Genomic DNA, 72,089 nt, shown 5'->3' with positions numbered 1-72,089 from the left:
ATCCTATTGTAAAACATTCCGAAAGAATAACCGAAGAATTAAAGAAACACGCAAAGTCGTTAAATTGGGATGGTATTAAATTTCCTGTTGCAGTGGATGAAAATGTAATAAGTAAATTTGAAAGAAACAACAACTTGAACATCAATATATTCGGTTATGATTCTAAAAAAATGAATATTTTCCCACTAATAATAAGTAAAAACAAAAGTGAAAAGGCTATTGATTTATTGCTGATTTCAAATGGAAAAACAAAACATTATTGCTTAATTAAAAATTTTAACAAATTAGCTTCAGGGCGAACTGAAACCAGTCACAATAAAATGAATTATTGTAAAAGGTGCTTAACAGGTTATCGAACAGTTGAGGGTCTTCAAAAACACAATGAATATTGTTCATTACACGGCGCACAAAAAATAGTGATGCCGGCAGAGGGAGCCAAAGAGTATTTCAAGCATTACTGTAGATCAATGAGGGTTCCGTTTGTAATATATGCAGACTTCGAATCGTTTATCGAGCCTATTAGTTCTTGTAATCCGAATCCTGCGACGTCGTTTACACACAAGTTCCAAAAGCATACGCCTAGCGCGTTTTGCTATCACGTGGTATGCTCTGATGGTTCATTGTATAGTCGAGAGCCAGTTGTGTATTCAGCTAAGAATCAAACAGATGATGTCGCGCAATTATTTGTTAACTCGGTTGAACAAACCACTAAGGATATTTACAACAAATTTAAATTTTCCGCGGAAAAAATATTCACAAAAGATGATCAAGTTAAATACGATGCTGCAACCACATGTTGTATATGCGAAGGTGACAAAGGCAAGTTTAGGTTAGAAAACAACACTGATAGCTATACAAAGGTTCGCAATCATTGTCACTTGACTGGAAAGTTTAGAGGAGCGGCACATTCAAAGTGTAATTTAGGGTATAAAATCCCTAAATTTTTTCCAGTATTACTACACAATCTTTCTGGATATGACTGTCATCTATTTATTAAAAAGTTAAGTATTGGAGGAAAAATTAGCTGCATTCCAAATAACGAGGAAAAGTATATTTCGTTCAGTAAAAAGGTTGTTTTTGACACGTATACAAACAAAAAAGGACGGAAAAAGCCTATTTATCGTGATATTAGGTTTATCGATACCTATAGGTTTATGCGATCGAGTTTGGATGATTTATCAGGAAATCTTACCGATGATCAGTTTCATGAATTGGCTAAGGTCTATAGCGGTAATGAGTTTACACTCTTGAAACAAAAGGGCATCTTTCCATATGATTATGTGAGCTCTGTTGAAAAACTCGCAGAAACGTCATTGCCCCCAAAGGAAGCATTCTACTCAAAGCTCTCGGGTGAGGCTATTAGTAATGATGATTATGAATTTGTAAACAAAGTATGGAAGGCTTTTGGCTGTAAATCAATAAGAGACTACCTTGAACTCTACATAAAGAGTGATGTCTTGCTGCTAGCCGACGTTTTCGAAAACTTCAGAGATGCTAGCAATAAATACTATAAACTAGATCCGGCATGGTATTATACAGCGCCAGGACTATCTATGGATGCGTGTCTTAAGTTGACAAAGGTAAAACTTGAGCTTATAAACGATTATGACGTGTTGCTAATGTTAAAGCAAGGTATTCGAGGTGGGGTTAGTACAATTTCAACGCGTCTTGGTATTGGAAACAATAAGTATATGGGCAATGATTATGATGAAAGCAAAGACTCATCGTTTATCATTTATCTGGATGCTAACAATCTCTACGGGTGCGCGATGAGTAAGCCACTTCCAACCGGGGGGTTTAAGTGGATGAATGAAAATGAGCTTAACGATTGGAAAAACATTTCATGCACAGAAGGACAGGGGTGTATTTTAGAAGTTGACCTGGAATATCCTGATGAATTACATAATCTTCATAATGACTATCCATTAGCCCCTGAAAACATTATACCTAAGGGATCAAAAGTTAAAAAGCTTATTCCAAACTTGAACAACAAAACCAAGTATGTAGTACATTATGAAAACTTGCAGCAGTATGAAAAGCTAGGGCTCAGAGTTACCAAAATTCACAAAGGAATTAGGTTTAATGAAAGCCCATGGTTAAAAACATATATCGACTTGAACACTAAATTGCGAACAGCTGCAGCTAACAACTTTGAAAAAGACTTCTTCAAGTTGATGAACAACAGTGTGTTTGGAAAAACAATGGAGAACATCGAAAATCGTGTTGATATCCGATTGGTTAATAATAATACTCAGGCGGAAAAGCTCGTTGCAATGGTTAATTTTGACCGCATGACTATATTTGATGAAAATTTAATAGCAGTACATATGAGAAAAACCAAGTTATGTTATAACAAACCCATTTATCTCGGAATGTCTATTCTAGACTTGAGCAAGACAATCATGTATGAGTTTCACTATAATTACATCAAGGCTAAATATGGGCAAATGGCCAAGCTATTGTTTACCGACACAGACAGTCTTGTCTACGAAATTAAAACTAAAGATTTTTATGCAGACATTTCAAACGATGTTGAAAGACTGTTTGATACAAGCGATTATCCAAAAGATCACCCCTCAGGAATTAAAACGGGTGTGAACAAAAAGGTTATCGGAATGTTTAAAGATGAGGCAGCTGGAAAACAAATAGAGGAATTTGTAGGACTCCGAGCTAAACTGTATTCTTGTAAAATGTATGAAGGAAAGGAAAACAAAAAGTGTAAGGGGGTAAAAAAGAGCGTTATCGAAAACACCATTACGCACAACGATTATAAAAACACGCTGTTTTCTCGTCAAGAAGTGCTAAGACCAATGAACGTTTTCAGATCATACGCGCATGAAATATATACTGAAACGGTCAATAAGGTAGCTCTTAGCGCAAATGATGATAAGCGTGTTATACTAAAAGACGGTATTCATACAATGGCTTATGGACATAACCTCCTAAGAAAAAAACAAAATGAGCAATAATCTCACAGACAATCAAAAAATAATAATAAAAAAGTTTAAGAGCGTGGGTGGGCGTGTTGTCCCCAACATCCCCATATACAGCACGTTCTCAAGCACATCACAACTTATTGATGTCGCAAAGCAACTAAAAAGCTTAAACGTTAGAGTAAGGTATGTGCGCGACAATTATCCCAATATGCCGGGAACACACTGGACGGCATGAATCAAAAACAAAACATTAATAGCACTATATAAAAATGAGTTTTAATACTGAAAAGTATATTAATGTTGAAGGAGTTGTCTTACCAAACGAACCTCTTTCCAATTTCCAGTTAATAGATGCCGCTAAAAAGTTAAAAATTAAACACTTTAGGGGTGTCTATGTTCGCGATGAACTTCCGAAAAGCCCTAAAAAGGAAGAGTGTGGAATTCTAAATCTATGCGACTCGCGAGGAAATGGTACACACTGGACTGCATGGATCAAAAAAGGTCATGAAAAACTGTACTTTGACAGTTATGGGTTAGCACCGCCTGTTGAACTCGTCAGCTATATAAGGAATCCTGTGTATTATAATAGCGAAAGAGTACAAACGGATGGTGAGGTATTTTGTGGTCACCTATGTCTTTACATTCTTAAACAATGTGAAAGCGTAAGCTTACAACATGTGATAAACTCATTGTATTAAAAAAAATGTGTATATAAAAATGTCTGTAAACAAATTTGGTCAAACAAACGTCGGATCATCGCAAAGAGTGATTTCAGGAGGGGTTACATTATCACAGGCCATTAATACGTTCTTAAGGCGAGATGGTAGAAATGCCGCTGACGCAAATATTAATATGGATTCTCACAATATAATCAATGTATTGGATCCTATGAATGCTCAGGATGCTGCAACAAAAAATTATGTTGATACTCGCGCTGTTTCAAAGACTGGAGATACTATGACTGGTGAACTAAAAATGCGTTCTAACAAAATAAGAAGTGTTGGCGATCCTATAAATGCTCAGGATGCTGCAACTAAAAGTTATGTTGATAAGCATCTTCCATTAGCAGGTGGTGCTTTAACAGGTGTACTAAATATAAACTCTAACAAAATAATCAATGTATTGGATCCTTCAGACGATCAAGACGCTGCAACTAAACATTATGTTGATAAGCATATTAGTAAAGCTAAAGAAAACATAAGTGTGCCATGTTTAAGTGGATATATTCCTATTTTGGAAGGAAATGTTAGTGTAACTGGGTTTATTGTTACTTCAAGCGCAGTAATTGGTCAATCTTTTAAACCATATCATGCTTTTTCTCAACTTAGTGATTATGCTTGGGTTATTACTGGTTCAGGATCGATTACAATTGAGTGTCCTGAACCAGTAAGAATTTGGAGAATTGCGCTATTTGCTGTAAAAGATAAAACTATTACAAAATGGATTTTTGAAGGTAGCAAAAATGCTAGAGAATGGTGTATTCTTCTTCAATCTAAGGATAAGCTGTATGGTACTAGTTCTGCTGTTACGTTTTTTTCTATACCACCTTTTCCACCTTCTACAACTATTGATGATTATAAATTTTATAGACTTACTATAAGCTCAGGTGCACCTGATGAGGAAATTGGTATTCAATATATGCAAATGTATGCTTTATCAAACTAATTTAACTTAAGAATCCTTAATATAAAAAAATGAGATTTTATCCGTTTTTTCTAGAATGTAGTAAGCGTGAAACTGATAAGGAAAATAAGAGGTATTTGGAGCTTCTAGGGTTCGGAAAATGTGGTATGATTATTGACAAAGACGATGGAACGTCTACCTTATTAAAATTCAATAAAACGTTTAAAATACCAAAAACATACAGCGTCCAACTGCATGATGAACTTAATCAAATGCTCTGGACTAAAAACGATGAGTTTGAAAAGATGGAAGCAACCATTAAAGAGTCAATGAAACAGTGGGTGAACGTTAAAAAACGGGATCAACTTAGGTTGATTGACAAATACGTGTTAAACTTAGAGTGTGATATGAAGGAGAAAAAATATCGCAAAGGTGCTATTACCACGGCATTCTTACTCGGAATGATCAAACCAAACGACATTGTTTACCAAGACTTTGAAATTAAACATATAAACGAAATATTTTTCAAAGGCCTTCACGAATAATGGTAGTGGTCAAAAGTCCTCGAGCCGCCGCGTTTGCGAATGGGATGCCGCCCCGAGCTTGACTTTTCGGAAATATGTAATATCTTGAAAAAGATATTATACATTTATATATATAGAGAATTTCCTGGGGGATATATAATATCTTGAAAAAGATATTATACATTTATATATAGAATTGCCTGGGACACGGATGGGAAACGGATGGGAAACGGATGGAAAACGGTTGGGAAACGGTTGGGAAACGGTTCTGTCCCAGAAGCCTAATTTTCCCTCTACTTTAACCTGATGCCTGTTGTCTGCTACTGTTACAATACGACGCTTAAAAATGTGGATTGCATAAATGTAAGGTCAAATTCCGTTTGCACTATAATACTTGTAATAATGCATTATAAATATGTCAAGCATGTTCACTTTAACAAATACGATACTTCTTTATGTAATGTAGAATTTTGCAAAGGTAAAGCGCTATATATATGACAATGTTTTATTTTTTCTTGTTGATTAAAAACAAAAACAAAATATACCAATACATATAATATGTGTACATACTTTTTTAAACAAATATAATGAATCACGTGATGTTTTTTATAATTTTGTTAAGCGTGCGTGACATTGAACGTTGATTTAGGCGAGTTATGCGATTTAAAAACTGATACCACTCAGCTTGATTTATAATTCATGTTCCAACGCGCCAATGTATTTAATTAAATGGTTTCATGAAATTGTGTTTAAAAGCATAACGATTGAAAGTATGTAAGAAACACAGTTTTGCACATAAAATGATCGCCAACAGACCCGAATTAATACACTTCATAAATGCCAATCAGATAAAAAAAACTATTCCAATAATAAAACAGGGAAAGTCTACACTGTGTATTAGCCACCCGCTGTGGTTATCCCTATTTATCAGCTCTATCTCAGGCACCTGGCTACTGTTTTGAACAAATTGGATTTACTGAAAATAACTGATGTCATTTATTGCCAAATTGTTATGTGCATTTAAAATAAACAACGAGAGTGGACCCACATCATTGTTGCACATAAGTATAAACTTCACTGTAATCTAGGCGCCCCGTAATCTGTTCTTTAAATAGACATAGCCTTAATAAAGACGGCGCTAATTAAGTTGGATATTTAGAAATAAGATCCATTTTCGCATGACCCTGGCAGTATAGCATGTAGTATTATATCAATAAGACACATTTGAATCTTTCATTTCTTCGAAAAAATAAGCACGTAGTCACAGGTAAAGAAGCTACATTAAGCGCACTGAAAAAGATGAATTGGACACATTTGCATCTTTCATTTATTACAAAGCATGTGAATATGTACAATACTTTTATTACTGACACATTATTCTTAAAGTCGACGGACAACATAAGAGGGAACCACAATTAAATAAGATCCATTTTCGCAGGATAGTGGTTTTTTAGAAAGTATTCACATATTAATTTTAGCTTGCATTAGTTACAATAATAAGTGCGCGTGCCATTGAACGTTGAGTTAAGCGAAAGTTGCGAATTAAAATCTGAAACTATTATGTCATCTGTACTAACAGCATTAACTCAATGGTGTCAAATCCTCTATAGTCAATTAAAGGGACATTTTCTTTTTTTTACAAACCCGCGATCACGTAGAAGCGAGTTATTTTATGCCTATGGAAGTTTTCTAGTATGCATGACAAACACAAGATCCAAAATGCGTTTTGGGCTCGTTCGATGTTTTAACAAATATTTTACTGTTAACTAAAATGCCACGTCCGACTTGTCATTAAAATCCAGAGAGTCAAACGAAATGCACATCCACATTATGCTCTCTGTCGTTTATCTTAATTTTTTTTTAACCACATACACATGTATGCTCTTTTTTAATCTTATCGAAGTTTACAATAATGCATGACAAACAAACAATCCTAAATACGTTTTGCATTTGATGATGCTTTGAATAAATAATTAACTGTTAAAAACAAACCGCGTTCATATGTCGTCGCTAATTCTATCGAAAATGCGTTTAAACTATGTGTCGTATTCTGAGAAAACTGGGCATAATGCATGTGCGTACAGTGTCGTCCGAGATTAGCCTGTGCAGTTCGCACAGGCTAATCAGGGACGACACTTTCCGCTTCAATTGGATTTTTGCTAAAAAGAGACTTCATTTAAACGAAAAATGTCATAACAGCGAAGAGTGTCGACCCTGTTTAGCCTGTGTGGGCTGTATGTTAAATATTTTGAGGTTAAACTAGTTTTTTTTCGTCACTTAAATGACCACACACGATATACGTCACAAATCTCATAATTTAAATTTAAAGCCACAAGGCAATGCAAAATTAATAAAACATTATCTTATGAAAATGAATGAAGATGTTTCGATTTAAGATTTATAAATATACGGAAAAAGATTTTATGTTAGTCAATTGTGTTTTGCTATGAGCAGGGATGTGCGAATAACTGTAAACTTTTGCTGAGCAAGTCATTCATGCTATTATACAGAATTGCAGTTTACCTACATATTTTTCAAAAGGTCAGATAGCTTAATTGGTAGAGCAACCCAGGCCGGTATCATTAGATGGCTCATGGGTGGGTTCGGGTTCGAATCCCGATCTGAACTTCGTAGGTAAACTTGTGGTTGCAAGGCTGGAAACGGATAGTGTGACAATTTGTTTTCGGCGGGGTTTTGGGCTAACCGTTCAGTTCATCAGTTCGTCCGGTCACATGAAACCGTTTAATATGGCCTGTTTGTTGTTTAATTGCTGATTAACATATTTGACACAAATCGTGCAGTCCCGCTTTAACTCCTTATTTATGTTGGCTATATTGCACTTTAGCGGTACGCTGCCATCATGGATTCCGAAATTTACGCAATTTAACACTAATTATAAGGGCTTGGGTTATAGTGCGTACTGGTAAAGTGCATTTGCCCCGGACTGTTTAGTTGCTCTTATCCGCAGTTGGTATTCGAACCATATATACTTCAGATGTGTGCCGACATAAGGTGATTTTATCTATTTTACAAACAGCAGCTTTTGTGCGATTTTAAAACAAAAAAGTTACTTAGTTACAAGGACTGTTATGTTGCTCTTATTTGCAGTTGGTTTTCGATCCATATATGTTTCTTCCAGATTTGTGCAAAATAAGGGTTTATATGAACTACACAGTCGGCAAATTATCACCATTTTACAAACGGAAGCTTTTGTGGGCTTTTCAAACATTGCCTCGTGTGGCCTTTTGAACTGACAATATATCGTTCTAAATCATATAACAATTTCAATGAAATGTACATGTAATTCTTTGAAAACGTTTTTTTAAGCAAGTTAATCATGCTATTCAACAGAATTGCAGTTTACCCATATATTTTTCAAACGGTCAGAATAGCTTAATTGGTAGAGCAACCCAGGCCGGAATCATATCTTATTTAGATGGCTAATGGGTGGTTTCGGGTTCGAATCCCGATCTGACCTTCGTAGGTAAATTGTGGTTGCAAGGCTGGCAACGGATAGTATGACAATCTGTTTTGGGCGGGGTTTTGGGCTAACAGTTCAGTTCATTAGGTCACATGAAACCCTTTAATATGGCCCGTTTGTTGTTGAATTACGGTGCGTATATTGTATATTGTCATCTAGAGTCCGTGGTTTCTTCTATTACAGATTAATTGAGTCGCTTTGGTGCATCGCCTTATTTCATATTATGCTTTCTCACATTTTTTTTTACATATTTAGAAACAGTGGAAGAAAACCATAACAACGGTACCAAAAATGTATGGTCGGTTAGAAAAAGGATGCTTTTATAGCCCCTTTTAGCTTTTACGTGTTTTCCTCAAGACATTGTTTTGTGTACAAAAACAAAACGGTATTTTTCGGTCAATTTTGACCGCGATTTACAGGTTGGCACTGACCCTGCCATAAAATATTTTAACATGGTTAGAAACTGTGGAGGTTCTTCTTTGCAACGGTACCATTATAATTAATATCGAATCAATAATAATGTTTTAATAACACCTTTTTCCTTTTCAGGGTTTTCTTTACGGCATTTGCGTGTGTAAAAAAACCCGTTAAAACAGGCCGACTTTGTCCGCGATTTACAGGCCGACTCTGACCCTGCCATAAACTATTTTATATATTATTAGAAACTGTAGAGGATCTTCTTTACAGCGGTACCATTACAATTAATATCGGACGAATAATAATGCATTTATAACCATTTATATCGGTTCCGGGTTTTCTTTACGGCATTTGCGTGTGTAAAAAAACCGTTAAAACAGGCCGACTTTGTCCGCGATTTACAGGCCGACTACGATCCTGCCATAAAATATTTTCATATGGTTAGAAAATGTAGAGGATCTTCTTTACAACGGTACCATTATAATTAATATCGGACGAATAATAATGCATTTATAACCATTTATATCGGTTCCGGGTTTTCTTTACGGCATTTGCGTGTGTAAAAAAAACGTTAAAACAGGCCGACTTTGTCCGCGATTTACAGGCCGACTACGACCCTGCCATAAAATATTTTGATATGGTTAGAATTTGTAGAGGATCTTCTTTACAACGGTACCATTATAATTAATATCGGACGAATAATAATGAAGTTATAACCATTTATATCGGTTCCGGGTTTTCTTTACGGCATTTGCGTGTGTACAAAAACCCGTTAAAACAGGCCGACTTTGTCCGCGATTTACAGGCCGACTACGACCCTGCCATAAAATATTTTGATATAGTTAGAATCTGTAGAGGATCTTCTTTACAACGGTACCATTATAATTAATATCGGACGAATAATAATGAAGTTATAACCATTTATATCGGTTCCGGGTTTTCTTTTCGGCATTTGCGTGTGTAAAACAAAACGTTAAAACAGGCCGACTTTGTCCGCGATTTACAGGCCGACTACGACCCTGCCATAAAATATTTTGATATGGTTAGAATCTGCAGAGGATCTTCTTTACAACGGTACCATTATAATTAATATCGGACGAATAATAATGAAGTTATAACCATTTATATCGGTTCCGGGTTTTCTTTTCGGCATTTGCGTGTGTAAAAAAAACGTTAAAACAGGCCGACTTTGTCCGCGATTTACAGGCCGACTACGACCCTGCCATAAAATATTTTGATATGGTTAGAATCTGTAGAGGATCTTCTTTACAACGGTACCATTATAATTAATATTGGACGAATAATTATGAAGTTATAACCATTTATATCGGTTCCGGGTTTTCTTTTCGGCATTTGCGTGTGTAAAAAAAACGTTAAAACAGGCCGACTTTGTCCGCGATTTACAGGCCGACTACGACCCTGCCATAAAATATTTTGATATGGTTTGAATCTGTAGAGGATCTTCTTTACAACGGTACCATTATAGTTAATATCGGACGAATAATAATGAAGTTATAACCATTTATATCGGTTCCGGGTTTTCTTTTCGGCATTTGCGTGTGTAAAAAAAACGTTAAAACAGGCCGACTTTGTCCGCGATTTACAGGCCGACTACGACCCTGCCATAAAATATTTTGATATGGTTAGAATCTGTAGAGGATCTTCTTTACAACGGTACCATTATAATTAATATCGGACGAATAATAATGAAGTTATAACCATTTATATCGGTTCCGGGTTTTACCTTAAAGATTTCCGGGTTTTCCGGATATTTCCGGGTTTTATACCTGCCCAGAAAAAGCACCTCTCTAAAATGCGCGTCTTTCTCTGGCTTTGTCTCAGAACGCGTGGATCGCTGTCGTATTTCCAGAAAGAGGCCACCGGTAAGCTCAGAACCGGTTCTTCATTGTCTGGTCCCCATTCGCTCTATCTGGAAGACTGGTGGATGTCACTAAACATTCTAAGTCAAACATAAATACAATGAATCCTCTTCGGGCGCCCTCTCATGATGGCGTCTGGGGCAAATTGCCCCCATCCCCTGCCCTTCCCTCGCTACGCCTCTGCTCATCTCCCCAATTATACTTTGTGTAGCTCATTCTCAGCACAAACCCATTCAGAGAGAAAACTACAGTGTAAAAAGACCACTGGATTTGACAATTCTGGCTGACCAAGAAAAAGACCACTGGATTTGACAATTCTGGCTGACCAAGAAATATTATCAGTTAATATAAATAACACTTCCAGTTTAAAATACATTGTATATCAAATATGACATTGGCTTACAAAGGAAATAATACAACGGTTGATATTTGATATTTTCAATATTGACTGTTACAATTTGATACTGTGTAAGCTTCTCAGTATACCGTGTCTTAGCCCTTTACCACTTAGATACGTATTTTAACATATTTGTAGTCCCTAAAAGAGATAAATTTATTTAAAGACCGATCTTATTAGATTAAAGTTTTAAAGGCTTTATTTCCAAAAAATAGATACTGCAGAAAACAGCATAAAACCTGAACAGTTACTCGCAGGCTGTTCTGGTTTTATGCTGTTTGCACATAGCCATTTTTACTTTGCTTCTGAGTGGGAAAGGGTTAAAATAAAAAATCCTATATTACGCAGTACAAACATACATATTTTTATTACTAGTTTTACAAGTATATATTCATATATTATAATATACTTTTATTAATGGTCAATCAAATTAAGTTTACTGATAGATCTATGGTTTGATTTGAGTTTTTTCTATTGGAACCAAATTTACATCACATTAGCTAGAGACGTAGACATCTATGTATCTGCATAAGCTAATTGCTTGTCTGTAAGTACTTTATAAATCATGGATTACTATTTTACTGAGTCAGCCTAAATATTTATATTAATAGTGTTTAAACAGAGATTTACATGTGTACATTTCAATTGAAGATGCAACAAGATTATGAGGATAAATGTATAAATTAATAACGAATCAATAACAAAAACAAATTGTGCATTTTTTCAGTTTTTTGTGAAAAGATTTGAAGTAATTGTGTGTTTGTGAACTATAATTTATGAAAATTTGAATTAATAGATCAAACTTTGAATGGGCATCATTTTGTTGATTTTCTCAGACAAAACTGTTAATTTCCTATTCAGAATGTATTTTAGTAATAGTCATTCTATTATTACAAGAAGTACAACAAGCTATTTTCCATGAATTTTTAATTAATAGTATTTGTAATGGCATATTTTATCATTCGACTGAATTTATAAACTGTGTTCATGCAAACATGGGCACGGTTTCATTTTTTTGACAATTAAAAAATCATATTAAAATAAAATTTTGATGTAGCATAGGTTTTATATGCAAGTGTCTATTACACTTATAAATTAAAATAGCATATTATACATTATTGAACAGATTATTCCAAGATTGATATCTTATTCTGACTTCGCACAGTGCAGTTCAACATTTGAACATTGTATTGAACTGTATAGGAAGCTATAGTTTTGAAGTACAGCAATACAAAATGCATAATGCCTATCACAAGTAGTCCATATTAGGCTTACATCATCTTGCCATAACGTTTTTAAACCATATTACATGAGTGGTGTCATATTACAATTTAAGCCTATAATTTACCTTAACAATGTGAAATGTGATGTTAATATTTTTTTAAACCTTTAAGTGGTGAAAAGATAAAAATGCAACATAGTTACTGTAATTAAGTAAATTAAGTGACAGTTTAACTGATGTGTTTGTTTGGATGCTCATGTAGATATATCATGTTTTAAACAGAGAAAAATAGCAAGAAAAGGAGTTTCACATTGTTTTAGTAAATAAGAAACAAAGTTTTTGGACAGAATCGTCAACTATTATACTTATTGATTACCTATACAAAAGGTTTTGCTGGCGTATTGGAAATGGTGTCCATCTACCTATAAAATGGTCCCTGTTTGATCCCTTCTGGCACTGAGTTAGAGTTCGCTAAATCACCTTTAAAGAATATGCACCAGTAAAGATAGGACCATGTAAGAGTAGCAGGGTTTGGTGTAAGGAGAACTTATACTGCCTTGCTATATGAGCTAGCTTTTATGGCAGCGTGGAAGAATGTCTGCCTGATTTGGAACCGGGCGATCCCTTGTTCAAACCACATTTTGGTTGGGGATTTTTCTGGCTGGGTTACATTGGCGCCCAACAAAAAACAAATATAGCTATATAAGGAAAAATGCCCCGCCCCTTGGAAGCCATGTTTTGCAAGCAAACGTAACCATTTTCAAACTCATCCAAGATATCATTGAGACAAATCTTCTGACCAAATTTCATAAAGATTGAACAATAAATGTGGCCTCTAGAGTGTTAACAGGAAGATTGGACCAAAAATGTGACTTCTAGAGTGTTCATATGTTTTCACTTTAAACATATAGAGAAAACTGCCCCGCCCCCTGGCGGTCATGTTTTTTCACCGATCTGGACCATTTTCGAACCTGTCTGAGATATCAATGAAACCAATGTTTTGACCAAGTTTCATGATTATTGGGCAAAGATTGTGACTTAAAGAGTGTTCACAAGGTTTCTCTATAGCCATATAAGGAATACTGCCCCGCCCCCTGGTGGCCATGTTTTCCAACGGACCGGAACCATTTTTGAACTCGACTAACATATCATTTAGACAAACATTTTAACAAAGTTACATGAAGATTGGGCATCAAATGTGACTTCTACAGTGTTCACAAGGTTTTTCTTTTTTTTACCTAGTGACCTAGTTTTTGACCCAGCATGACCCAGTTCGAACTCAGTCGAGGTATCAATGGGACAAATATTCTGACCAAGTTTCATGAAGATCGGACAATAAATGTGGCCTCTTGAGTGTTCACAAGGCAAAATGTGGACGACGCACGACTCACGATGGACAAAAAGGGATTACAAAAGCTCACCATGAGCACGTTGTGCTCAGGTGAGCTAAAAAACACCATGTGTGTCAGACGTCCCACAGATGTCATCGCAATAGGAAATTCATGGAAAAATTTCACACTTGGAGGAGGTGTATGCAGAAGGGTTCGGTATAAGGAGAACTTATACTGCCTTGCTATATGAGCTAGCTTTTATAGCGACACAGTAGTTTCTGCCTGATTTGGAACCGGGAGGTCCCGGGTTCGATTCCCATGGTGGTCGGGGATTTTTCTGGCTGTGTTACACAAGCATTGTTGATTTGGGGCTAATAATCCTGGAGCCAAAATTGACCCAGATTTAAGGCCAAATAAGCATGATCCTGCTATACATGGAACAAGTATTGGTTCTACCGAGGAAACAGGATTGAGTGTTTTAGTAAGCTTCAGCCTTTCAGTGCAAGTTATCTAAAATTAATAACTACCCGTATTTGTTGAAAGAAACATTCTGCACAGATTCAATTATTTATTTTATCTGTATGTAAGAATCTTTCCAATCTTGAAGGACAGTTAACTATTTCAAAAGCACCATAACTATGAAACAAATATTATTGTTTTGAATATTGCGTTCTTCAAAAATGATACTGATGATAATTCGACACGATTAGAATGATAAGATATTTCTAAATTCCATTTTCGCTAACAATTCCAATACCAGTTCAATTGCTTTGAACACAGTTGAAAATAAAACTTTTACACTGTGGAAACGTTCTACATACTATATTTCCACTTTTTTTTCCCCAAGCATCCTAGGGATTTAAACATTTTCTCTGACTTTTGTAAATATGCAGCCATATTGAAAATAGTTAAAAAGGGTGACCATTAGACCAGACGAGACAGATTCAAGCGATCAATCGTCTGCTGATCCAGAGTGGTTAAGCAGCTACGCCCAAAAATATAGGTCATGTGATATTTGAGAAAATACTTGATGCAATAAAAGTTCAGTTTTTTACATACATCATTTAACCAGCTACTCTCCATTAAAAGAAATGCTACTAACGGTTAAGGTCTCATTATAAAGTGTCCAACATAAAAACGAATCTGTAGTACACAACAATGCTTTTTCTACCAAATTTTCAGATGAATATTTCACCCTAAAGTCATGGTAAGTGCCCATACATGAAATTATGTCAGCCAATAAATGGTGTTGATTTATTTAGAAAGTAAAGCATACTGCACTGCACAACTGCAATATTAAGTATATTGTAACTTCTACAGACAAAACACTGGTTATAGAAATAGTGGACGAAAATAAACATGAAAATAAACATGAGTAATGGAATGTGCTTTGTCTTATAACAACAACAATGCGAGACTATACACAATATTTCATTTAATTAGCAATACAAAATTAACAAATCACAATAACTTAAACCGACACCCGTTTACAGTTTAGAGAAACATGTACATGTTTACTATAACAAGAGCACCCCATAATGGGCGCCACGCTCGGCTGCGGGTGCAGTTTCGAATGACCGAAAGCTTGTACGAATTTGTTTTTTTAAGAGGTCACTGCAACCTTGACCTTTGACCTAGTGACCGCAAAATAGGTGTGGCGTGTAGAACTCATCAATGTGCATCTACATATGAAGTTTCAAAGTTTTAGGTGGAAGCACTTTGATTTTAGAGCAAAATTTAAAGGTTTTAGCACGACGCGGACGTTGGACGACACAACGAGCTTGCTATGACAATACCTCGGTTTTTTTCCGAAAACAGCCGAGCTAAAAATACCCTTAACAGTAATGTCAAATATTGAAGATATTTACAAAAGCAATTAAAAAGAAGTCTACATAAGAGTTTATACACCCTATATCTACTAATGGAAAATGTTTATTTAACGTAAATGATAAAAATCACACATGATTGAAACATTTCATCTTAAAGTACAAACATAGTCCAATACCAATAAGCTTGTATGATAACATTTTTGGGGGCTAAGCATGCATACAAATTATTGCAAATTTTGTATTTTGTTTTCTATTTATCAATTTGATATATCTAAACATGACACACAATTTATACATATAAAGTCATTTTCAGTCGTTTATCAAAAGAACAAACATGTCACATGCATTCAATAAAAGTTCAATACATGTATAAACAACCACAATTTTAGGGAAATCTGGATTAAAGACATATGTGTATGCTGAAGTTTTAAACTGGGAGAATTACGGAAATTGAACCCCAGTGAATTCACTCCACTGACAGCTATGTGGACTGGTCAACGTTACACAAACTGTAACAAAACTAGTTAAATGACACAATTCTCTAATAGCAATAGATCTACGTCAATACTTATCAAGTACTTTAAATACAAGTATAATATTATTGTTGAAATATACACATTTCATAAACGTCACATTTACACAACTTTACACATTGTGTGATCATGCAAATGTAATTTTTCAAATAATGTCATTACTGATGCATTTTGTTATTACACTTGGTGTTTATGTAACAATAAGAATCACATTTTACCTAAACTATTACTTCCTGAAACAAGCATATATTTTCTAAAGTGTTTATTCCACAAAATCCTTTTAGACATTCACCTATAGCCGAGTATATAGTGCGAAATAATTAGAAATGTATTTACTTGTTATGTCGAGTTGTAAAACACAATTATTATCTAACAAAATAGATATCTTTTGCAAATAATAGTACTCGCTATTAGTGCCAATAGAGGCCATTGCAATTCTTGGCAATTGTTAGCATATGACATCACTCTCCCTTAATTTTAATTGACTGATTTCAAATTTCAAGGTATTATTTTTTCTTTAGTTTATGTAAAAAAAATACATTTTAAATAGTTGCTAAAATTCATTCGATGAAAAACATTGCATATAACAAGGTGTTTATATTGCCTTAACTATCATTTTCTCTTCAAAATATGTCATGCTGCATTATTTAAACAGTTTAATACGTATATGAGCATTTACACAAGAAATGATATTTTAGAACAATTGTTTGTACAAATAAATGTAAACAGTGAGTTTATCTGATAAAAATGGCAACATTAAATAAACAGTTTACACTGGATATACAATTGTTTCGCAGTTGCTCTATGTATACATGGCAAAATATACCTATATACAGTGATCAGAAATCTTGGTTAAGTTAAATGTGTACTCACTGATTTAAGAGGGTTGTCTAAATGTGCATATACAAATATATGGCATAATAAACTATTATGTCCAAAAACAAACTTTAAAACTTACCAGCATGTAAGTCTATGATATAACAACAAAAACTAACAATCATAACTTTTGCCATTTTTCATAAAATACTTTCATCTTTGTTTAATTCTCATTTACATGAAAATCTTTCCCAATAACACAAGAGTCATACTCTAATCATTTAACAAACCACAGCCATTGAAATCAACCAAGTACTGGTAGTAAATATAGCATCAATGTTAGGTAAATTAAATGATTTTTCCCAGAATTTATTTATACATGTATTCCGATGAAATATTATGCTACTAAACAAGATTCTTGATCGAATACTGACCTGGGTGAGCCAATCGACTTATATTGTTTCACAAAGATTGATAGAAAGACAATACCGATATTTCATAACTCTCAGCCTTTCTGAAGAATTTGTTTAAGTAGCACATCTATATTACTGGTAAAAACAGAAAACCTGAACATGTTTCATTACAGTTACCAGCATCACTTAAACAGCTTTGACAATATTAAAATAAAATTGTAGAATTGTCAGGATCAAAATCTGTAGTAAAAGTTTCATAACACAGACAAAGACATTGGATAGACTTGTAATATGTGTGCTTACGATAATAATTTTTACATACTATATTTTACCAAAACTTTCAACATAAAATGACTGACAGCATCATAATTCCCATAAAACATATACATGTGTTGTCCTTTGAATACAACTTGGCTGGTCACATAAGAAATGTGGCTGTTGACATGACTTTCTGGCTTTCCACTCGACTTGTTGTGATATGTCATTCTGCCATTTTGACCTGAACAAGTTCATTTATTTTCCATCCGTCACAAAATTCAAAGATGAAACCTGTGAGAGTAAGTGCTGAACATACCAGGAGGTATGTAGAGACTAGCACATCTTAAACAGTATATATCTCTGAGCTTCTTAGGTTTGACTGGGGTAAATATGGTAACCACTGCTGCAACAGGCTGCAATTCTGATTGGCCAGTTTTCTTTCATCCATGGGTGTCTGAAAAAAAGAAAGACACATTACTGAAAAGTCAGTTTTTTATTACATTTTTGATACAGATGAAAAAAATTAACAAGCACTGCTTGCTGTAGGGTGTTAAAACATATCTGATTTGAATCCAGAGAGGAAATAATGGTCCTGAGACTATTGATAAAATAATAATCGACTATACATATTATAGGTGAAGTATAACCTCTTTATATACAAATAATATGGGATGGGATTTGATACAGATAATTTTTTGCCATTCGAAAAATAGTACCTCATTTTTAATACCAATAAGCTGATGGCCCAAAACACGTGCATTGGGGCAAGAGTTTTTCTGAGAAAACTCATATCTCTTTTGTGAAGTAGGAAAGAAGAGTTGGTCACCATGGTCATGGACGCACCCACATTTTTCTTGTGTAACAAAACTTCACTAACGTCATAGAGAGTGAACACAGTTACACAGGAGGGTAAGTTCATATGATGGAACATATGTTTCATTTCATCACATAAGACGCAATACTTTCAGTAAACAAACAAATCCGTTAGCTGAAGCGAAAGACGTATGGACAGACTACGTTAAATCTACAATCAACCACCCATCTCTTTAATTGGTGCCATGCAAAAAGCATGCATATGACTTGAAAACTCACCCAAGGTTCTCTATGTTCATAGACTGAGGGTCATGCAACATGGCCATGACAGAATATCAAGACGATTATTGCAGCTGATGTTTGTGCCTTGTGTGCAAATGCCTCCGGAGAAGACTCTACACTTTGCAATCAGGGTTTTCTGGAAATAAATTCAATCATGTGTCAAACGAGACAATACTAGCATGATTTGGACATTTTTTTTCAAGACTCCCAAGTACTGGTTCAACCCGGCCACACTTGTGATTTTCTTAATAAGCCATAAACTTTCATATAAACAAGGTAAAATAAAGAGGCTTAACTAAAGCCTTGTGTCCACGAAGTTCCAGAGTTGGAAAGCCTCTTAAAACTTAACATACAGTCAATGCAATCACGCCAAATATTAGAAATTAGTTTAATTTTTTGTTTGTTGGTTATGACCAATTTTTTTGTAGAGTTTTTATATAAAAACAAATAATAAACTTTTTCTGACAAAAGTGGTATATATATATTTGATGACTCTCAAAACACAACACATTTTGAAAAAGTTGATTTACATAAGTTGGGGACAATCACTCAGAGGTGATTATCACCTAATAGTTAAGATGGTCGCGTCCATGCAGATTTATTAGCGTCTATTTCGTATTAATATTCGCTCTATATCTCTACTTTACTCACAACAAAATTTCTTAGCGGGATCAAAAATTACAGCTCCCGCTAAGAAAATACGTAGCGAGTCAAGTCGAGATATAAGCATCACTTCTGCAATATTGAAGCTAGACAAAATACAAAACAAATACTAATCACTTGCTTACTGTTATGGCTGGAAAGTGAGCGGCATCTTGACTTGCACGTGATTACCCCCTCAGATCACTTCTTCCTTGCCATTGATGTTCAGTCATCTTGTTAACTGCAAATGACGGAGAATACTGCAGGAAAATGTTCAAAGATAGATTCCAGTTCTGTAATAAATCCGTTTGCAGTAAAAAACATATTGAGATTTCTTTAAAGGGAAAGAGGTTATTCTTTCTGCAGACATTGTGTTTACTGAGAAAGATAGTGACATATTTAAAGGAAAATGTTTAAGACCTGTTCTGCAGTCATTTTGTTTTAAGATATAGTGGTCATCGAGTTCTCAATATATTTTTACAAACATTATTAAAACCAATAAAATACAGTTTATGGAATAACCTAAAATAACTATAATAATAACAAGAGTGCCAAACTGTCACAAGATACGCCCGTTCGGAGGTTTTGGACACCATGCTTAATGCTTGAAATGCACTAAGTGACCTCGAGACCTAGTTATTGACCCGGCATGACCCATATTTGAACTTGACCTAGATATCATTTAGATGTAACATCTGACTAAATTTGGTGAAGATCAAATGAAAACTACTTCAATTAGAGAGCGGGCACCATGCTAAATGCTTGAAATTCATTATGTGTCCGATCGTGACCTCGTTTTTGACCCGGCATGACCCATATTCGAATTTGATCTACATATCATCTAGACTCAACTTCTGACCAAATTAGGTGATGATCAGATGCAAACTACTTCAATTAGAGAGCGGACACCATGCTAAATGCTTGAAATGCACTAAGTAACCTTGTGACCTAGTTTTTGACCCGGCATGACCCATATTCGAACTTGACCTAGATATCAACTAGATGCAACTACTGACCAAGTTTGGTGAAGATCGGATGAATACAATTTGAATTAGAGTCCGGACAAAGTGGCGCCGTTGAAAATGCACTAATTGACCCTATGACCTAGTTTTTGACCCGGCATGACCCATATTCGAACTTGGCCTATATATCAACTAGATGCAACTGCTGACCAAGTTTGGTGAAGATCGGATGAATACAATTTGAAATAGAGTCCGGACAAAGTGGCCCCTTTGAAAATGCACTTATTGACCCTATGACCTAGTTTTTGACCCGGCATGACCCATATTCGAACTTGGCCTAGATATCAACTAGATGCAACTGCTGACCAAGTTTGGTGAAGATCGGATGAATACAATTTGAATTAGAGTCCGGACAAAGTGGCCCCTTTGAAAATGCACTTATTGACCCTATGACCTAGTTTTTGACCCGGCATGACCCATATTCGAACTTGGCCTAGATATCAACTAGATGCAACTGCTGACCAAGTTTGGTGAAGATCGGATGAATACAATTTGAATTAGAGTCCGGACAAAGTGATGCCTTCCGCCCGCCGCCCGCCGCCAAGGGGTTTCACATAATACGTCCCGTATTTTATACGGGCGTATAAAAATTAAGGACGTAAAATAAAAAAAACTGCCTTTATTTGGATTCCAAACTGGGGTAATTTATATTTGTATTCAAGGCAGTAAAAGCATATTGCGATACTATACACTATGTACCGCAATATATTGGTATAAGTTGTAGTAATATGTTTATTCATTTAAAATTGTTGCCATTTTTTTAGTAATGCCAATGAGGTCTGTCAACTTACCCACACAATCTGTGAACAAGTCCCTTTAAGATCTTACATTTTCTTACTGCCGTGAACATTTAAGCTGATGTGACCTTAAACCTGACTCCCAGGTGTGTACAGTGGTCAAGTCAAGGTGGCAGCTGATAATTTCATTGCTTGGCACCGAGTGGTTTTGGGTGATCCTTGACCTAGTTAGGAGAAGACAAATCATAGGAAATATAAATCAAAGCAAAGTCAAATATATCAATATGTTTAGATATTTCCTGAAACACAGGTTATTTAGATATATTTTGAAACAAATATAATGTGTTCATCATAACGTGTTTGAGGCAAAATGTTAAGAAATACATGTTTTGATGTTTGCCATTAATACATTAGTTATCATGCATATGCATCTGTGGTGTTAATATATTGTGCTATATAACGCTTTTACATTGAAATTAACAAATATTTTCAATAACTCCAATAGGTTTTATTTAAAGCAATCCATATAGAGCGGAAGGTGCAATAGACTGCGGTGCATAGTTATTTATAATATAAGTAACACAGCTTCTGAATTCCCATGTATGATGAGATACAGAGACAGTACATAAATATTGTGCAAGAGAGTCGTGACTGGGCCAATGATAAGTTAGAGCTTTGTCACAAAATGTCAACTAACCCTCAACGCACACTCCATTGGGTTCACACAATTGAAGTTTCATTATAATTCCCTTGAAAATGTGGACGTGGTTTAATCAGATACAATACAATCCTATAACATTATATGCAGACAAAGCACCACTCTGAATGACTAACCTTCAGAAAAATGACTCCATTATTATGACTCTGTGAAAATGTAGTAAAATGTATGTGTGAAATGTATCCACTTCGATAAGCCTGTGCAATCTGCACAGGCTAATCATTGACAACACTCTGCCTAAACCAGATTTTTGCAAGAAGAGACTACCTAAATACAAAAAAAATACCATTAAAGCGGAAAGTGTCGTCCCAGATCAGCCTGTGTGGACGACACTTTAGGCACATGCGTTATTTTAGAGAAAAGCACCATTGTAATTATCCAGTCAACAATTAAAGGAGACATTCACCAAAGGTGAGTCTCGATATACGTTTTCCCAAGCCTCATACATTTGAAAGAGCTCAGCAATGGCACTGTTGATTGTTGAATTGTGGGTATTGTTGCTGCTTTTGCTACTGCTGCTGCTGCTGATGTTGCTATTGAGACTGAAGCAGCAAATATCTGCATGTCTTACTGTTGTGACCTCTATTTCTCTCTGTGGCGCTTCATCTTTAGCTTCGGTTGTTGCACAAGAGACTGACGGACCTTTAAACATGAATGAAAAGAAAACATGCATATTTGTCTCAAATTAAACGCCAAGCGTATTTCAAGTTCACTGACCAAAACACTCTATATTCCTTAAATGTTAACATTTTCTTTTAAAACAATCTCAAAGTTCCTTAGTAGATAACAATCTAAATGGTTCTGCATTGAAAATCCTCTGAAAGTTGTTAATTGAAACAAGAGGTTCATGATGGCCCTAAAGCGCTTACCTGAGTTAAACGTTGGTAGAAGACTCGACCTGGTGCAAGATCGGAATTCAATTTTGAACTTTGCTTAGATATTGTCAAGAAGAACATTTGAAAAAGTTTCATCAAGATTGAGACATGTATGTGACTTCTACTGCGAAAACAAGGATTTCAAAAGATTAACTAGTTTTGGATGCATGTCACATAAATTAAAACTCAGCCTAAAATGAAAAGATAAACATTTTGACAAAGTGTCATCAAATCAACTCATAAATGTGGCCTTTAGAGTAGCAAGAAGATTTTTCTACTATAATAACTAGTCACCTAGTTTTTGGACGCACAATCCCTCATTCCAACTTGCCATTGTCAAGATATGCATTCTCTCAAAGTTTAATCAAGATTGAGTCATAAATGTGGCCTCTATATTGGCATCAAGGGTTTCTAAATATTTGACCTGGTGACATAGTTACATAGTTTTTGGATGCAAGTGACCTCCATACAAAATCAGCCTAGATATTGTACAGATAAACATTCTTACCATCTAATGCAAAGGTAAAAATACAAGTGACCCCTTCCCATATAAATGGCAGTTTTATTATGATAATAACCTTTTATATGGAACTTGATTTTGTAAAGAGATAAAAAGTCAGTTTGCTTGGTGCCTATAGATAATTTGTATGTTGTTTCTCTTGATGGTCAATTTTAATTTTTGGGTTTAGCGTGAAACTGTTGTATCTTTTTCACATTTCTATATGAGATGCAATAGTTTCAAACTTATTGAAATAAGATATAATGGTAAATTAAGTGAAGTGCAGAAAACTGAGTTTGCATTTGGATTTTACCAATTTGTTACAGCTTGATTACATCAAAGTCTTTTAGTTATAAGGGCCACATTCTGTGAATATTGGGCTTAATGCACGTCCAGTCGGCACAGGCTATTCAGGGACACAACTTTCGGCCACGACAGGATTTTCATGTAGAAGAGACATCCTTAAACAAAAAATTTCCCAAAAGTGGAAAGTGTAGTCCATTATAAGCCTGTGCAGACTGCACAGGCTAATCTGGGGCGAGACTTAAACCAGCATGTGCATTAAGACCACTTTTCCCAGAACTAGTCTTATTATGAATGGGCCTCAGGGATGGTGGTCACAGCTGTGCCACAGTGATCCCTTTTCCAATGGCCAGGGACTTACCTCAGTTTTTATATATATATTTATTTGGGGCTGTTATTCGGCCCCTTTTAAAATGTAACAAAATATAGATTTTTACAAAATGACTGAATATAATTAACATTTGAAGGATTCCAAAACAAATGTACACTTTTTTGCAATATTAAGTTCATTTTCCTAATCAGCTCTACAAGTTGAACCATAGCAAATATAATATTGAACACACTTTTATCCTCAGTATTAAAGCAATTGTTAGCAAAAACAACCACAACACCAATGTCTCCATTTTACTTAAAACAACACAGTTTTTCAAAATCCAAAGGGCCCCAGCCCCAATCCAAAAGTGGTGAAACAAGCAAATTTGTTGAATTTATATCCCCCGCCAATATCAAAATTGTGACAGAGGGATGGACTGACAGACAATGCCAATTGAATATCCCTCCACCTTAAGTGCGGGGGAGGGGGGGGGGGGAGTAATTAATGTAAATGTACAAGAAACTAAGAATGGTTGATGAAGATGGGCCCAACATGTGCATATTATAAGTATTTGGGAAAATCAAAAACTTACAACATAACATTTTAGGCATATATTTTTTTATAAATGAAATGCATTTATGTACGAACAAGTTTCATTGAAACGCACAAAAGAAGTTCCACAATATGCTTCTGGACACACAAGTTTTCTGGATGGACGGACAACGCCAAAACAATCTTATCCAGATAAAAGGATTGATGGACAACGCCAAAACAATATCCTCCTCCAGATAAAATTATGACAGAAGGAAGGACATACAAGTCAGCGACTATATGCTCTCCCTTGTTGGAGCACAAAATCTCTAACCTGTAATTTCTAAGTACAAAGATGTTTACATAATTCTGGAAAAAATGCTGGTCAGTAAAGGGGTTTAGCATAGGACCTTACATGAAGCATTTGTGTAACCTTGACCCTTGCATATAGTATATTGTGTGACGTTGACCTTAACCTTAGACATGAGCCTTAACCCTAGACATGAATCTTACATACGACACACAGCAAGGCAGAAGATTTAAAAGAATTATAAAATGTAATTACAGAATCCACTGAGCATAGTAAAATAATGGCTAAGTAATAAATATTTCTACAAATGTGTGACCTTTGATGTGTGACCTTGACTTTGGTCACAAACACATAGGTCTTGCACTGCCTGATATTTGAAGAAAATTACATCAGGCCATTTTGTGAATCAATTTAGTATGGTAGAATCCTTACTAAATAAGGCATATTTAATCAAAATGTGTGATTTTTATATTTGTGTGTGACTTTGACCACGAGCCTAGCAACCTGGATCTTATATTTGACACACTGCTAATTAGTAGAGAAATGACTAAATAATGTGTGACCTTGACCTTAGCCCCTAGGATTATAAGTGTTGAATGTGAAGCACCCCCAGATGATTGGCAACAACTTTGGCAAGTTTCATGGCTTTGGCTCATGTGTTAAAGGAGATAAAGCTCTAAGCTTATATTATAAAGCATTTTTTCAAGATACAAAGGGTCATAACTCCATTATTAACAAATAGTGTACAATGCCCATTTGGCGTGAATCATCCTCTTATCCATATACATACTCATACCAAGTTTCAATGAAATCCACCAAAGCACTTCCAAGATATAGCTCCAGACACAAAAGTGCCAGATTGACTGAATCACGGACGGAAAGACGGATGGACAGACAACGCCAATACAATATACCTCCCCCTATGGCGGGGGATAACAAACTATTACTGGGACTTACCTGTTGAGATGTATTGCCTGTGTTGCAGTTGGGTTACATTTTTCTCTGGGACTGAACTTGTGAGGATAAGGCACCTGTGAAAAGATAGAAAGATCTTAACAAATCCCAGAAATATATTCAATACATTTGGAAATGGCATCAGTTACATGGACCAAATATGAAACCAAGAGGTGTTGTGGTTTAACCAAATGTTTTTTCGAAGGATTTACCTGTCATTGACCACTAGGGCCAGGGGCATTAATCAAACAAACACTGTAGAGGACCTCTAGAGTATGCTCCATACCAAATATGAAACACTTTGGCTTTGAAGTTGCAGACAAAGATTTCTTGTCCCTAAATATGTTTATGTCAAACTGGGAAATCCTAGGGCTATTCCAGTTGACCCCAGAGACATAATTTGGTAATATTTTGAAAGGACTCACTTTACACTGTTGCACACCAAACATTAAACCTCTTGGCTATGGGTTTCAAAAACAAAGAAAAAAATGAACACCCAAGGAACATTCCTGTGAGGTTTCATTTAATTCTTTCATGTGCTTCAGGAGAAAATGTCCCTTGACAAAACGTTTACAAACAGAAATACATCGCAAAAGGATGAACAGCAGATACCATGGTATCCAAAATGCATCCACAGTTTCAGGCCTCTAGTAGCAAAAAATCTGACAAAATACATCACTTCAATTATGTCAAAGATATCAAATCAAAATATGGAGGTTCCCAGGTTCACATCCTTTTTTAAATAAATGCAAAGTTTCAATCCCTCTTGCACAATACTTTTTTTAGCTAGGGCGGCCACACAAGGGAAAGAGATGGACGAAAGGATGGAAGGACAGACAAAATCACGGATGAGGGCAAATCTTCATACCCCCCTTACCTCATATAGTGGGGACATTAATATTAATCCATATTCTTTCAAAAATTATTTGAATTACTGCGATACTGTTTGCATAACAACCTACCTTGTAAATGAGGTGGTCTTGCCTCTAAGCAGGGAAGTTTGGAGTCCCATGGGTAGACTGGCTGTACCCTAGGGGTAGGAGCTTTGCCCAAAATTCCTGACCCAAGAGCTCGACACCTACACCCAGGAATTGTTTTTGGATGTGGGGGCCCAACTGGCCAGAGAGCCTATTGTTGTTCAGATGTGTACAGATGTGTGATTGTATGGGGTCCTGTAGGAACCGGAAAATCTAGAAATCCTGGAATTTTATCAGTTTTTAATAGACCTCTACACAAACAAGAGCTGTCAGAGGACAGCACGCTCAGCTATTTGAGTGCTTGACAGTATAACGTAATCCATCATGGGGAAATTGTTCATATTCAATAAGGTCAAGGTAATATAGTCATATTCTAATATAATTGAAACATATTGATCCCTTATGTTTAAAAAAAGTTGTACTTTATAGACGATTCTGAGTTCAGGTATATTTTCTACAATCTCTTTAACATTTGTAATGACATAAAACAAACTAATAAGATTTTATTTTAAGTTTGATAGCAATAGCTTGGGTGGGATGGTTGGACAATCCATCCAAAATAAAGTAAATAAATATTTGTGGATTTTTTTTAACTATGTTTCAAAGAAGAAAAAATCTTTTTGGGTGTGGGGGATGGGTGGGGCTAGAGAGGGGGGTATAATTTGGGTGTGTGGTCATTTATTAGATGATCTTTCAAAAATTAAAAAAAAAAATAAATAAATAAAAAAAAATAATGTTTTTTTTTTTTGGGGGGGGGGGATTCCGGGGTGGGGCGTGGGGGATGGTTTCGGTGGAGTCATTGTGTTATGTCAGGTAAGTGTTGTTATGTCAAAGTATGAATCAAATCTGATCCTTAATAAAGAAGTTATGGCAATTTAATTAAAATTTATTAAGTTGACATTGAGAGTCAAGGTCATTCAAAGGTCAATGTCAAATTTAACTGGCCAGGTACAGTACCCTCATGATAATTAGAAAGTATTTGAAGTTTGAAAGCAATAGCCTTGATACTTAAGAAGTAAAGTGGATCTAAACACAAAATTTAACAAGAGCACCGCCTTGCGGGTGCAGACCGCTCATCTATTTTCTTTTTAAAGGTGAAGGGACTCTCATTTTCAATCACAAAGGAGGGAGGGGTGGAGTGAAGAGAGGTGCATTGTGTGGGGGTTTGGACATTTATTACATTTTCTTCCAAAAATGCGAAAAAAAAGGAAAAAAAAAATCGGGGGGGGGGGGGGGGGGGGGGGGGGGGGGGGGGGGGTGGGGGGGGGTGGGGGGGGATTCTTGGTTGCGATGGTTGGACGGTATTTCAAACATAAAATAATAAAAATAAATATTTGTGTTTTTTAACCGTTTCATAAAAAAAAATTGGGGGGGGGGGGGTGAGGAGGGGGGGGGTATATTGTGAGGGTGTGGTGGTAATTTGTGAGATGATCTTAAAAAAAAAAAAAAAAATAGGGGGGGGGGATTCGGGTGGAGGGAGGGGGGGTGATTCTTGGGTGCGATGGTTGGACGGTATTTCAAACATAAAATAATCAAAATAAATAGTTTTGTTTTTTAACCGTTTAAAAAAAAATTGGGGAGGGGGTGGGGTGGGGGGGGGGGGGTATAGTGTGAGGGTGTGGTGGTCATTTGTGAGATGATCTTAAAAAAAAAATAAAAAAATAGGGGGGGGGTTGGGGGGGGGGCACGGGCGATGGTTTGGGTGGAGTCTATTGTGGTATGTCAGGTAAGAGTAGTTTTGTCAAAGTATCAATCAAATCTAATCATAAATAAAGAAGTTATGGCAATTTTAGAGAAATTTAATAATTTGACCTTGAGAGTCAAGGTCATTCAAAGGTCAAGGTAAAATTCAACTTGCCAGGTACAGTAACCTCATGATAGCATGAAAGTATTTGAAGTTTAAAAGCAATAGCCTTGATACTTAAGAAGTAAAGTGGATCGAAACACAAAATTTAACCATATATTCAAAGTTACTAAGTAAAAAAAGGGCCATAATTCCGTAAAAATGACATCCAGAGTTATGCAACTTGTCCTTTTACTGTACCCTTATGATAGTTTGCGAGTGTTCCAAGTATGAAAGCAATATCTATGATACTTTAGGGGTAAAGTGGACCAAAACACAAAACTTAACCAAACTTTCAATTTTCTAAGTATAAAGGGCCCATAATTCCGTCCAAATGCCAGTCAGAGTTACATAACTTTGCCTGCACAGTCCCCTTACGGTAGTTAGTAAGTGTTGCAAGTATGAAAGCAATAGCTTTGATACCTAAGGAATAAAATGGACCTTAACACAAAACTTAACCAAAATTTTCAATTTTCTAAGTATAAAAAGGGCACATAATTCTGTCAAAATGCACGCCAGAGTTATCTAACTTTGCCTGCCCAGTCCCGTCATGATAGTCAGTAAGTGTACCAAGTTTGAATGCAATAGCATTGATACTTTCTGAAAAAAGTGGACCTAAACGCAAAACTTAACCAAAATTTTCAATTTTCTAAGTATAAAAAGGGCACATAATTCAGTCAAAAAGCACGCCAGAGTTATCTAACTTTGCCTGCCCAGTCCCCTCATGATAGTAAGTAAGTGTACCAAGTTTGAATGCAATAGCGTTGATACTTTGTGAGAAAAGTGGACCTAAACGCAAAACTTAACCGGACGCCGACGCCGACGCCAAGGTGATGACAATAGCTCATAATTTTTTTTCAAAAAATAGATGAGCTAACAAAATATTCAGTTACGAAGACAAAAAAAGGCAATAATTCCGTTTAAATGCCAACCAGAGTTATGCAACTTGCCCTGTACAGTCCCCTTACGATAGTTTTCCAAGTCTGAAAGCAATAGCTATGATACTTAAGGAGTAAAATGGACCAAAACAAAAAACTTAACCAAATGTTAAATTATCTAAGTATAAAAGGGCCCATAATTCTGTCAAAATGCCATTAAAAGTTACATAACTTTGCATGCACAGTCCCCTTACAATAGTTAGTGAGTGTTGCAAGTATGTAAACAATAGCTTTGATACTTTAGGAATAAAGTGAACCTAAACACAAAACTTAACAAAAGTTTCAATTTTCTACGTATAAAAAGGGAACATAGTTCTTACAAAATGCTTGATATAGTTGTCTGCTCTTGATTATAGATTGTGGTCATGTTGTTCAAGATGTATGCAAAATATAAAAGCAATATTACAATGTACATAGAAAATATTTGATGTGGTACGCAAACTTTAACATAGATTTATCAATAGTATGCATATTCTAAGTGGGAAAAGAGCCATAATTCTTACAAAATGCCTGTTACAGTTGTCTGCTCCTGTTTAAAGATTGAAGTCATGTTGGTAAAGAAGTATCCAAAAGATGAAAGCAATATGTTCAGGGACATAACAAATATTTGAGGTGGTACGCAAACTTTAGCATAAATTTATCAATAATATGCATATTATAAGTGAAAAAAGGACCATAATTCTTACAAAATGCTTGATAAAGTTGTCCGCTCTTATTTATAGGTTGGGTTCATGTTGCTTAAGAAGTATGCAAAATATAAAAGCAATATATCAAGAGAAATATTTGAGGTGGTACGCAAACTTTAACATTCCAACGCTCACGGGAACGCCGACGCCGAGGTGAGTAGGATAGCTCCACTATATATATTTCATAATAGTCGAGCTAATAAAAATGCATTTTAGTCAGAGTAGTGTTGTCATTATTTAACCTTTTCCTGGATTAACTCAATGCATATACTTATGCCAGTAACAGACAACTGCCGTACTAGAATCATTGAGAGAATGGACATGAACATTATTTCATGACCATTCAATTAACAAGTTATATGGCTGACTATATCCCAAAGCAAAATATGTTTTTTTTAATTCTTTGAAGAAAACACTATCTTCTAATCTGTATAAAAATACTATAAGATAAAAGGTGTAATTGCTTTCTAGTCAAACAATAATTTGTTATCATTGTGACAAAAATATCACCCAATGATGCAAGTCATAATATGTCGCATGATGTTATAGATTGTCTAAGTGTTGTAATTTTCAGTGAAATATGATACAAAATTTAGATGCACAACCTCATATGAGAATGAAAATACCTGAAAGTTTGAATGCTGAACGTTGAATTTGTAAGTGAACACCCACAGGCCACAAACATTTACTAAGACCGACAGACATCCATCCAAGGTGATTCCTATATACCCCAATCATCACAGGGGTATAATGAATAAATATCTTCAGGGCATATTCTTACTCCAGCGGCATATTTGTATACTTAAAACTTGGACAGGTGGTTAATTTTAATTTATAGATATCCTTATTTAAAAATAAATGCAGATAATTATTTCATAGAATGTTGACTGCATTTCAATGATTGTTTAATTAAAATTAACCAGCATTTAATAGGTATTTTCTTTAATTTATGCAAGGGGAATTTTGTAAATATACATGTGAAAAACAAAACAAAAACCTTTTGGTTTAGAGGCTGAATTTTGGCACAAAAATGTATGAAAATATGCCCTGACCCTTTATGATTAAAACTGATATCAAATCAACTCTTATATGTATTTATTTACTCAGTTTGACCAATTTACAATTTAAAAACACAAAATTCCTGATCAGTAATAGGAACTTTTCTACAGAAAGGTCAGCAAAAAGCTGATGTAACGTGAACTAAATGTGCAACTCTAAACTCATTAAAAACTGGGCTAAATGCATTTATAGCGTAAAGAGTTGTTCCAGATTTGCCTGTACAAACTAATCAGCCACGACACTTTCAGCTTTTATGGAATTCTTTGTTTGAAGGTATATTCGGAAAGTGTGGTCACAAATTAGCTTGGGCAGACTTAACACGCTTTTGTGGGTAAAACACTTAAGGCACATGCATTAAGCCATGTTTTCACAGAGCGCAGCTGAAATACTTCCTGTTTTTGTTGCTGCTGCTGCCATAGCCAGAGATTGTGTGAGTCTTGACGCCAAAGTCACCACCCTGAACCGGGAATGTAGGACAACGCTGCTCCTCAGGCGTCAGGTTCATATTATTGGAGAGCAACATATGGAGGTCAGTCACTTTAAGAGGCGAGTCACTCAGCGCCTGCTCTATCTGTGGATAAGATTGTTTCACCTCGAGTGACTCGTCGTGATGAAAGTTGAACTCACCAAGGCTCAGCTGTTGGAAGTGTAGATTTAGCGCCTTGTGAGAATATGTTAAAAGGTGGCGTGCTGAATTTCCTGAGCGAGTTGTAGTATTTGTGCACTAAGTGGATTGGGATTGCCTAAACATTCATGATGTTTGTCTTGTTTGCTTATAATGTTTTCTGAAAAGGAAATAGAAAGTAAACTAACAAGAGCTGTCAGAGGACAGCGCGCTCGACTATTCGAGTGCTTGACAGTATAACGTAAGCCATCATGGGGAAATTGTTCATATTCAATAATTTATAAGACCATCTTTCAAAAATAAAAAAAGGAAAAACAAAAATTGTTTTTTGGAGGGGGGGGGGGGGGGGGGTGGGTTAGAGGGGGGTATAATGTGGAGTTTGGTCATTTATTAGACGATCTTTCAAAAATAAAAAAAAGGAAAACAAGAGTGCCAAACTGTCACAAGATACGCCCGTTTGAAGGTTTTGGACAACTTGATAGCTTTACCATTTGAGTGGCAAAATGATATATTTTTGAAAATTAAGCAGCACATATTTGAACTTGACCTAGATATCAATTAGACACAACTTCTGACCAAATTTGGTAAAGACAGGATGAAAACTACTTCAATTAGAGAGCGGACACCATGCTAAATGCTTGAAATGCATTAAGTGACCTAGTTTTTGACCCAGCAAGACCCATATTTGTTCTTGACCTAGATATCATTTAGACTCAACTTCTGACCAAATTCAGTGAAGATCAGATGAAAACTACTTCAAGTAGAGAGCGGACACCATGCTAAACGCTTGAAATTCATTAAGTGACCTTGTGACCTATTTTTTGACCCGCCAAGACACATATTTGTTCTTGACCTAGATATCATTTAGACACAACTTCTGACCGAATTCGGTGAAGATCGGATGAAAAATACTTCAATTAGAGAGTGGACACCATGCTAAATCCTTGAAATGCACTAAGTGACCCAGTGACCTAGTTTTTAACCCAGCATGACCCATATTCGGACTTGACCTAGATATCAACTAGATGCAACTACTGACCAAGTTTGGTGAAGATCGGATGAATACAATTTGAATTAGAGTCCGGACAAAGTGGCGCCGTTGAAAATGCACTAATTGACCCTATGACCTAGTTTTTGACCCGGCATGACCCATATTCGAACTTGGACTATATATCAACTAGATGCAACTGCTGACCAAGTTTGGTGAAGATCGGATGAATACAATTTGAAATAGAGTCCGGACAAAGTGGCCCCTTTGAAAATGCACTTATTGACCCTATGACCTAGTTTTTGACCCGGCATGACCCATATTCGAACTTGGCCTAGATATCAACTAGATGCAACTGCTGACCAAGTTTGGTGAAGATCAGATGAATACAATTTGAATTAGAGTCCGGACAAAGTGATGCCTTCCGCCCGCCGCCCGCCCGCCCGCCAAGGGGTTTCACATAATACGTCCCGTATTTTATACGGGCGTATAAAAAGGGGGGGGGGGTAGGGGGAAGTAGGGGGGGTGAGAGGGGGTATAATGTGGGGTTGGGTAATTTATTAGATGATGTTTAAAAAAAATTAGGGGGGGGAGGTTGGGGGGGTAGGGGGGGGGGGGTGAGAGGAGGGTATAATGTGAGGTGTGGTTATTTATAAGATGATGTTTAAAAAAAAAATTGGGGGGAGGGGGAGGCTGGGGGGGGGGGGAGGGATTCTGGGTAGAGGCGTGGGGTATTGTTTTGGGTGGAATCCATTGTGGTATTCAGGTAAGTGTTGTTTTGTCAAAGTAATAATAAAATGTGATCATAAATAGAGAAGTTATGGCAATTTATGTAAGTGTAAAAGGGGCCATAATTATGTCAAAATGATACAGTGGTCTGCTCTTGTTTATAGGTTGGGGTCATGTTGGTAAACAAGTATGCAAAATATAAATGCAATATGTCAAAGGATATAGGAAATATTTGGGGTAATACGCAAACTTTAACATTTGCTGCATATTCTAAGTGGAAAAGACGCCATAATTATGACAAAATGCTTGATAGAGTTGTCTGCTCTTGTTTATAGGTTGGGCTCATGTTGGTAAAGAAGTATTCAAAATATGAAAGCAATATGTCAAGGGACAATTAAAACAATTGGGGTAGTACAAAAACTTTAACATTTGCACGCTAACGGAAACAGCAACGGAAACAGAAACGCCGACATGAGTAGGATAGCTCTACTATATATATTTCATATATAATAGTCGAGCTAAAAATAGAATGTTTTTAGTGACAAATGAATATGCCTTGACAATGTATGTTGAAACACCTTACTTAACACACCTGCTTTTTAATGCAACACATTGAGTCTATATTTTATATTTAGGATTGCATAATGATTTTTTTTTCTCAAGTTAGCACTCACAATAGCATTGTAATAATGAATAACGCGCACCAACATGTTAAATCGAAATTTTGGGGTTTTAAACAGTGAGGAATACATGGTAAAGTACATTATGTAGCAAGCTGCCATATTTATCTGTACATTAAAAAAACAGGAATAACTTAAGCACTTTTAGACGTGACACTATACCACTTTAAATATGACGCAATACAACATTTTGCTAACGAGTACTTAAAAATTGAGAATCAGTGCTATAAATATAAATGTTCAACTTATAGAGCTGAATAAGGAAATGAACTCAATGTCACAACCCATTCAAAACAGTATTTGTTTTGGCAAACATTTAATTGGGAATTAAGCCAGTAATTATCTAAAACTATGGAATAGACTTTTTGAGATTAGGAATGCTTTGACCAAATAAATAACACTGTAAGGTCTCACCTGAAGCTCAAGATGCAGAGATGACATTCTAGCCTCGCTGATATTGCTAAGGGCCCAGTTTGAGTTCTACCTAACATCAGGTTGAGAGCCAAAGGGCATACTGGACCACAAAACAAAACTGCTGTCATTTTTCAACGCCTTCTCAAGCGCCGACTCCATGCCAGGCTGTTAAGGATTGGAGTGGGAAGTTACAAACCCTGATGGGTTCACCTTTAGCATCTTGTTTCAGCTGTTGGTCGAACTTCCCGCCTGAGGCATGGCCATGGATGCTCTGAGTGTTCACAACAAAGTAGGTGCTGCCTTTTTAAGTTAGCAACTGCGTCAAAAGTGCATTCTCTTTGGACAGTTTGGACACCTGTGAGGACAAACCGGGACTGTCCGTAAAGTAACGACTGTCCAGGAGTATGCCAGTGGTAAGCATACGCTTCGGACTAAAACTCTACAAATATTCCTTGATTTTCTCTTGTTACTTTCCGTTGTATTGTTTGTCCCAAAAAGAATGGAACGAGTTATCCAACTTTGTATTTATCGTGATATTAGTTGTGAAGTCCAACATTGAGAACTGACTGTACATGTTGCCATAACTTCTGCAATAAGTCCTTGTGTCTGTAACGGTTGTCCCATCTCTGGCACTCGGGTCTAACAAACCAAACAGGCTAAAGTGCGGATCACTCGACACGAAAATTGTGGTTGATGAGAACCATGTGTGAAAACTCTTTGTGCTAAAAATTTTTTATAGGAGGAATTTGTTCAACGATGCTGACCCTTTGAAGCTGGAAGTCAAATGGGAGAAGCTAGGGGTCAGGGGAGGGGTCGTGCTTGACTTGAGGCTTGTGCGGGCCCGACTGGTGCTGTTGCCGTACCAACTCTATATCAAAACCGGGGCTCTCCTGAAAACATGGGAAATATGTACTGGTACAAAAGGTTTATATTACAATCTATAACAAACCATGTCTCTCAATAAGAGTTGAAGTTTTTCAAAGGCAAAACTTCATTCTCATGAATTTTGAACTTGGCATTTCACTGGTTCCTTATCCAAAATAACATGACAATTGATTCAATCAAACCATATCGTACTCAAACATCATTTAAAGTGTTTGTCAATACTTTATTAATCTGTCAATTCATAATTAATATTTTTAACTTTAATGCAATCCCCAGACATGGAAAGGCCGCGTTCCCCCCCACATCACTGGACTGTAAATGGCCAGCCTTTCACCAGACAGTTGTCTTCTTTGCTGAGCGAGTAGCTGTAACGTTGAGCGAACCAATATGGAATATGCATACTGCACAGGCTAATCTGGGACAACACTTTACACACATGCATTAAGTCCTGTTTTCCCATGCAGCCGTACATTGTTGCCATTGCATGCATGAAAACTAACTCTAAAGCTTTTATTACACTGTGCTGGGAATGAGGCCAGGGTCCTTCTTATTGAGAACAAATGTATTCCATGGAATCATATTTATAAGCTTTATTAAATATCTCACAACTTTATGAAAAGGCCTGATAATTAAAACGTCTTTGTTACCTTCTGTGTATTCAGGTCATCCTTGTCCACCACATCCTCAGCATCCTTGTCCTGACTCAGCAGCGACTGGAGCAGCAAAATAGCTTGATGTTTTTCTTGTATGTATATTTAGGACTCACACAAATTTATATAAATGTAATGAAAATCAATAACAGATGTTCAACAGCATAAAATATGGCAAATTAATAAATCTCACATCAAGTGTTACCTTTCTGTAAACATGGCGTAAAATATCAATATATGCTCCTCCAAAGATTACTTAAACAATATTTTATTTAAAAAATATTCATCCATATACATTTCTTACATGGCATGGTGTTTATAGAAATGAAAGTCTAAAAATAGCCTCAGTTGCTATGTACATGTGCATTTATGTACAAATATGAAATTTTCAGTTGAAATGCTTTGTTTTTTCATGCACAGTTTACAAGAACTAAATGTTAGGACCATAATGACACAAATGTTATGACAACATAACATAATATGCATTAGATCTAATGTTCCAACAAAAACCCTCACATTGTATAAGCAGATAACAATATGTGTACATGTACATAAATTATTTGTATCTTTCACTACACACTTAATGTTGTATTGTAACATCACACACTACTATGTTCGTATGCTAAACAACACATTGTAATTAAAATACTAATCACTAGTTACAACAGCTAATACATACATGTACACACTATTCCACTCTGAACACCAGGATGCTGTCGTACCACCCCTGTCCCACAATGATGGATGATGTGGTGCTGCTGTAGCAGACTGACCGTGGGTTCCACAGTCCATCCTCCCATGTAGCCAGCTTACTCTCTCCCTCCCAGCCCACCTGTAGTACAGTGCCAGGCCAGTATCCACAGACCAGCACCTGGCCTGCAGGGGTCACATGTAGACCACGTGGGCCACGTAGTGCTGTGTCTGAGTATGTAGCCAGGAGTGTGCCATCCCTGGCCAGGGTGTGAAGCTTGTGCCAGCTGGTGATGTACAGCCTGTCTCCTGTGGGACTCACAGCACACTGCCCTTCTCAAAATAAAATACACTTTTTAACAAAATACGCTTTAAAAAGTGTATTTTTTCTGCATTTTTACCGAAAAGTGTATTTTTTCTGCATTTTTTTCATAATTAAGTGCACTAAAGTGCATTTTTTCTGTATTTTCATTATCTTTAAGTGTATTTTACTGTACTTTAAGTGTATCTTCTGTAGACAAAGTGCATCTTTTTATGCAATAAGTGCATTTTTTCAATGAAGTGCATTTTTTGTGCATATTAGTGTATCTTCTGATTTGCAAAAAAAATATTCTTTCTGTACAAGTGTAGTTTTAGTGCATCTTCATAAAAAAGAGCAACACTATAGCAAATAACTGAAGTTAAAGGACAGAGATATAGTGTTTAATAGGAGGATTGTACTGAATTCTTTGTTATCTTCACATAATGTTTATGGTCTTATTATAACAATTTGTCTGCTCATAAAATATGTGAATTAGTAGAGCAGCTTTTAAAGGGAAAAGTACAACTAAATCAGGCTGTGGGTAAATAATTAAAAATATTGACAGTGTCAAAAAAATTATGTGGTCTTGCCAGAATCAATTATATCTTCACAACATAAAAAACAAGTATTTGAACTTTCTTACACTGATATTTAACCCCAATTCAATTAATGTCTACCACATTGACTATTAACATACATTTTAAAAGACAATTTAAATAATATTTATAATATTATATTTATTTCCTAACACCATTCAGTATGTTATATTGAAATATTCACAATTAAATAATATATGCTAAGTGTGCTGTGTATTATTCAATAAATATCAGATAAGATCAGGATCAGATAAGAGATCAATTAGCATCATAAACACTAATGCCTATCAGTGCTCCATCTAGCCAAAACAAAGGGGTGTTTATAGAATTTTGATTGGTTCTGGGACCATCTATTTGAAAACAAACCACTTTTGATTGGTTGGAGCACAGCAAGTTATTTGGAGCACAGGAAGTTATTTTTGTAAACAATTTGGTTTCAGCAACTTAAATTGAGCTAAATTTTTATGTATAATTCAGCAACATTAATTCTAGTGTAAAATGTCTTGAAATTCTTTCAGCACATTAACTATTGTGTGATGAAAACAATGTGTATTTACTACAATGTGTAAATCAACAATAAGTTTGTTGCAAAGAAGATTCAAAGTGGGTGGTTAAAGTGATCAACAACTGCCGTTTTTGTTTTTTTGGAATGCTGAAGAACAGCTGTAACAGGTTTGTATTTCCATTTCTGCATCTCTTTTTAATTAAATTAATTATGATCATTATCATATTTATGTATTGTCACTGGGAAATGTAACTGGATGAGTAAATGTAATGCAATTTTAAGGAAAAAAACACCATTTGAATTATTATGGCTGTATTTTATGGTTATTGTCATCTTAAAATTTATTTATACCTATTTCTTGTCATTAATGAACAGATTTCTTTCCCCCATATTTAATCAGAACTTTAATATTTTATATTTGAAGGTTAAACCCCAAGGTGAAATTTACATTGATCGGAAGATCCATTGGACAGAATGTGCATCATCGCCTGCCAAATAAGGGAGCAAAAAGGGGACTACCTGATGTATGGACATGTATACCAGGCCAACTTGAGGGGAACAGGAGTGGGAAACCGTGCCCTGTAGCTTGTCCTTGACCAAGAAAAGATGGATTTGTTGAGAGGTAAAACTATATAATAAAGGTTATTGCAATTCAAAGAAGTCACACTTCCGACCAGTCCACACAGTAAAAGGAGACCACATATATTAGTACATTTATTAACAGTATTTTCTATCAAACGTAATTTCTTTAAATTATTTATGAAAAGCGTTAAGTCACATGTGATCACGAGATTAAAATTGCAAAAATAAACAAACAAAAACAACAAGCCAACAAACTTGTTTTGATTTAAATTTATGATATTTATAGCAATTGTTGAACAAGATTACCATAACAGCAATATTTAACACTTACATTATAAAATATCTTTCAGGACCTGATCTCAAATGAGATCATGCACGAGAAGCGCCTCGCAGACCATGACAGTAGTATTCAGACCTGATCAGCTGGTGAAGTGCTCTATAAAGGGTTGTTTATGAATGCATTCTTTGTAAGGAACAGTGTATAACAACAAATATAGTGACAGGGGCTAAGCTGCTAAATATTGTCAGCATGTATGCAGTGATTTTCTTTGGAAATTCAAAACAACCTGTACGTACTGGCTCTCAGAAGGGCATGTTTTAGCGCAAAAATGAACAAAAAAAGGAAGATCTTAAAAATAAGGTATAGATTTATATAAATTTCATGAATACTGTTCATTTATCATATATTAGGATCCAGAATATGATTGAATTAAATGTACTGCTTTTGTCCATATTAAAAAGGAATTAATGTAATATATAAAAATCTAGTAAATGATAGGGAAAACATTTCAGCTTAAGGAGGGGAAATCTTTAATATTTTTGAAGTGGAAACCACCTGTATTTGGCTGTTAATCAGTTACCGATAATCAGAGGGGAGAAAAATCACTGGTATGAGCTTGATATTTTCAATTGTTAATTCCAGATAGGCAATAGCCCGTTTGAATCCTCTCTTTTATGTAGATATGTAACATTTGTTTTTGTTTTTTAAGGTTTAACATTCTAATAAAAGTGTGTATTTATCTATTGAATTGTACTTTTTGTTTTTTATGTATGTGTTTACACTAACCTTTCAATAAAGAATGAATGCTGACTTCAAAATGCTGGGATTTTTTTTAAATTTGGTTAATTTTTAAGCATATTAATTTGAAGTGATGAAAAGTACACTTGAGCGTATAATGCGCTTAAAAAATTCACTTCCAACACTTCAAAAAGTGTATCAATTGTATGACTGAAAATGCACTCAAGTGTATTAATGCGCTTAAAAATTCACTTTTAATAGTGTAAGGTGTATTATTTGTATGACCGGGAATGCACTCAAGTGTATTAATGCGCTTAAAAAAATTCACTTTCAATTTTGTAAGGTGTATTATTTGTATCAGTGGAAATGCACTCAAGTGTATTAATGCGCTTACAAAAATTCACTTTGAATACTCAATGAATTGTATTATTTGTATGACTGGAAATGCACTCAAGTGTATTAATGCGCTTAAATAATTTGCTTTTAATTCTGTAATGTGTATTATTTGAATGACTGGAAATGCACTCAAGTGTATTAATGCGCTTTAAAAAATTTACTTTGACCATGAAGTGTATTATTTGTATGTCTTAAAATACACTCAAGTGTATAAATGCACTTAAAAATAAACTTAAGCGCACTTATTATCATAATAAACGCACTTAAGTGTATTATTTCGTGGAAAAAAATACACTTAAATGTACAGGCTGTCAAGTGACCTTTTTCAAAAAGTAGGAAAAAATAGGAACTACTTTTGCAAGAAAAATAGGAAAAAAGTAGGAAAAAGTAGGAACTTTTTCCTCAAAAGTAGGAATACATAATACTTATTTTTTAGACACAGGTCCAGGAAACATAGCTTGAAACAGAGCAGGAGTGCCATCACATGTTCTGTATGGATACCCACTTGAAGCTACCTTAAGGGCCCAGAAGATTTCAGCCTTTTGTACCTGTTCCTTGTGTGATGGATGTACTTGCATACAGATAGATTTATCCCCACAACCCTGAGAGCTGCTTGGCTTTTGGGCACTTCCAAACAAACGCTTTTGTGAATAATCATGCATGTATTTCATGTTTTCCTTGTGTTTTTATCCATCTGCATGACTTATAAGTTGATTAGCAGCAGAATTACTACAAGATGGACTTCATTCAGACAGTACAATATCTTGCAAACTCATTGCCGGTATCTCTCTTGCACCATGATCCCAGTGTTTTTCCACTGTTGTCCAACTTCTCCATCCATGAAGGGTTAAACTTTGTTTTCCCACTAGGAATTTTAGCACTTATAGTGTATCTATGATAATTAAGTTTCAAGCAAAGCTACCCTGATAAAGAAGTATACATGTAATTAGATGCTGTTCATTTTGGTGTATCATCAAATAAGTGGTTAAAGGTCTTCTGTGTATCGATATAAAAATGGTAATTATAGTGTGCATGTTATATCCTTAAGCAGAAGACCAAATTTATTTAGTGATACACCAACTTGTTGTTCAAGATTAATACTAGTATATAAAGCAGTGTAAATGCTCTGCTACAGCTACATTGTGAAACCTTTAAATTGACAATAGGGTGCAGTTATAATGACTTAAGTTACATTCAAAATGACTGGTCATGCAACTGGAGATAGGACCTTATCACCTGACATCTTTTATGACAGCATTGATTGGGCAATGAAACAGTTGCACTACATTGTTTATTCCAGTTTCAAATAATGGCTTTTACATTATTGATGACTTTGCGGGAGTGTAATAATGCCGTTTAATAATTTTAATACTTCGCTTTAACACCTTGAAGTTACCTCACTAGCTATGGCATCATTAGACAAGAATTGTGTTTGTCCGAAACACAATGCCCACTATTGCGCAGCTTTAAAATAAAATTTCAATATATCATTTGGCAGGTTTAGAAATTATCTCCCTTTTAAAGCTTATTACTTCCCTTGGATTGTATTTTTTAACTTTTGACCTTGAAGGATGACCTTCACCTTTCACCACTCAAAATGTGCAGCTTCATGAGATACACATGCATGCCAAATATCAAGTTGCTATCTTCAATATTGCAAAAGTTATGGCTATATTAAAGTTTTTGGACGGACACACACACACAGACAGACAGACAAACGGACTGACAGTACAACTGCAATATGCCACCCTACCGGGAGCATAAAAATGTATCAGGGCATTTAGGCTCTGTGCATTTATCTTTAATTACTAAACATGATGTACCTATGATATCAATAGAACATCATATCCGTTGTCATGTAATACAGAATTTATTACATTATATTTGTAAATGATGAAAACTCGGCAAAGTATCAGTTTTATCTTTTTTTCAATAACTTGTGTAATAAATTCCATATTACATACATTGTAACCACTCATACAATACATGTATCTCTATATCTCTACATTCCAAACAGCAATATCATGTAAACATGCATAAGGTTTGGTCAAATTGTTGTCAATGGAAACAAAATAAAACTGGAATAAACAATGGGTTCCCTCAGCTCTTGCATCACTGAGAACTGTGTAAGGTAGTGAAGTCTGCAGTGTACAAATGCTAAGGAAGTAAACAAGGCACTATTGTTACTTAAAAAAAAAAACTTGTCAATAATTTTAAAAGTTACATAAGAAATAAATATTTATGCTCCTGAAGAGGTGCTAGCAGACAGTCAGCATGGGTTGTCAGGTCTCATCTAGATGAATGCACCTTAACAGGGATACAGTCATGCCATAGATTCATTCATCCTGCAAGTTTACTAAATAAACTCTTTAAAAGAAAAATTCTCCATTGAAAATGAAAAAGTAGGAATAGTAGGAAGATTTGGTAAAAAAATAGGAAAAAGTAGGATCCTGATGAAAAAGTAGGAAATAGTAGGAAAAAGTATGACCGCTTGACAGCCTGAATGTATAAACACACTAGTAAAAAGTGTTTTTTTTAACAGATTAAAATGCACTTGTTAAGCAAAAAATACGGTGCCAATAACATGCGCATTAAATGCGCATTTAATGTGCATTTAATGCGCATTAAATTCGCATTTAGTGCACTTTTTCGAGAAGAGTGGTCTACTGCAAAACAGAGTAACATCAAGATATTGAATTACTGTAAATGTTAAATAATCTTATTAAACATACTGCAGTGATATTGTATTACGCATATGTTGTTATAAAGAGGCCTTTACACATCTAAAATATATGCATACATTTCAATGATTCAATAGTAAAACATGACAATAAACATCAGTAGCAGAGCTATTTAGTTAACGTTTGACATGTTGAAATGCGACTGTTGAGTAAGATATGAATTGAAGTAAAACAATTACACAGATGAAAACAATTACACATACTGAAACAATTGCACAGTTCAATCAACAGGTAAACATAGTGTTCATGTACAATCATTAAACAACCACAAAATTAAGACAAGGTCAGAAAGTGTCTCTTTCCCAGCAACACAGTTTCTATTTATAGACATGCCATGTAGTGACAGTCAAAATACTTCATTACTCATGTTTATAAATCAATAATTCTGAAAACATGTATTATTTTGTCTATTGTAGCAATAAAATGGCACATATACATTATTGAACAATTACTTTATATTATATCAGGGGGTTTTTGCTATGTAAAAATTGCCCTAAAAGGTACCCGATTCCAAACCAATATTGAACAAAAAAAAATCCCAATTTCCATTGATGTCTTTTTTTTTTTAAAGAAAGAAGTGTCTAATGCTTATTATATATGAATTGTATTTTATAATAACCTTACAAAGTATATAACTATAAATTATATGATTTTTTTCCAAACTGGCAAGGTAAAGGCCTGATGTGGGACAATTTGGCATATATGGCAAGCATGTAACACTGCACAAAATGCCTAGAAATCATGCCACGAAAACCGCATGGATTAGAGCTATAAGCAGGCAAGATGCGACGCCAAACGGGTAGGTATCATTAGTGTATTGATATCTTATTTGTTAATGTACATAAATATCGTATTTGTAGGAGTATTACACCATGTAGATGGCAAGCATTATTATTATTAACATTTTATTTAGTATTAATCGGTAAAAAAAAAAAAATTTAATATGGCCTAATGTGTTGACATTTTACACCATGCTTTGCTAATCTCAAACTTGAATGATTAATTTGAGCAGACTGTCATTGCATATTTATGTTACCAGAACAGACCAATGTAAATACCAACAATCATTTCTTCTATTCCATGAATGCCCAAAATTGTATTATAATAAAATTAAATGCCATTTATAATGAAAAACGTGTTCTTATTAATACAACATTGAACTATTTTTTCAATCTATATTGCTTGGTTTACTTACAGTAGATACAACACCAACACCCTGCCCCACTGTAACATATTAAATTTGTGGCTATGTAACACGCAAACTAGCATTTTTCATTTATCGCTATGGCAAATTTAAGGTGTGCTGGCTGTTAATAAATTTTATTTAATTTTTTCAGTATTTATTTAAACCCTTTTACATATATTGATGTTGCAGATACACCAGGGTATGCTCTAATCATTGGTGGATAGAAATGGTCCAAACGCTATGAACAGGAACAAGGTACCAACAAAATACCACGGGCAAAAGATCATTTCAATCTAGAAAGTAGACATGTAAATCTCTAATAAAGGTGATGAATTGCCGTTTTAGCCTTTCAACCCGTTTTAAATTATTTATGCATCTCATGTTTTTCACAGTTTGTGAATATAATATAAACAAGGGCTGTTTTGAAAAAAATGCATGCGCCCCATATGGGCTGTCATTTGTAGTGGCAGCCATTGTGTGAATACATTTTTTGTCACTGTGACCTTGACCTTTGACCTAGTGACCTGAAAATTAATAGGGGTCATCTGCCAGTCATGATCAATATACCTATGAAGTTTCATGATCCTAGGTTAATTATTCTTGAGTTATCATCAGGAAACCATTTTACTGAGTCACTGTGACCTTGACCTTTGACCTAGTGACCTGAAAATTAATAGGGGTCATCTGCAAGTCATTATCAATGTACCTATGAAGTGTAATGATCCTAGGGGTAAGTGTTCTTGAGTTATCGTCCGGAAACCATTTTACTATTTCAAGTCACTGTGACCTTGACCTTTGACCTAGTGAGCTGAAAATCAATAGATATTATCTGCCAGTCATTATCACTGTACCTGTGAAGTTTCATGATCCTAGGCATAAGCATTCTTGAGTTATCATCCTTACTATTTTACTGTTTCGAGTCACTGTGACCTTGAACTTTGACCTAGTGACCTGAAAATCAAAAGGGGTCATCTGCCAGTCAAGATCAATGTTTCCATGAAGTTTCATGATCCTAGGCCTAAGCATTCTTGAGTTATCATCCGGAAACCATTTTACTATTTCAAGTCACTGTGACCTTGACCTTTGACCTAGTGACATGAAAATCAATAGGGGTCATCTGCCAGTCATGATCAATGTACCTATAAAGTTTCATGATCCTAGGCCTAAGCGTTCTTGAGTTATCATCCAGAAACCATCTGACGGACAGACCGACCAACATGTGCAAAACAATATACCCCCTCTTCTTCAAAGGGGGGCATAATAATATTATGCAATCAAAATTAATTAATTATAGACCACGTATTTTTACTAAAACTTTTCATTAGAAAATAGTGCAAAAAACAACAACAGTTAAAAAATGTATGTTATATGACACTCAAATCATGCATATTCATACAAATATGTAGCACTATTATTCAATAACATTTCAAAACATCAAACCTATTTCTAGTTTATCACTTAGGCACTTGGTTATTTGAATTTGAGTATGAAGTACCTCCTTTGAATATAAATTGTATTGTTATTTGCATTTAATCAGTATATATGTTTGTTGTTGTATTTATATAAAAGAAACATGCATTCATATCTTGCTATTACTTTTATATAGGTGTTTGAAAGTGCTTATCAGTCATAATGACTCTTCAAGTCCAATGAGTTAGAGTAATTCCAGGGATCAGATTGAATGATTTCATGGGTAATAATATCAATATATATCGTCTCCAAAAATGGCTATTTATTCTTTATTTGGTTTGGCATTAATGTATATATTTATGTAGATATAATTTTAACTCAACAGTAACATGCCTCTAGTTCAAAGATTCTTAAGATTAACAAACACTTTTTTAATATGGACATGAATGGTTTTTGTGAGAACAAAACATAACATACTTTATGTGGTAGGACTAGGAAATTAATATTAACTTTATTGAAAACCATTCAAATAAACATTAAGATTAATGTATGTATAATAATAAACTTATTTATTTTAGCTAGACTGCATCCAAAGCCTTAGGCTTATTGAGATACTCTCAAGTCTGTTTCCTGGGAAGAACCAGTACATAGTGTTTTTGTAAATATCATGAGAACCCTCCCCAAGAAGAGATCAAACCTGTGGCCTCCCAATGGCTAGGCAGGCACCATATCTACAATGCCACAACAAGATTATTAAACAATACAATATATAAATAAATATACACTACAGATCCATTATATCGCGATTAACGGGGTCCAAAGATCGCGATCGCGATATATCCGGAGCGCGATATAAATCAAGACATGTCTGACTTAGTTTTTAAGCAGTTGATGTGCAGTTAATGTGTCAAATTTCATCAGTGTTTTCATTTTATGTACGCGCTGCTTTATCTTTGTATCGTAATAATTGCAAACCAATTTTACATGTAAAGTCCAACCTGCCCGAGCGACCGCCTGTTAATAGCGACCGACAGTCAATAACGACCACACCGATTTCCTCCCGAACGATTTCACTATATATTGAACCTGCGAATAAAGCCCACCTGTGAACAAAGACCAACGACCACCCTTTTACATTCCCAAACTCCATTTTGATAGCTTACAACGACCACTGCAATCATAAAAATCGCAACTTTCAAAAAACAAAATGGCCGCCAGGACGCTGCGTAGTCACATGATACACATCTTACCAGTGGACTCGTCGGTCGCTATGGAGATATTGGCAAGTGACAGTTAATTGCACTCGATAGCAGTTGTTTGTTTATTTAACATGCATTGCTAATTGGTAGTCGCCTGCTTCTTTTATGCATTTGACAGTTTGTCAAAAGTGTAAAAATTTGCCTTTGTATTTAAGTGACTCGCGATTAATGTACTAATTGCCGAAAATATCAAAGACAAATTTGGCTTTCATAAACTCATTAAGGAAATTAACGGTTTCATATCATTTACGATGCCTATTAAAGACAAACATTTTGATAGTCATTCTCTTCTTAAATTTCTCCGTAATAAGACGTTCATAGATTATAGAAAAGTAAATTGTCAGTTCAAGTTAACCGTTATGGCTTCCAAGCGTAAGTTCTTGACTTTGGAAGAACGCGTTAAGGTCATTAGTTTGTTAGGTGAAGGACACAGTTGTAGACGAGTGGCTAGTGATCTTGGTGTAGGAAAAACTCAAATTCAGAGCATTTTAAAGCGTAAACGTGAGATTATGGACGAATTCGAGGAGAACGTAAACTGTGAAAGTAAACGCCCTAAGCGTGAGTCGGAATTCGCGTCAGTGAATGACTTAGTGCATAAGTGGTTTGTTGACGCAAGTGCAAGGCTGTTGCCTGTGTCTGGACCTATGATCCAGGAGAAAGCCTTGAAGTTTGCGTGTGAGTTAGGATATTTGGACTTTAAGGCTAGCAATGGCTGGCTCGCGTCTTTTGTAAAAAGAAACAGCATTGTATTTAAGATTCAGAGTGGTGAGCGGGGTGAAGTCAAGAGTGATATTGTAAGAGACTGGAAGGAGAGGCTACCCACTGTGTGTGCCGGGTACGAACCCAAGGACATCTTCAATATGGATGAGAGCGGTCTATTCTTTAGGGATTCGACCCGGTCGACCTACTTCACCAAGGGTGAATCGTGCGCCGGCGGCAAGCGATCAAAGCTTCGCATCACAATTGCACTCTGTGCATCCATGACAGGTAATGTAACATTATGTTAAAGTGATATTAGACGCATTTTTTCACTGTTGAATTGAGCTGAAAATAATTAATAAAAGTTGTTAATTAAAAATATATTTTATATTCGATATTTTACATGACTCATCCAGTCCTCTAAGCCGAAATGATCCGTAAAACAAAATTGTGTCTGTGTGTCGTTTGAACGAATCTGCAATAAAACTTCACATCGCACATGCATGATCAGTTGTCAAACGAAAGTACGGTTGATATTCAAATGCATTATTTTTCTCTTTAAAAATGAGAACACATCATTATCTTAAAATTTCTGTTTGTCTTTTTAGGCGAGAAGCTGAAGCCGCTCGTTATTGGAAAGTCACGGAAGCCGCGCTGCTTTGGATCCATAGACGTACGGAAGCTGCCGGTCCGTTATGAGGCAAATCGAAAAGCTTGGATGATCACCCCTCTGATGGAGGATTGGCTCAGGGACCTTGATCGCCAGATGGGGAAGCAGAAGCGAAACATCCTGTTGCTGCTCGACAACGCCCCAGTCCACCCCAACATCAAACTGAAAAACGTGAACTTACAGTTCCTTCCGCCGAACACGACGTCTTTGGTACAGCCAATGGATGCGGGAATAATTCAGGCGGTGAAACTTAAGTTCCGGAAGCGGCAGCTTAAGTACGTCCTGGAAGAGATGGACCGTCATCCCACCAAGCTTGGTCCCGAAATACTGCACGACATCTCGATCCTCGACGCCATCTATTGGATCTCGGCTGCTTGGCGGGAACTCTCAACAGAGACGATTTCAAAGTGCTTCGGGAAGTGTGGCCTCATACCTGACTTCCTAACAACGGGCGACCATGCGACCGTCGTGAGTGACACTGATTTTGAACCTGAGGACGATCTTCCCCTGTCCATGCTTCGTGTCTCCAAGGAGCTCTTCAGTTGTGATATCACTGAACTCGACAAGATTGACAACAATCTGCCGACTTGTGATAACAACATGGATTTCTGGGAGCGACCGGCACCCCAGATCCTCGCCGATCTCAATGGAAACACCGCCGCCGATGCCGCCGCTGAGCATGACGAGGAAGACGATGGAACAGAAGCTCCCAAGTGTGTTAGTGTAAGTGAAGCAGCTGAGTGCCTTCAGAAGCTGCGCTCGTTTGCAGTTCTTAAAAATGACTGCTTGCTGAACTCAATCATGGAAGCACAGGATGTGTTTATCAAATATAGGATGGACTCTAGTGTCAAGCAGAGTAAAATAAGTGATTTTTTTAAGTGAGTGTTTTGATTTTGTGTGTGTCTTGAGTGAAGGGGGACGGGGGTCGTAGTGCTTATTGTGTGTTGTTGTTTCTACTGGTATTTCATGTATAAATGTTTGCTATGTTATGTGTATTTTGTACTTTGTTCTTTGTAGAATTACATGTACATGTACGTATACATGTATGTCAATAGTTATTTATACAGTATATGACAAATTAAATAAATAATTAAAACATAAGAGAATAGAAATGCAACATGTAATAAATATACAAATGTAAAACAAAACTGTGTTTTCAATCCTTTATTTCATTATACATGCATAAGTATTCAAACATTTAAATAATAGAGCACATACATAGATAAGGTACCTGTTAAAAAACTACTAGCATATTTTGCAAAGTTTCGATCGACCCTGCGAATAAAGACCACCTGTGAACAAAGACCACAGCGACCAAATCCCTTCAGTGGTCTTTATTGACAGGTTGGACTGTACTTTTGTAAAACAACAACAAAAAATTTATTTGTATAAAATAATATCGTAATTAAAGTTTTGATTACCATGGAAATTGTAATGCCATTATTAATTTTTATTTTCAGGTACGCTCAGCGTAATATACACCTACATTTGTGTAGTGTATTAAAGATATACACCTACATTTGTGTAGTGTAGAAACCTAGATTTACGCTACTTTCCTAGTTATTATTTTCACGTTTTAATTAGCGATATGGCACGTAATGCGCTTAAACAAATTATCGTTGCATTAATTACGCACAATGTTAATGTTTCGTTTGATTCTCAAATGAGCTTTACTAAATTTGTAATCCGAAACACGTTTCCGAATTTTAATGCTAATGCGACATTAACAAATTCTAGCGTCAAATAAACAGTGCTAAAATATCCTTTGTCTCCATAAAAAGCGCGCGAAAATTATGCAGACATGTAGAACGTCGCATGGAAAGTGAGAATGTATTTTGTGTTGTATAAAAAAATGAACATCACGTCAGGCGATTTACGCGTGTTCAGTGGGAAAAAAACGCCCCGATTGGACGTTATTTCATCACATCTTTAAATAGTAACAAATGCCAAAATGTATTTGATATTAAGAATAATTGCAAATGTGTGTGTGTACTGAGCACTTTTATCGTAAATATTTACCGGAGTTTGCTTTAAAACTGAAATATACGGGATTATCGGGTAATGATGAGCGATATCAACTGTATAATATAAACAAAATGAAACGACTGCAGATACGCATAGTCAAACAATAGTTATAATAAGCTGATAATTAACACAACGACAATTTAGTGTTTATTATTGATGTGGCTTCAAACTGCTAAATGTCTCAGCTAAAATATAATAGCAAAAACAACAAACTGACATTATTATCGAGAATGAGACACTAATAACTCAAGTGCTGTAAACAACTCAAGCCGTGTTAAAGCAACACTGTCACTTAAGGTCTGTTTTCACGCTTCACTGCGTGTCAAGTATAAGCCGCGTAAAACGGGTGATCAATTACTAGCCAGAACTGGTTGTTATCGCAGTTTGCATATTGTCAGATTATAGCTTGTCAACGAATTTTAAAAAAAATGTGTTTTTGTGATCATTCTTGTCGGATTTTTGGGAGCCATAGCCGACTCGCGATATAATGGACAGCGCGATATAACGGATCGCGATGTAACGGAGTTGCAGTGTATACATATAAGAGTTATGTATTCCATTTATGCCAGGTCACATGCTGATGACACCAGTGTCGGTGATGGCAGCTCTGAAAGTGTCGGTGGGCAGGCATCTCCTGACGAGCATGAAATCTCCACAAATAACAAACAAGAGGGCCATGATAGCCCTGTATCACTCCACTGCTGAAGAAAAGGCTGAAACAAATATTCTTGGCATGTGCAAATACTTAAATATAGGCCCTAGTTAAGCACATGTACACTTTTGTGACACCCTGGTCTGGGTCAAATTTAACCTCAGGGGCATAATTTGAGCAACCGTTGTAGAGGACTACTATATCTCACTACATACAAAATGTGGTAGCCCTAGGTCCTATAGTTTAAACTTTTCACAAAATAAGCAAGATATGAGCGTATATAATTTTCAATTTTGTGACCCGCGGGTCAAATTTGACCCAAAGGGCATAATTTGAACAAACTTGGTATAAGAGGACTATAAGAATGATGTAACTGCATACCAAATTGGGTAGCAATAGTCCAAATGGTTTTTGACAAGAAGATTTTTTTAAAGATTTTACAAAATAGGCGCTTTATACGCATTTATTCAATTTTGTGAATCCCCGGGGCAGGGTTAAAGTTGACCCAGAGGCATTATTTGAACAAATGTGGTAGAAGTTTATTAGATGTCTATTATATATGTAACATACCAAATTTGGTAGCCCTAGGCCCAATGGTTATGGACAAGAAGATTTTTAAAGTTTTCGCAAAAAAGGCCCCATTAGTGTATGGTCAGTATTGTGACCCCCCGGGCATGGTAAAAATTGACCCAAGGGGCATAATTTGAACAAACTTGGTAGAGAACTATTAGATGTCACTACATACCGAATTTGGTAGCCCTATCATGCCTTGTAACACTTTTGTCCCAGTAAGCTGACTGAACTCAATTCGAACTATCATACATGTAGGGATGCTCTTAAGCCTTGGTTATTTGGCGGTCAGACCGATGTTAAAACGGTCACGAACTGCTTGTTTACTGGAGTTAGAATAAAATACTCCAATTAGACAGGGTGATGGAAAGTTTTGTTTACTTGCTGAGATCACGTTTTCTGGAACATGACCGTTTGTATAAGCATTTACATAAGCATTAGTATAAAAGAGGGGTATTTTAAATCGAGCCATTATTGATAGCAACTCGCACAGTAAACATTATAATTTTACGGCTTTACGGTAAGTGCAGGAGAGAGGGACATTTACTTTCTTGACGGATTATATTTGTGTTGGAGTATCTTGTTTCTTTCTTGTTTTGATCTTGTTCAATTTCTTTATAAGAATTACATACATTTACAATACAAATAAGAATAATATACATTTACAATACAACATATACAAACATTTTAAACAAGAATAAAAGACTATATATGCTATAAAAAGACTTGTTGCATTCTTTCGCAAACTGATGAGTAGTTAAACGAACCTGGAACATTTTAGTAAAAACAAAAAATTACACAACGCGAATTAAACGAACCTTTAAACACTAATATATTCAAATAAGGGTAGAAGTGCCACAGCCTTATGGTTAAAGGACAGGAAGATTTTGTAAGTGTTCACAAAATAGGCACTATATAAGCATATAATCGATTTTGTGGCCCCAAGGGCAGGGTCAAATTTGACCCCTGGGGCATAATTTTAACAAACTAAATAAAGGACTATACAATGTCACTACATACCAAATTGTGTAGCCCTAGGCATAATTGTTATGGACAATTTTTTTTTTTTTAGTTTTCACAAAATAGGCATTATATAAGCATATGTTCAATTTTGTGACCCCCGGGGCAGGATCAAATTTGACCCCATGGATAAAATTTGAACAGATTTGGAAGAGGACTATTAGATGTCACTACATACCAAATTTGACAGCCCTAGACCATTTGGTTATGGACAAGAAGATTTTTTAAGTTTTCACAAAATAGACCTTATATAAGCATGTGTTCAACTTTGTGACCCCGAGGCAGGGTCAAATTTGACCCAAGGGATAAAATTTGAACAAACTTGGTAGACAACTGTAAGATGTCACTACATACCAAATTTGATAGCCCTAGGCCCGATGTTTATGGACAAGAAGATTTTTAAAGTTTTCACAAAATAGGCTCCATATAAGCGTATGTTCAATTTTGTGACCCCCACGGCAGGGTCAAATTTGACCCCAGGGGCATAATATAAACACACTTAGTAGAAGACTATAAGATGTCACTACATACCAAATTTGGTAGCCCTAGGCCCAATGGTTATGGACAAGCCATTTATAAGCATATATTCAATTTTGTGACCCCCGGGCAGTTTTAAATTTGACCCAGGGGCATATTGAACAAACTAAGAAGAGAACTATTAAATGTCACTACATGCCAAATTTGGTAGCCCTATGCCATACGGTTATGGACAAGAAGATTAAAAAAAAAATCCCACAATAGGCCTTATATAAGCATATGTTCAATTTTGTGACCCTCGGAGCAGGGTCAAACTTGAACCCAGGGGCATAATTTGAACAAACTTGGTAGAGTACTTTAAGATGCTACTACATACCGAATTTGGTAGCCCTATAGGCCCAATGGTTATGGACGAGAAGATTTGTAAAGTTTTCACAAAATAGACCCTATATAAGCAGATGTTCAATGTCGTGACCCCTGGGGAAGGGTCAAATTTGTCCCCAGGGGCATAATTTGAACAAATTTGGTAGAGGACTATTAGATGTCTTTACATACTTAATTTGATAGCCCTATGCCCAATAGTTATGGACGAGAAGATTTTGAAATTTTTCACAAAATAGGCCTTATATAAGATTTTTTTTTAATTTTGTGACCCCCGGGGCAGGGTCAAATTTTACCCCAGGGGCATAATTTGAACAAATTTGAAAAAAGTTTACCTCAGGAACATTCCTGAGAAATTTCATCAGAATTGGACCAGTTGTTTAGGAGAATAAGATGCTTAAAGGAAAAGTTAGCGCACAGATGGACGCACGACGGACACAGGACCATGATATAAGCCCCGCTAGCCTTTGACCAATGGAGGCAAAAATCAGAAATAACCATCAAATATGTTAATGCCTCAGACGATAAAATAATGTTTTATACTGGCTTGCCAACTTTCGTTATTTTTAATTCTTTGTTTTTGACATCGATTGAATTTGGTGCCTACGAGTTATGTTCTGAAAAACTGAAAACTGTTAAGATTGAGAAGGGCGTAAAAAAAGTTGACCTGTTGATGAGTTTCAATGACATAAAATAAATAAACAAAATATTTGAATTGTGATTCAACAAAATGAAAAAAAAAACTCTTCATTGCAAGTACTGTATTGATAAATAAAACATTTGTTAATTCATACATGCCATAATTTTTTAGGTCCAAAGCGGGACATTCCATAAAAAATTGTCGGGACATTTGACCCAAAAGCGGGACACCTAAAACGATTTATCATCCCAACTTTACTGTAGTCAGTATAGTACTAACAAAAACTCATGATACTTTTATTCAAGACATAAAACATCTGATATGAAGCATGGAATCTAAAACATAACAGTTTTATAAAATAAGACAATAGCAAACAACGAGGAAAATATTCATCTTTTTAGAGTACAAAATCTAGAACATTACGACAACAATACTCATGATATTAATTTCAATGGTAAACATTAACGCAGGGGAGGCTATCCAGTACACTGAAAGTACGGGTCACAGTAAACTATCTACCGAACAGTTACATCAGTTACACACGGATTGCGCGGCCGTACACATTTCAGAGGTAGGTTTTTGGTGGAAGCAAACCGTCTTTGTGTTTATTTTACCTCTCAACAACGCCTCAACCGTTTTTACACCAACAAAAACAAAAGCACAAAAGAAGTCTATGGCTGCTTTACTCGAATTTTTTTTCTCTAATGTTAATAATCATATTTTGTTTTCTTCTTATATACACAGATTAAACTGAATTGTGAATTGTCAGGCGCTGTATTGGGGTAGCGTCAAACTGTCATGAATAACAACACGTTGTTTTTATTACAATAACACAAGACAAGATGGGTACCACTTTTACTGTTTGTTGCGATGTTTTTTTAAGCATGTATCCATGCGCAGTTTGTTACTTGTCAATTGTCGCGGCTTAATTGGAGTAGGGTCAAACTGTCATGCATAGCACCTCGTTGTTTTTAGCTTAATTGGAGTAGGGTCAAAATGTCATGCATAGCACCTTGTTGTTTTTATTACAATTACACCCAATTACACTAGACAGGATGGGTATCACTTATTGGACTGTTTGTTGCGATTTTCGTATATTGCACATTGGGATTATCCCGCTATTTATGAACTAAACATTGAATGTAAAAGACTCATTAATTACGTAGAGTTAATTTTACAAAACAATTGTTTTGTAAACCGTTTCAAACAAATACAAAAATTAACACATTTTCAACATTTATTTCATTATAATACAACTATCGATAGCAATAAGCGACCACTATCTTGAAGACCACCATGGTGTGAATGCCTGATAAAATCAATAATTAGCCGATAAATCGCTGACAAGGTGTCATAAACAACACTGGTACACACGATAAGTAGAATCGGATTGTTAATTGGGGGCAATAAAGGGATTAGCGGGGGTAGGTGTTAGCAAAACAGCTTGAATAGCGAATTTTATTGGGAACCTATAGACCTTACATCGTTTTTTACGAATGTCGGGACAAATCGTCTCATATCGGGACGGCGGGACAAAGGGCCCAAAAGCGGGACTGTCCCGCCGAGATCGGGACGTATGGCATGTATGGTTAATTTTTAATGAGTTGTATCTTTTCATTGTATTGTTGTTCTTTGAGTGCTATGTACAGTCACATGTGACAGTAACATATACTTTTAAATCACATATATCACAGGCCATATAAGTATAGATTGATATATTTACCACAACAGTCCATATTTATTTCCCAATTGATTAAAACTAAACAATTGGCCATGTGTTTATATAATGAACCAACAAAGACTTGAAGAATAATATGAAAATAGTTTTTATTGTTACTGTGTGTATATAAATTTATAAATGTATTTCTTTGATGTCAAAATGAAACACTTCAGGTATCTGTAAAAAAAACTGTTGGAAACTTTCTTCATTATAAATGAGCATATATCTAATAACATAATTTTGCAGACATTTCTAAAAATTATGGGATACAGAGATATTACTCATTTTTAGAATTTTCCACTTTTACCACAATTATTCCTAATTTTAATTGTATCTCTATTGATGGTTTTACTATATATATGAAGAACAAAAATTAAGGAGACACTCATCAAAAATATTCATAATCCAAGCAATTTAATTTCACGTGATTAAATCATTATCAGTAAAAAGCATTAATATTAACCGACTGGAAATTAAATCAGAATCTTAAAGCAAGCAGACGAATAAGGCACTTACTTAATAAATTAACTCTTTTTGGGAGGCACAAAACATTTGATCTAGAAAGACATTCTCCTAGCAGAGTTGTTGTTTGTGCCTCAACATACAACATCTCTATAGCGGGCTCAATTCCAGAAATCTTGGCGAAACACATCAATGTAATTTTACGCTCTTTCATGGAAATATCTAGGACACCAAGCATAATATTTTAGGTAATTACCTTTAAAAACTGCATATATTGTTAATTTATTGAGATATTTAATAACAATTATGAGAACAACTTTCATGCCCATTTACGCAGATGACATCACTCCGCTTAAATGTAAACAAAGGCCAAAATGTTGATGAAAAGCAAGTGTTAATCTACAAACACATTGAAAGTTTTGTGTATGTTTATGTTAAATGTGAAATCAAATGAAATAGCTAATTATGGGAACATATCGTAAGTTTGCAATTTGGATAGATAGATAATATTTATTTTTGATAATTAATAGTGTATCATTGTATGAAGATAATGATCAATGTTTTTGTTTTGTTTTGTTCTGCTTATTTGGCTAGGCTGGTCTTGGTTATTGCTCTGTCATATATTTGTATACTACCATGTGCTTAATAACAACTTTGCCATGCTTATTTTATGTCTTTAATTGTCTTCATTAATTTGTAAGCTTACGGTTTAGATTAGCGCAAATGTCTCAGTTATTATTTATTACTATTAGGTGCTTATCATTTTGCTTTATCTTTTGCTTTGTGTTGATTATTTGGCTAGGCTGGTCTTGGTTATTGCTCTACCTCATATATATATATATATATATATATATACTACTATGTGCTTCTAGCATTTTTTTTAATTATTTGTTTTACGGGAGCGCCCGACCCTATTTTTCGACAAATAGAAATAAAAATAAAAGTCACTTTTGTTTTTTTAAATTTATATTTTACCCGCCGACCTGGTATTTTATCCAAAACTAGAATTTGCGGAGATTGCCGAAAGTGTTGTTCAAAATGTGTTTATAATACGGGTTGTTTCGTTGTGCCAAGTCGACTTGTAAAGCGTCAGCGATTTTCATTGGCTATTGCAGCCAATACCACACGCTATTAGCCAATAGGTGAGTATTTAACAAATGATTTTCATATTACATTTCCGAAATGACGGACATTAACAACAACGAGACGAATGTAGCATATTGTAAAATCACATGAATTAAAAACGGAGCAGAAACAATTTCAATTAGAAAAGTTAATCTTCAGAACACCATTGTTGATATCATGCCCATATTATGTGATACGAAATTAAAAATAATTCGAGTTTTTGCAGAGGTGTCACCATCGATTATTTTCAGTGTGTTTAAATGATTTGGGAAGGTTTAATAAATGTGCGTATTTATTAAAATGTAGATCCTGTAATGTTTTTATAAAACATTTCTTTTTAGATAAAAATCAACATCCCGAAAATGTCCAAGAAGTACTACTTCATGTTTCTTTATAATGAACATGAGGACTGAACCGCAGGTACTTGCATCAATAATCCCATTCTCAACCCACCTATATATATTGTTTATTTAGAAAAAAAAGTATTCAACACAGCTTCTGAAGAAAATTAGATTGGGTCCGGATGTCCGTATGGCCGTCAAAGTCACAAGAAAGTTTTAATTATATTTCTTAGCAAATTAACATGCTTATTAATCTACATTAACTTAAAACAAAACATTTTTTCCATATATAAAACTCTATAACTATTTTTATATCAACATTTTAACCATTTTCCCGGTACCTTTTGACCAAGTTACGTCAGTTTGGATCAGTTCATTTAATTGAATTTCTACAGAAGAAACCAAAGTTTTGACTTTCAAAATGTAATGAAAAAGCAAATGGAATTTATTTCTTAATTATTTGATCAGTTTTGTAAATCAGAAATACATCTTAATGTATTTTTCAAAAATGAGTTGTTATTTAGCCGAAATATGATGTTCTATCAACTGTACATAATGTTTTCATACTGCAGGATTTGTTCTGCAGGGAATGCAAGTAAATTTATCACACCTCAGGCTCTGTTGATAAAATGTGCTCAATTGGCTCTATGTATTTGTTCCAAGGGTTATTATTATCTTCACTTTTATATAGCTCTCTCTGTTTATTATATATCCAAAACATGTTATTGCTGTTTCTCCTTAAAATAATACAGACAACACATTCCATAGAAATTTTCATTTGAACTTAAACTGTGAATAAGAGAGGAACAAAATAATATGTGCAAAAGTTTACACCATTTTATTTTTTACTCCAGGACTCCGGGGTCACTGGTTCGAGCCCTGCTGCGGGCTACCTTTTTTTCCCTTTTTATATTATTCTATATTTTTTACTGGAGCTTTTTAGATCCAATATGTTTACATTTATCAATATAAAGCTTTAATTGACAAACTTCAAAACATGCCAAATCTGTGAAAAGGCCCCTTTAATACTTACCAAGCACTATTAATTACTTTAGAAATGTTACTTCTGTGCTTGTTCAATATTTTGCTTTTAATGCTTTTTCAGTAAAAATCACAGGAGTTTGAAATTCTATCCATGAAGCTAATAATCTAATGGCTAAATAATAAAAACTAGACCCCTATATACTAATATAGTATATAGACTTACTATATAGGGGTCTATTTTTATTATTTTGCCACAAGATTAGCTTCATGTATAGAATTTCAAACTCCTGTGGTAAAAATTATACACATAATTAATGCTCAAGCATAATACATACTGGGCATTGTAAATATACTTTGGTATTTTATGTTTTGATGACACAGGATGAGAAAATTGTGCAGCCAGTCCGGGATTTTAACCAGGGACCCCTTGCTTTTCTGATTGAGCTAATGATATGCCAAAAAACATCTTCTGTTTAGTGACAATCACTAAGTTTGTGCACTAACATTTTCTTCTGCCAAGCTGGAATTTTTTCGAGAATTTGAGTCACGGGATCATTGTAAACTGGATCCATTCAAACCATGAACAGGTTTTGTTGAATAGATTGTGCCATGGTCCCACATTGGGCACCAAATGTTGCAGGATGGGACAACTGTACAGCTAATCCGGAACTCGAATCTTTTACCCCTGGCTATCAGGGCCAGTGTCTAGGATTATGCTGTTTACATGTGTACAATTAATAAACATGTAGTTAATTTCTTGATCACTATTTATGGTTACCTGTAACCTGCTAATTTGGAACTGCCACCATTGTGCGATCATACTATTGGACCTTTATATCAAGTTATGAGTAAATTGACTACCGTAACCTACATGTACATGTAGAATAGTAGATGATTGTTTCTTTGTTATAATGCTTAAAACTATAAATGTATAAACTGCAGTTCTAGGTCTGTATTGCCACTTACAGATATAATAAATTATGATAAATGAAATGCTTAACGTTGCTGAATTCTCAATTCCTGCCCTTGCTTTTCAAGAGAGAATACTTTCCAGTCAACTCATTTGAAAAGAGGTCAAATTTTCTTACACTTTCCTTTAAACAGGTTTACTAGGATATAGGTGCTATCTTTAATTTTGATACATGACTAATATTACATTTAGAACCATTCTTAATGTAATGTACATGTATCATGAAATTTGTTTAAAGTTTTATAATTCCAAGCATATTCTGAAACAGCTTGTGGTACAATAGGCCCCATATACAAATTATTCACAATATAAATAATATATTTTTTAAACAAAAATACTATAAACATTGATTATCTTAATAAGTTAATTGTAATTATTACAATATAATAGTAATTAGTAAATTATCACAGTTATTGTTTAATGAATAAACTTCACTCCAATCAATGTTTACATTTATCAGTGCAATATTATGTACCCATTCATAATAATAGAATTCATGATTATGAATAGCATTCATATAGATAAAATGGTTAGATCAAATTTTAATGCTAGAATATTTTTATCTTGAAGTGCTTGCATGTGCATGTATATTTATTGTTGTTTAGATTGAAAAGAGACTCAAAAATATGCTATTGGTATGGTACTGTATGTTGAAAAATAAATAAAGCTGAACATGAGGGATTAAACATTAAAAGTCAAGTTGTGTTTTCCTTTTTATTTTAATCATTTATTATTAATGGAAAAGTATGCAAGTGTATGAAAGAAACAAGAGATGTGTTCATCAGAAACACAATGCCCCCTAGTGCACCGCTTTGAATTAAAAAAAAAAATTTTTACCTTTGACCTTGAAGGATGACCTTGACCTTGAAACTTCCACCACTCAAAAAGTGCAGCTTCATGAGAACGCCGCTTTGAAATATATTTTTTTACCTTTGACCTCGAAGAATGACCTTGAAGGATGACCTTGGCCTTGAACTTCCACCACTCAAAATGTGCAGCTTCATGATAACGCAGCTTTGAATTTTTGTTTGACCTTGAAGGATAACCTTGACCTTGAAGGATGACCTTGACCTTGAACTTCCATCACTCAAAATGTGCAGTTTCATGAGAATGCCCCTTTGATTTTTGTTTTGTTTTTTTTACCTTGAAGGATGACCTTGACCTTTAACTTCCACTACTCAAAATGTGCAGCTTCATGAGATACACATGCATGCAAAATATCAATGCTATCTTCAATATTAAAAAAATTATGACCGATGTTAAAGTTTTCGGACGAACAGACCCCAATATATTTGACATTTTACCTTAAAGGATGACCTTCACCTTCACCTTTCACCACTCAAAATGTTCAGCTCCATGAGATACACATGCATGCCAAATATCAAGTTGCTATCTTCAATATTGAAAAAGTTATGACCAATGGAAAAGTTTTCAGATGAACAGACGCCATAAATTTGACATTTGACCTTGAAGGATGACCTTGACCTTTCATCACTCAATGTGCAGCTCCATGAGATACACATGCATGCCATATATCAAGTTGCTATCTTCAATAGTGAAAAAGTTAATTTTTTACCTTTGACCTTGAAGGATGACCTTGACCTTTCATCACTCAAAATGTGCAACTCCATGAGATACACATGCATGCCAAATATGAAGTTGCTGTGTTCAATATTTCAAAAGTTATTGCAAAACTTAACTATCTTAAAGTTTGAAATTTTTTACCTTTGACCTTAAAGGATGACCTTGACCTTTCACCACTCAAAATGTGCAGCTCCATGAGATACACATGCATGCCAAATATCAAGTTGCTTTGTTCAATATTTCAAAAGTTATTGCAAAACTTTACTATATTAAAGTTTTAAATTTTTGACCTTTGACCTTGAAGGATGACCTTGACCTTTCATCACTCAAAATGTGCAGCTCCATGAGATACACATGCATGCAAAATACCAAGTTGCTATGTTCAATATTTCAAAAGTTATTGCAAAACTTTACAATGTAAAGTTTTAAATTTTTGACCTTTGACCTTGAAGGATGACCTTGACCATGACCTTTTACCACTCAAAATGTGCAGCTCAATGAGATACACGTGCATGCCAAATATCAAGTTGCTATGTTCAATATTTCAAAAGTTATTGCAAAACTTTACTATGTAATGTTTTAAAAATTTTACCTTTGACCTTGAATGATGACCTTGACATTTCACCACTCAAAATGTGCAGCCCAATGAGATACACATGCATGCCAAATATCAAGTTGCTATGTTCAATATTTCAAAAGTTATTGCAAAACTTTACTATATAAAAGTTTGAAATATTTGACCTTTGACCTTGAAGGATGACCTTGACCTTTCACCACTCAAAATGTGCAGCTCCATGAGATACACATACATGCCAAATATCAAGTTGCTATGTTCAATATTTCAAAAGTTATTACAAAACTTAACTGTAAGGTTAAAGTTTTGGGACAGAATGACAGACAGAAAGACAGACAGACAGGCCAAAAGCAATATACCCCAGATCATTCGATCCGGGGGCATAAAAAGTATTAATTAAGGACATTCAAATTAACACCCCACCATCCCTTTTTCTCGTATTGCTTTCTATTATTAAACTCATCCTCTACACTTGCGAAGAATACCTAAAAAATCCTGTTATATGTAATCAAGTTTGTTTAAATGTGTGTACTTTGATGCATTGCTGAACCTTCTGAATATCCTGAATAATGATATTGACATTGAACAAAACAAGGACATGCACTACTGTATCAGCAATGCAGATCTTTTTCCAGACATTTGCACAGGAGAAAATATGTGATTTACAGTATACTGGGTTACTCCTTTGAATTAATTTCATGTTAGGCACTGTACTTAAGAAAGTGCAATAATTGAACAAATATAAGTAAACTAATCAGCCTTTAAAAACCTGATGAATCTTTAATGTCTTTCATGATATTGAAGAATTACAGCAACACAAATTGGTGAGATAAAGTAATAAATTAAAGATTCAGGCACTAAGGTGCTTAAAGAGCCGGGGAAAAGGCATGAGTATTACAAGTATTGCAATTTATTATTTAGTTAAAAGATCATGTAAAGAATTGAATTTATGTTATAGCAGCATAATTTGATTCTGTGAAGTTTTGATACTATTCTTCTTTGACAGATTGTCATATTTCTCTTATATAATTTTGTATTTGTAAACATATTCCTGAATGAACTTGTAAGTGTATGATAGATGCTTCCAGTTGTCCCCTTTCAGGATAAGCATGGGACAATGAAATGTACATGTATGTTGTTAAAACAACAATAACAAAACAACTGTACTGATGTTGGCCTGCAATTTATTTTAAGATGTGTATTTTACCATAGAATTAGTTTGAGTAAACATCTTCAGGGTCTATGTGTACCAAACTGGCATTGCATTGGTAAAACATCAACAGACTGTTTACTTTGGTCAATATTTATATTTAACATTTCTCATTCACTCAAAATCTTGTCAAAGCAGCAACTAATTATTGATGCTTCTGTATATTATTTTCTAATACAGATATACAGCTTTGACTCATTGTTAATATTGCAATATATTCATTTAGTTAAATATGTGCATAAATAAAATTTAATAGCACGCGCCCAGTTGTAAACTTCAAATACTATCAGATAAAGCAAAGCCGATGGGCGTGGCCATTTTGAATATGCGACTATAATCATGTGACTAAAAGTCACGTGCGGTAGAAAGTAGTCCGTGAGCCCACGACAGAGGTGAATGTAATGAACCGTAGTGCAAGAGAGTGCTAGAAGGAGTGCTGTATTCGAAGAAGAACCCGGTCAATTAATTTTGTCAGTGGACATTCAAAATAAACAACACAACACTGAACTATGACCAAACACAACACTCTCACACAGTATTATAAAGAAGATATTTAAAACAAAAAATCAGTTAAAAAATATCATAATGTATTTATCGTAAAATCAAGAAAATAAAGTTAACTGGTATGAAACTGCTGTTAAAACAATTTTTCTTTCAGAAACTGATAGTCAAGTGTGACAGTGACAGAAGAATATCAATCAATATTTAAAATAAACCCACATTAGTGAGGTGAATGAATCAATGAAAAACTTGACAGGAACGTAATTAATGTTGGGAATCAATTGAATAATGCAACAGGCACCGTTTTAAAAGCAGAAAGCTTAATTATCAGTGGTGCTTAACTTTTACTGATGAAGAGCTTTTGGTTGCAAAGTTATATGGCAATACAGCATTAAAATACTAATGTACACAAACTAGTATATAAGTATATCAATCAATAAAGAAATAACTGTATACGTAAATTGAAATGAACAGTAAATATTACGATTTCAGAGATCTGAGATGCATAAGTTGTTTTCGTTTGGTTCGTTTACTTGTTACCCGATACTTACCTGAATGCGAGACAACTCTTGTTTGCCCTTAGTTTCGAAAAGACCGAATATTTGATGTTAAGAAAAAATCGGTCCATTTAGTCGATAACGAAATTCCCCAATGTCCCATTTTATCGATTTTAAAAATATCAATTTGACCAGACTCTTTTTCCTAAAATAGCTAGAAAATCTCTGTACATATCACACATGTTATTAGGATGAATCCACCATGATTCTTACCTGTTGAATAAGCTGATGTATCTTCATAGAGTGTGCAGACCAGTTTACCACTCAATGTGAACTTGTACAGAGCAGTACCAGAGCAGATATATAGGTCAACCTGATTGTGGGCAATACCTGTACATTCATGTTGTAACTTAAGCTTCCTGCTTTTGGCAAGCTTGCTCTGGCTTACTGTGATAAACTGGACCTCATCATGCATAGCCACTGCAACCTCAGTGGGTGTGATAAGACACATGTCCTTTATGAGTCCAACCCTCACATCCAAGTGGCTCACCACCTGGTACTGTTGGTTCAGAAGCTTGACTTTGAAATTATTGCTGTCTGCAACCAGGACCTGTCCATTTGGGAGAGCACATACTGCTGTGATCCAGCATGTTTTTGAATCACTTGGCATTTTCACATTGTGCACAGACTTCCCATTCACAGTGAAAACATGGTTTGGTAAGTTCTCTTTTATAAATATATCAGACTGTTGTATATTTTCCAGACATTTTTTACTGGCAATAAAAAAGAGTTCAGGTTTACCCAGTACTTTCGGTATGGCTACATGGAGATGGAACAATTCATAGTGAAGCCTGATGCAGCTGTTTCTCACAACTTTGATAGGAGCTTGTTTCAGGTTTAGCTCTTCTTTCTTCTCCTTAATAGTGCTTTTCTCAAAATCTGCTAATAAATATTTGATTTCCTCACGCATTTCACTTATAGGGTATTGCATATGTTCATGTGTTGTATTAACTGTGCTGGTTTCACATTCGCGTAAATACGATACTATATTCACACGCAAACCATCCACAATAAGCCTCTCATGTTCTTTGTATGAAACCTTAAGAGACATCATTCTGTCCTCCTGATACGCCTGACATTGTTTCATAAGTAAAAGAGTATTTTCCGTTCTGACAGACAGGTTCTTAAAGTTGGTTGACTTCCCTCTGGCAGCCTGAGGTAATGGAGTTACTTGTAAGCATAGTCTGAAAAACAACCACACAGGAGACTGTAAGTGATTGAATAGAAATCAAATGACCAATAACCAATTGTTTACCCCGAAACAATATTAATTATAATACAAATTTAAAGGGGCATTTTAACAAAAAAATATTTAGGCACATACAATAACAATGTATGATATATCAATTCACATGTGACTTTTCTAGAAGCAATACTATATTGATTATTATTAAAATAAAAATATATAAATAACAAGGGCTGTTTGTAAAACATGCATGCCCCCCATATGGGCTGTCCGTTGTAGTGGCAGCCATTGTGTGAATACGTTTCTTGTCACTGTGACCTTGACCTTTGACCTAGTGACCTGAAAATCAATAGGAGTCATCTGCGAGTCATGATCAATGTACCTATGAAGTGTCATGATCCTAGGCAAAAGCGTTCTTAAGTTATCATCCGGAAACAATTTTACTGTTTCGGGTCACCATGACCTTGACCTTTGACCTAGTGACCTCAAAATCAATATGGGTCATCTGTGAGTCATGATCAATGTACCTATGAAGTTTCATGATCCTAGGCGTAAGCGTTCTTGAATTATCATCCGGAAACCATTTAACTATTTCGGGTCACCGTGACCTTGACCTTTGACCTAGTGACCTCAAAATCAATAGGGGTCATCTGCAAGTCATGTTCAATCTACCAATGAAGTTTCGTGATCCTAGGCATATGAGTTCTTGAGTTATCATCCGCAAACCATTTTACTATTTCGGGTCACCGAGACCTTGACCTTTGACCTAGTGACCTGAAAATCAACAGGGGTCATCTGCGAGTCATGATCTAGCTACCTATGAAGTTTCATAATCCTAGGCATATGCGTTCTTCAGTTATCATCCGGAAACCATTTTACTATTTCGGGTCACCGTGACCTTGAACTTTGACCTACTGACCTAAAAATCAATAGGGGTCATTTGCGAGTCATGATCTATCTACCCATGAAGTTTCATGATCCTAGGCATATGCGTTCTTGAGTTATCATCCGGAAACCATTTTACTATTTTGAGTCACCGTGACCTTGACCTAGTGACCTCAAAATCAATAGGGGTCATCTGCGAGTCATGATCAATGTACCTATGAAGTTTTATGATCCTAGGCCCAAGCGTTCTTGAGTTATCATCCGGAAACCACCTGGTAGACGGACCGACCGACAGACCGACCGACCGACAGACATGTGCAAAGCAATATACCCCCTCTTCTTCGAAGGGGGGCTTAAAAATGTATCTATCTACTGTGTGTTTGGGAAATAATGCAAACCGCATTGAACAACAAATTGTGCATTTATTCATTATACTGATATTACAACTCTTTAATAATGTCATTACTAGAATGCATGAGGATAACATAAAGTTATGTATATTTAACTCATCATTATTATACTGATTAAAGTGCCACAGGACAAAGTGTGTTTATATTAAGACATTCAGTGTTTTCAGTGTTTCAAATTGAAATAATTCTTATGAAATGGCAATCTAAGTATAAAATAAAATATGTGTTTGCATAAGCAGTTAATATGTGTTTTTTACTATAATATTTTTCTTTCTTTTAAGGTTATAAATCAGGCATGGTGAAATTAGAAAAAATCTGCCGGTCATCCGGACAGGCATTTCAGAAAATGTGCCGGTCCGGAGAAAATTTAGCCAGACCGTAAAGCAACAACAACTTAACTAGAAAATTCAAAAATGGCAGCGATCACATCTTGATCTCTTTATTCAACCGGCCGTTAAATTGATTTTAATCGCTTAGAGGTTACACTGGCAGCTAATTGGTGTTAATCGGTTGTGTAATGTCAATCATGTTGTGAAAAATTCGCGTGTCAGTTTTTATTACATGTATTCCCTATTAGAACGGTTCGGTGCGATAATTTCAATAACGTATGTGCAAGCCGAATAATTATCAAATTAAAGTTATTCGAAACGATTTAAACATTCTTACTTTAATATGATTGCAGTTTGGAGCAGCTGTTAAAATATACTGCGCACAGTACAAAACACGTTACCTGACATTTAATGATTAAGGCATTTCATTTTTCAGAACGTTTACTAGTAATTAATTAAATAAAAAAGACTATTTATTTACATGCTAACGCAGTGTAATTGTTAACAGAGATTCATTTTCATTTTTGACCAGTATCAGAAAGTCCCCGGGAAGCATGTTTTTTTACATGGCACTGCATATGATGCAATAAAAACATTTCTTTGTACATGTATCGTATTGCATTCAATCTAAATTTAAATTCGCTCGTCCAATGAAAGCTCTGCCCCATAATGCACTGTACTCTTTACACTTATGAAAAATGGCGTATGCATATGGTTGTGTTGATCACGATACCATATTTTATTGTCCTTATCCTACTCGAAAAATATGTAAAAGCTATCAAGATCTTTTTTGTTAGAACGCAGTTGGCGATTTTGCAAACGAGTTTAAAGTAGGTGTTGTGTAACAAGTTGGATTTGCTAATTGTACGTAACAAACCTACAGCAAACATCAAAACAACGAGCGATTTCATGTTCACGATGTAGTAAGCGATTTGCTCTTCAAATTTTCAACTTGAAAAAAAAAAGATTTGTTTGCAATCATTTCACATTTTGCCGGTCACCCCCCTGCGAAGATTTGTTCTAGAAATTGGAACGGTTCTGGAACTGTTCTAGAACATCAAGAACAGTTCTAGAATGTTCCATAGTCGCGTTCTAGAACTTATGTTCTAGAATTGTTCCAGAACTGTTTTCTAGAATAATTCCAGACATTTGTGGAACAAGGCTTAGTTCTGAAACTGTTCCAATAATATACAAGAACATTTTTAGAACATTTCTAGAACAAAATACGTTCAAGAAATTTCTAAAAATGTTCTAAACTGTAGTTCTAGAACACATTTAGAACTCTTTAAGAACCAGTAAGTTCTACAAACATTCTAATGGTGAATAAGAACACATATAGAACAGGTCTAGAACCAAAGTCTACAATTGTCCTACAATTGTTCTACATATTTAAAATAAACTAGTTCAGACAATGATAATTTGACTTCTTTCAAATTATATTTCAAAACAATTTTCACATTGAAACTTTGCTTGTTGTGGTGTCTGCAAGATATTGCTGTCATATCATGAGATATATATATATCATACACAAACAGAGGACTAATGTTAAGGAGGAGTGTTTGTTGATAGGTCTGGGATACTTTGTCTTATTTCTAATCCTAAAACATTATGTGGGTACTCACTAGAAACAACGTTACGAGGCACTCCTATTGAGTATCCAAACATAAGCTTTTATGGAGAACTGGAGAAAATTATCCCTGAAATACCAAAAAGTACTTCTCCTTTAAGTCCTTACAAAATCTTCTGCTACACACATACATATACATGTATATAACTGACTATAATTTGTCACCAAATTACACATTATTTTTTTTTTTTACTGTATCTGTTCGGAATTCTGCATATAATCTTGTGTCAATTAAAACACTAGGACTTCACAGAGTTCCTCAACATTCACCATCACAAGAATCTCAGAGAACTATTGGAATTAGGTGAATAACTACAGGAGCTTCTGGTAACTGTAATGGGTGGATTTCGTCCATCTTTTTCATAACATTATTCAGATATTTGTGTAGTTTTTCTACTTTAAATCTGTCTTCAATAGTGCGTAGAACGTGGCACTGGAAGTGTTTCATCATCAAAATACGGTTTCTTCACACGCTTCAGTGGACCTGGAAAAAAGACATATGAATGTATATTTTGAAACAAATATAAACTCTTTAACTCATTAACAGGCTTATAATTACAGAAACTTAATTCACAAGCAAATGATTATGGTTTACAAAAATCAACATGTTCAAAGAAAATTAAATTCTGTACAGTATCAGGTTGTTTTGCTCCCAAGTAGTGTCCTTTCCCCTAGTTGTTTTGCATCCCAAGTAGTTACCACGGCCATTCTACGTCATGTGTGAGCCACACTACCAAGTGTGAAACTACTTCTGGAAGGCAACATAATTCGGGCAAAATAACACTTGTTTTTTTGTTTTATGTAAACAAAGTGTTTTCTTCTGTAATGATGTTTTAGAAATATGCTTTTCTTAAAATTTCTGTAATTTACCTTATTCAGTCAGGCATTCCAGAATACATGGGTGTAAAGGTGACCAATGCCATTTTACTCTTGCATGTTATTAATGTTAATTTCACAAATTTTTAGATTATTTAATGTTTTGCCAAGTCTCGTCTTCTTTTAGTCATCAATAGATTAAAGTCTCATAATAAACTATTCCTGGGCCTCAAGAAGTTATTTTAGTGAGCATCACAGGTCTATAATCCCAGCCTGAAGTTGCGTGCAATGAGACTTTCAATGTAAACATTGAGCATTGTTAAATACTGAAATCACTTGCCTAGCTTGCAGTGTAATCTTCAAAGAAATAAGCATTGGTGTTTATGTGGTTTAAAAAAATAATAACCAGTTATAAAACAGAAAAAAAAATGCGTCCATTTGCCTTATACTCGCCCTTCAGCAAATGGACCATTTATAAATTGTAATAACAGCTGTATTAAGAATAGTGTTCGGCCCACAATACACGTTGACTTACTTAACCCCTGTTTCGAAGTGTACAGTTAAGTCCGGTAATCTTGCGCGTCCGGTAATTTTGCGCACTTCGCATTTGCGAATCTCGCAGACAACGTATGGTTTTCTTTAGTGATGAAAGATGGAATTTCACATTTTAAAGAATTAACGGATTTAAAAGTTACGTATTCCATGCAAAATTAAATTCGATCATTACATTTAAACACCGGTTGCGTCATCCCTATACATCTTAAACACTGGCCTTCTTACGAAAAATTCAAAATGAATCACAAATTCCCTGCAATCTTTAGCGTTTTCATACTTTAAATTAAGAATTCATAAATCCAACGTGTAATTAAGCATTCCATTGCACAATATCCGATCAGTTATGGTATTTTTTGCCATGAAAATATATCGCATCAGACGACATAGTCATCATTTCCCGCCATTCTGTCAAACCAATTTGGTATGATCTCCGCATGCGCAATGGCCTAGTTTTGATATTTTCTGTACACTATGGAAGCATGATCGTGGTATCAAACCTGTTATGCATTTTTTTTCATGCATACTGGTACTTTTTTATTACATTGTTGTAATTGTCCACTATTAATAGTGATTATATTTTTTGATTTGTAGTGAACAAAAACTGCACTAGAAATCCACATTTAATTTCAATGGTTTTGCAAACTGATTTTTAAAATATTTTTCTGGAATGTTTTTTTGTCAATAATTGGACACCATATGTCTACAATTTTGCCTAAACGAGGTCATTATACAAAGTGCGCAAGATTACCGGACACTGTGATAGTTTTAAAATGAGGTGAGTTATGTTTGTTTTGAAATCAAATCGGACAGTTCTTCAATGAATTAATCAGCTATTTTTGTGTTAATAAGCACATGAACTTATAATTTTCATAATAAATTTAGATATTATGTTGCCAGTTTATAAAAGAACATGTTTTTAAACCAATTGACCCTTAACTGCGCAAGATTACCGGACAGCATCGTAAGAACTCTCTGTCTGGTTGATTATTCTTTATCACATATCAAGCAATGGTACTTACCTTTTTCCGATACATGAAGATGGTTATCCTTTCGATGTGTCATTTAATATGAAGATATGAATTTAGTAGGGATTAATTTTAAGTTGGAAAATTAAATTCCAAAGCTTATTTCAGCACCGCATCATACGGGTCTCTGAAAATCGACCCAGCCTAACCCCATATGTAAGAGATAATTTCATTGGCCAAAATTAACAAAACAGAGCTGACTGGTTTTTTATTTTATTTACGAAGACTGTCAGCGGAGCAGCATTAACGAAAAACAGTCGGGTGCATATAAGCGCGCTTTTTTTAAATGGCAGAGGTTATTTTCTTGTTCAATCGCGTTATGAGCTTTATCGAACCACAAAATGTAGTCGCACCCAAAATAGATGTTGCTCACTACCAGGAGGGAGATCTCATCAAAGCCACTTACCAAAAACAAACATACGATGCGGTGATCAGTGAAATCCATCGTAAGTAAATTCGTTTGATAACCAAACTTGTTGGTACCAATCTAAAAGGTTCTTGAATGGTGTGAACACTTTTTTATGACTGAAAGCGATAAGCCCGCCTCGTCACTAATGTTAATAAATTCCTGCCGGAGAATACCGCAAAATGATATTTCAGTTCGCTCAACGCGGACCTATTTGACGAGGCGGTGTCTCGGTTAACAATGTCCCCTAAAAAATGTTCATATTTCAATCGCCGTAGAGCAAGTATATTTCACTTACTGTTTATAACACTGTGTATTGATAAAAAACACAAAGTATTGAAATAAATCAATATTAAAGTTAAGGGGTCTTCCTGATCATTGTTAAACAATTTGTTGTAAATAGCACAGGTTCGGGCAATCATATTTTCGGATAACGAAAAATAATCTTGTAAATAAATATATTATCATAATAATAATAATATTAAAATTTGTATATACTGTTGATTACAGATGACGAGGTTTCTCTTAAAGCAAGCAAAGCGACCGCCTAAGCATGCTTTCGAGGCAACTTAAGATAGGAAAAAAACTTAAGGTAGGTATTATTTTCAAGGCATGTTCACAGTTCAGTGACAGGCAGGCAGTCCAAAATTACAGGCTTTAATATTTATGAATGTGAGTTGGACACTTAAATGAGACTCAAGAAATTCAATTTGCCTCCATTGAATAAGTGTTATTTTAAGTATTTTTTTATCAGTTGGTCAACACTGCCTATAGATATATGATTTTTTCCCTGTTATAAATGAAACATGAACACATTGTTCACAGTTATCCAATTTCACACTCACTCACTAGCCAGGGGTGAGTGAATTTA

General features: G+C 35.1%; 3 protein-coding genes and 4 long non-coding RNA genes across 8 annotated transcripts in view; 2 read left to right on the top strand and 5 right to left on the bottom strand.

The window, feature by feature from the left end:
* Positions 1 to 15,226: 15,226 nt before the first annotated feature.
* Positions 15,227 to 18,893, bottom strand: LOC127855644 (uncharacterized). The gene is made up of 2 exons (XR_008037615.1): positions 18,753 to 18,893; positions 15,227 to 18,114 (listed from the first exon to the last, which is right to left on the bottom strand). It is a non-coding gene; the product is annotated as an uncharacterized LOC127855644 (long non-coding RNA).
* A 650-nt stretch (positions 18,894 to 19,543) lies between these two features.
* On the bottom strand, positions 19,544 to 26,892 carry LOC127855639 (uncharacterized). Of its 2 annotated transcripts, XM_052391387.1 has the most exons (5): positions 26,622 to 26,892; positions 25,663 to 25,736; positions 22,321 to 22,516; positions 21,211 to 21,380; positions 19,544 to 19,638 (listed from the first exon to the last, which is right to left on the bottom strand). In XM_052391387.1, the coding sequence occupies exons 1-4, from the start codon at positions 26,669 to 26,671 to the stop codon at positions 21,254 to 21,256; spliced, it is 447 nt and encodes a 148-aa protein (XP_052247347.1). In that variant the 5' UTR covers positions 26,672 to 26,892; the 3' UTR covers positions 19,544 to 19,638; positions 21,211 to 21,253. The 2 variants fall into 2 exon arrangements, with proteins under 2 accessions (XP_052247347.1, XP_052247346.1); XM_052391386.1 differs by lacking the exon at positions 19,544 to 19,638 and having other exon boundaries at positions 21,009 to 21,380; positions 26,622 to 26,891.
* Positions 26,893 to 30,581: 3,689 nt separating this feature from the next.
* Positions 30,582 to 36,926, bottom strand: LOC127855647 (uncharacterized). The gene is made up of 4 exons (XR_008037619.1): positions 36,813 to 36,926; positions 36,131 to 36,196; positions 34,599 to 35,488; positions 30,582 to 31,947 (listed from the first exon to the last, which is right to left on the bottom strand). It is a non-coding gene; the product is annotated as an uncharacterized LOC127855647 (long non-coding RNA).
* Positions 32,314 to 33,256, bottom strand: LOC127855650 (uncharacterized). Its single transcript, XR_008037621.1, has 2 exons — positions 33,071 to 33,256; positions 32,314 to 32,914 (listed from the first exon to the last, which is right to left on the bottom strand). It is a non-coding gene; the product is annotated as an uncharacterized LOC127855650 (long non-coding RNA).
* Positions 36,927 to 38,296: 1,370 nt separating the features above from the next.
* On the top strand, positions 38,297 to 39,350 carry LOC127855649 (uncharacterized). The gene is made up of 2 exons (XR_008037620.1): positions 38,297 to 38,847; positions 39,158 to 39,350. It is a non-coding gene; the product is annotated as an uncharacterized LOC127855649 (long non-coding RNA).
* Positions 39,351 to 46,551: 7,201 nt separating this feature from the next.
* On the top strand, positions 46,552 to 49,068 carry LOC127854749 (tigger transposable element-derived protein 4-like). Its single transcript, XM_052389806.1, has 2 exons — positions 46,552 to 47,804; positions 48,125 to 49,068. The coding sequence occupies exons 1-2, from the start codon at positions 47,069 to 47,071 to the stop codon at positions 49,066 to 49,068; spliced, it is 1,680 nt and encodes a 559-aa protein (XP_052245766.1). The 5' UTR covers positions 46,552 to 47,068.
* A 13,493-nt stretch (positions 49,069 to 62,561) lies between these two features.
* LOC127854748 (uncharacterized) overlaps positions 62,562 to 72,089 on the bottom strand; it is a 15,909-nt gene continuing 6,381 nt past the window's right edge. Inside the window, exons 2-3 of the mRNA XM_052389804.1 lie at positions 64,407 to 65,163; positions 62,562 to 62,576 (exon numbers count right to left, since the gene is read on the bottom strand). Coding sequence (XP_052245764.1) covers positions 62,562 to 62,576; positions 64,407 to 65,163 — 772 coding nt within the window. The remainder of the gene's footprint in view (positions 62,577 to 64,406; positions 65,164 to 72,089) is intronic.

This window comes from Dreissena polymorpha, chromosome 13 (assembly GCF_020536995.1).
Source record: "Dreissena polymorpha isolate Duluth1 chromosome 13, UMN_Dpol_1.0, whole genome shotgun sequence".
NCBI lineage: Eukaryota > Metazoa > Mollusca > Bivalvia > Myida > Dreissenidae > Dreissena > Dreissena polymorpha.
Note: the sequence above shows the minus strand (reverse complement) of the source record. Positions and strands in the feature narration are given on the sequence as shown.

Bases quoted from the DNA above. Each gene is read 5' to 3' on its own strand.
- LOC127855639 (XM_052391387.1), bottom strand. From the start codon at position 26,671: ATGGGACTCCAAACTTCCCTGCTTAGAGGCAAGACCACCTCATTTACA. The intron at 25,737-26,621 runs GTAGGTTGTTAT...ATCTTTTCACAG, and splicing joins AAGACCACCTCATTTACAAG to GTGCCTTATCCTCACAAGTT. The intron at 22,517-25,662 runs GTAAGTCCCAGT...TCATGTTTAAAG, and splicing joins CAGGCAATACATCTCAACAG to GTCCGTCAGTCTCTTGTGCA.
- LOC127854749 (XM_052389806.1), top strand. From the start codon at position 47,069: ATGCCTATTAAAGACAAACATTTTGATAGTCATTCTCTTCTTAAATTT. The intron at 47,805-48,124 runs GTAATGTAACAT...TTGTCTTTTTAG, and splicing joins ACTCTGTGCATCCATGACAG to GCGAGAAGCTGAAGCCGCTC.